We start from the raw sequence: 70627 nt of genomic DNA, 5'->3' as shown, positions 1-70627 counted from the left end.
TCATTAAACATGTTGTGATGGACCTTTCAGAAGATCACAAGTAACAACAATTACATGAATTTCGACATATATCTATAGCACATTTGTTACCAAGCAAATAAGCATTTTTAAAAAATTAAAGTAACCATATTACCATATTCAAATTTGAAGTTCAAACAAGAATTGCTATATATAAAACAGAACAGAATTAAAATAACCTTTGGAAGAACTAAATGCAGCTCTTCTCCGCAGATCTGAGCTCAACTCTTAGACCGTGGGCGGTTTTTGGTGGAATTCTTAGGTTTAGAGGAGGACCCATCCTGTGTCAGTCTGAACTCTGAACTGTAAGGATTAAGGAACTTTGATGGGATGTTTGATCTTTTGGGTAACGTGCTTTCCCGCTTCTATCCGTATTGACTTTGAAAACTAATTACTCCCTCCTTTATTATTTATAAAAACCAAACTAACATTTCACACCCCTTAAGAAAGTGGTTGTACCGTTGTAGTATTAAATTTGTTCAAATTTATCTCAATTTTACAAAATTACCCCAACTTATTTTTTTTTTATCATTAATGAGTTGCATAGTGAAAAAAGAGAGAAGCCTATATTAAATGAGAGTATTGTTGAAAAAAATAATTAATCACATCTTGAAATTTGAATTGCTATTATAAAAATGACCAAGATATACCTTTCATTTGGTTTTTATAAATAGGAATAGGAACGGAGGGAGTATCAAATTTTTTTATTTTTCACATTAATGGTATGTTTTGATGTACAGGTGAAAATGAGAGAAAGGAATTTAAGAGCAATCAATATGAATGGAAAATGAGGTGATTTTAAAAGTCTTTGTATTGATAGAAAAAGATGAGAATGAAATGAAAGGAATACTGAGAGTGATATTTACATATTTACCATTTTACCCCTTTCATATAAATCTTTCAAAATTAATTTATATCTTATTTTTTAAATACATGTTAAATTAAAATATCTTTAAAATTAATTTATAAAAATTGAATAAATTATTATGATTGTAATTTTATATGTAATTTCAAATAAGACCGTGATTTGTCCCCGTAGGATAGCTCAAGTGGTAGGAGTTGGGGAACATATGAGTTGGGTAGGGGAGGTCTAGGGATCAATTCCTGGCGGATGCAATTTATCTTTCCGATGTAAAAAAAAATAAGATCGTGATTTGCAAAGCAGTGGATTTCATACTAAAAGCTTGATCTAATGAAGCGCCTACACGTGACAGGCAGTGTTGAATCAAGTTATTGATCAGTAAGAAAGAGAAAGGGGCACAAAGGCTAAGCAATACTATATTAGGTTTTTTTTACTTATTGAAGGGAGATAACGTGATTGGAGGAAAAAAAAGAAACAAAATGAGAAATTGGAAGAACAGCGGCAACGTGAAAATAAGGAAAAAGAGAAATAACTTTGACAAAAGGGAGAGGAAGAAAAACTAAGAAACGATGGCCAGGTTTCCGAAGGTGCGTCGAGGTCGGACAAGCGAAGGTTTTCCCCCCAATTGACGCTCAAGAAGCCAGAGGATTCTATCCAACCAAGGAGGTGGATTTTGGTTCTTAATGAGGGTTCACTTTCCAGTTTAGTTTTTGCCTCAACTTCTAGAGGTAGGTGCAGGCAGTGACGGATCCAGGATTAATAGGTCGTGGGGGCAAAATACACATAAAAATTTACAACATTAAAAACATAACATATTACTATTAAACTTCTCAATACACATCATAATTATTCTCTACGAGTTTTCATATTTTAAAAACATTGCACAATACTTTCATTCTCAACACTATCAAATATTTCTCTCTCTATATAAGTTACTAAGCAATCATTCAACCACTCATCCCCCATGCGATTTCGCATCCGATTCTTCATAATATTCATTGCAGAGAAAGCTCTAAGCTCTTTTAACTGTTGCAGTTGCCACTGGAAGTATCAAAGCCAACTTAAAAAACGAATACACTAATGGATATACAATATGTTTTTTGGTCTCCACAAGCTTTGTAGCAAGATCACTAATTCCACCCAATTCTGAAAATTCACTATCAGAGCAAATGTCTATAAATGTGTTCTAATCTATTATCTTTTGGATATTTGACTTGTTGAAAAGGTAAAGAAGTACAAAGAAGTGAGAGAAAACTTTGTTCAAGGACGTGGGGTCAAATGCAAGAAGTACAAAGAAGTCAAAGAAAAAAGTTGAAGTGATTTAACTTTTAGTGGCATTGGAAGTAAAATAGTGTAGCTATGGGGGCATTTAGTTTTTTGTGGGGGCAATTGAATATTTTATATTAAAATATAGGGGTATTAGGAAGAATTTTGCTCAAGGACGTGGGGTCAAATGCCCCACCCACTCAACACCTGGGTCCGTCACTGGGTGCAGGGGCGCCTCTCGGATGGGTTTTTTTAGTGAGGTTGGTTGTGTGCGGCCTGCGGTGGCTTCTTTTGGCGCTTTTGTTGGTGCAACCTTGGTTTCTATTTTGGAGCCTCTAGTAGACTAGTACTGTATAGTTGTGAGGCTACTTGAGCTTATCCAACATGCTCTTTACTAACTCCTCAAGTTTGTAAGACCTTTTGGGGCAGCTGAGATGCTATTGGACATTTTGGCCCGACCGAAATATTTATATAATAAAAATAATTCCTTTCGAAATTTTGTTATGACATTAAAATTTATTCTTTTTAAATCTCCACTCCTTGTATTTACTTAAATAAATGAGTAAAATACACTCACTCCCCTTAAGGTTTGCAAGAATGACATTCCACCTCATTCTTATCTAAAATCTACACTCCACCTCATTTAATATAGAGAAAAAGTGACGGAAACAAATTTGTCACTAATAATTACTAATTAATTAGTTAAAATTTAAATAAATTTAATGCATATACACTATAATATATCATAATTTATGAAAATAATTTTACTGAATTAGATTTTAAGAAATCATCCATTATGCCTGTCGAGCCCACGCCTCATCCATCTCCAAACCATGTTTCTCACCACAAATGACCACCACAAAACTTTTGTTCCCTTTAGCGCGGCAGCCACCGTTCCAAAACGTGAAATCCAAGGCACCACCATGCCTCAAAGTTTTGTTGCAACCTGAACCCTAGAGGACCTTGAGGTTGAAATCAAAGTAGCACAAGAAGGGGGTTTGAATTGTGCTATCCAAAACTTGGATTTCCAAACGATAGAATGATATATTGTCTTGGTCGATATCGCTTGGTGCAGCTGAATGAAAGAACAGGCAAGTAGACGATGCACACCAACAAATTTATACTGGTTCTGAGATGCAAGTAAATAACACAAGAAATGGGGGTTTGAATTGTGTACTTTTAAATCACTTTTAAAAAATTGGTTTTCGAAAAGAATATTAGTTCTTAAAAGCTTTTCGTAAACGGTTTAGTGCAGCGGAGTAATAAACAAAGTTTAGCAGACGATCAGCACACACATATTTATACTGGTTCATCCTAAACGATTGGGCTACGTCCAGTACTTGGCCACCACCAAGATTTCCACTAGCAAGTTTCAAGGAATTCTCCGATACAAGTATTCTCAAGAACTTCTCCCACAAGTATTCTCATGGACTTCTCCAAGTATTCTACATGACTCCTCCTACAAGTATTATACAAGACTTCTCCTACAATCTTTTCAAGATCATTTAACTCTACAAGGTTTCTCTTCTTAAAAGAGTAATGGTAGAGAATTTATGGCACTAGAACTCTAAGTGCTTTGGTACAGATTTGACTTTGGATCACTCAAGATTTCTAAATCTAAGAGAGAAATAAATGAAGAGATTCAACTCTTTAAGGTTGTTGGCTCTCTCTTTCACTTTGCAGAAATGGTGGGTAAGTTTGACACTTAAGAATTTTTCTGCCTTGTGCTTTTGAAGCTTTGAATGCTTCGAAGAATGTTGTATTTAATGATTTTAGCTCTTGTTCTTTCAGTGTTGATTCTATCTATTCTTCAATCTTCAGCTTTGCCTTATATACTCGCTTGCTAGGGTTGTAGTCGTTGAGAAACACATCCAACCATTGTTCTAGCCGTTGAGAGATGAAATCTGTCTGTTGATTCAAATGGCTTCGGTTGGTAGATGCATTAAATGCATGCTACTGTTCAAGTCTATCCTTTAGCTGAAAAAGTGATGTTTGTTAGCTAGTAGGTGGCAATAGACTTGAGCTACTCTTCAGAAATTAGACAAAATGGAAGTCTGATGTTGACGCGTTGTCTTTTTCCTTCGTTGGTCAGTGCACTTTAAGGAAAGGTTGCGTTCTGACTAAGTCTTTGGCGCCTAGAATTTTGTCTTCAACCTTTCTGAATGATGAGCTGGCATTGGACGGTCTGGAGCGAATGTGCCTTGACTTGTGTTGTAATCCTTAACGAATGGTTGCGTTCTGACTAAGTCTTTGGCGCCTAGAATTTTGTCTCCAACCTTTCTGAATGATGAGCTGGCATTGGACGGTCTGGAGCGAATGTGCCTTGACTTGTGTTGTAATCGTGCCAGACGGTCTTGTGAATTCTGAATCTTTTTCCTTTTGAAATGATTTGACGTTGAAGTATTTTGTTCAAATGAATATACCCTGGAATTCAAATTAAATGAGAAGCTTGGTTTTTCATTAAAGTGCTTCTAGATAAAAAATTGTTATTCATCAAAATTATATTTTAAAACGATATGATGAGTTTGAACTTAACAGGTTCACCCCCAGAACGATAGGGCTACATCCAGTCTACGGCTGCATCGGGATTTCACTATGCAAGTATCAAGGACTTCCCCTTACAAGTATTAGCCAGAACTTCTCTCAATGAGTATTAGACAGAACTCTTCCAAGTATTGTTTCATTGTCTCTTGAGGCATTGAGTATTGTCCAGGACTCCTCCAAGTATTATTTCACTGCCTCTTCAGGCATTGAGTATTATCCAGGACTCCTCCAAGTATTCGATAGGGGTTCTCCCAATGAGTATTATCCAAGACTCCTCCAAGTATTATTTCACTTCCTCTTCAAGCATTGAGTATTAGACAGTACTCCTCCCAACAAGAATTATTCGGGACTACTCCCACTAAGTATTTGAAGGACTCTTCCTTTACAAGTATTGGACAGGACTTCTCCCAAAACAATCTTTCTCAAGATCGTTTTCTTCTACTCTAAAATCTCTTCTTCTGCGAGGGATAGTAGATCAATTAAGTTCATGAATCATAAAGCATTCAGGAGATTTTCAACTCTGAGCTTATTCTTTATGATCTTCTGCACAAAGCTTTCTTGGCTTTATCTTCAAGGGAAAGTTTTACTTGATTTGACTTTGTAGCTTGCTGGAGTGAGACTTTGAGTTCTCAGACGATTATCTTCTTCTTTTGTCTTCATTCTGCTTCAGATGATCATTCTTCAATTCTTCAGACGATGAGTCTGATTCTGATTTGGCTCAGACATTATAGCACACTAACTCATGTCTTCCTTTCTGATGCAGCAGTCTTCATATGATGATGGACGTTGATTGTGTCTGAAGTTCTGCTTACCTTATTTTCCTTAGACGATGCTCTTTCTTCAACCAATCTTCCTTTAGAAGATTTATCAGTTTGGCGCATGCTTCATTCCTTTCATCTGTTGGTCATTCGGTATATGATGCTTTCATCTCTAACCAAATTCTTCAGTCTTCTTCACAAATGGATTATCTAGATTTCTTGAATTGAATAGATGAGAGTAGGCGTATACAATACGCTTTTCTCCATTTCTTCATTCCTTTGATGAGAGAGAAAGAGGAAACTTTGATGTAGACATGTTGCTCTAGTTTCCTTGGTTAACGTGCTTTATAGAGTATCACGTGATTTTCTATCACTTGACTTTCTCCTCAAGAGTGTCAGAGATATTTCCATTTGAATATGGCGCTCTTTTCTCTGGACACTACTTTCTTTAATCAGTCTTGAGATAGATGTTGAGCTGTAGACGATGCATGCAGTCTTCTCATACGATCCAAAGCCTTGACTCGTTCTTGCATAGTTTTTCCTTGAAGGTCTTTGATCTTCTTCTGTAGATGAGTTTTGAAGCTTTGATTTAACTTGCATAGTTTCTTCTTAAGCTTTGATTGCTCTTGCAGATTTGTTCTTGAAGCTTTAGCTTTTCCATTTCAAGATGATCTAGATGATTTGACACTTCGTGTATCTTGACCTCTTCCTCTTCTTTATCTTGCTTGCCTTCTTCAGTTAGACGATCTAGGAGATATAGCTTTCCTTTTCTAGTCGTGTTCCTACATTGCAGCTCTAAACATCCTTCTTTTTCTTCTTTTTAGACGATCTGGAGGATGACATTTTCCTTTGCTTGACCTTTGATTCTTCTTCTGCTTTTTCTGTTTGCCAGCTTGAAGCTTTGACCGATTTCTTCTTTGTTGATGCTCAGACGATTTGCGGATATGACTTCCTTTGTCTACATTGTCTGCCTTTGTTCTTTGTCCTTGCTTGTTCTTTGACTAGGTTGAACGTTGACTTGTCTTTTCCTCTTCATGTTGACTTTTCTCCTTGTGGGTGAGTTGTCCTCTTGTCATCTTTCTGCGATGTTTCTTCAAATGATGTCTCCTGAAGGGTATGAGAGTAATTTCCTGAAATGTAATTCATATAATATATTTAGTCAGTTCATTTGCAGTCTTGAACGTTTCGCTCTTGAAATTTTTTATCATTCAAAATTAGATAGACGATGCAGTCAGCGTTTTGAACTTAACATACCTGACCAAACCCTCGCACCACCGGCGACGAACCCCCTTCGCCGTGAATTGCACACCCTAAGCCAATTGCTCGATCTTCTACTTCTTGTGAACTTTGCCATATAAATATTGTCCGGAAACACTCTGTTAGTTTGAGATGTTGCTAGATTTTATTAAAAACGACACTCTACCACATCTTTGGGTTGTAGTAGCCTCAGATGCACTTCGTACTTCTTAATTTTATTTCTCTCTCTTCTTCATCTATTTGTGCTCTCTCTCATTAAAAATTAAATTTGTGACAACCATTGCTTGTGGGTCTACAGTCCAATTGGAAAATTGGAGGTAGATTGAGATTATTTTGATTAAAATTGAATTATTACTAGATTTAAAGATGAAAATGAAAACACAAGCATGTTTGACTATGTTCGAGAAATGGTTTGTCTATCGATTTGGTGTGCTATTGTAGAATTTGCAAAAATCGCACTGTGAACTTACAAAGGGGGAACACGATTGAGAGAATGGGGAGGACTAAGATGTTTTCGCTTTTAAATTTATTGGATTGAAATTATTTATTAAAATTATTGATTAACAATTTAAATTACAATAATTATTGACTATGTAATTGAGAGAATGGGGAGGACTAAGATGTTTTCGTTTTTAAATTTATTGGATTGAAATTATTTTTTAAAATTATTGATTAACAATTTAAATTACAATAATTATTGATGAAGAATATATTTCCGTCACTAAATTTGTATCTATACAACATGGGGTAGGGTGTAGATTATAAATAAGAATGGGGTGGAGTGTAATTCTTACAAACATTGAGGAGGGTTAATGTACTTTACTCTAAATAAATTTATCATATTTCCCAAATGACTTTGAGTAATTTTTTTCTAATTTAATAATATATTTATAATGTATGACATGATATCTAGACAATTAAAAAAATATATCACTCAACATTTTGAATTCAAAATATAAATTTTTTATTTTAAAAAATAAATGTGACTAACTCCTTTTCGTTCTTCAACCAATTGTTCATCACAAGATGACAATGAAATAATTAGCACCCACAGTGACAATATTGTTTGTTATTAATAACTTTGCAAGAGCCTCCTTTACCGCATTTCCATCTGCAAAGGTAATTACACCAGGGGTCATCCTTAGTACTTGGAATGCAACTTGTTATGTGGCTGTTAGCGCAACATTTCACCTGCATGCCAGGATAGTGAGGAAACGGAACACGATCATCAGTCACAATTTCTTCACTCGTTGCTTTCTCATAACCTGATTCAGTTTAAATTGAGTTCAATTAAGATTTATTCAGTGTAAGTTACTTTAATATAAAAAAAATGAATCATAATTACTAACAGTAAGGAAGAAAGGGATTTCTTTTTCTCTTAACCAAGGTATCCCCACATCTGATAGTTGTGACACTAATCATTCGTCACAAGGTTAGCACACTTAGTGTTTGGGGGTTGATCAAAGAGTTTTTTCATTCACAAGAATTAAGAATAAAACATCCAACCACTTACTTAAGAAAAGAAGTGTTGAATCACTATGTCCACATTTTCAAGTAATTTCCATGTGGGATGATCAATATTTTCTCTGATCACAATTTAAGACTATTGATATATGAAAATCCATACTTAAAGATATAATTATATTTTTTAATTTAATAAACATTTTTTGGCAAACACAAATCAAATGTGAGATTTATGTCTGATTGTTTAAACTTTTCAATAAAGAAATCATTTTTCGAAAGAGAATTTTTTAGAGTCCAAAATAAGATTTGAATCATACTAAATCATGAGTATTGGCTCATACTAAAAGGTACTTGTTATAATTGTATCTAAAAACAAATTAGCTCATGCTTTCTTGCAAATATCTAAAAAATTCATTTTTATTTAGGTTAAAAATAAATTTTAGGTTAAGCTACAACAAACATGCCTTTAATTTTTGAAATATTATCAAAATTTTAAAATTATTTTTTTCTTTTCAAAACAAGAAGTACATTTTTATGCATGCAACAAAGATTGAAATATGAATTTTTTCCCAACAAAAAAGAGGAGAATAATCATCATGAAATTGTCCTTACTTGATAATAAAATGATGATGAAAATGCACACAAGAGGTTGAAGTCTTCTAGCTCCAGCCATCTTCGGATTAAGTGGTCCTTTGGAACTATGATTTGATAATTTATTGTCTTTGATTGATGAGTACTCAAAGGCGGATGGTAAAATTTATATAGATGACAGAGCCCCTTTATCTTAGCCCCCCATTGAATGTGTATAAAGATTTTAATTAAGAATTTTGTTAACTTTAATTTTCTAAATGGAAATAATAAATTGGATGGAAGAAGTTTTTATTTTTAATCTCATCATACGATTTTGAGCTGTTTTTATTTTATTTCAATTGCAATTTACTTGACATTTACATTTATAGAAATATTCATTAATCATTGATAATCTTTTATATTATTTATCTTGTGAAAAATAATTTTAGAATTTTTTCAATTTATCATAATTATAGTTAAATATTAATTTTATTCAAATGCTAATTATTATTCACAATTTGAGGAAAAAATTTAAAATACTAATAAATGATAAAATTAACTTCACATTTTCGTTAAAAAGAATAACATTAATTTTTAATAACCTTTTATATTATTCATTTCATATATTAATATTTTTTAAAAAATTACCATTTATATAGTTAAATATTGATTTTATTCAAATGTGAATTATTAATCATACCTTAAAGATTTTTTAAAAAAATAAATAATAAGTTAAATTGACTTGGCTTCTACAATAATTTTTTGATGCTTCGGAAAATAAACAACAACTAACAAAGCTTAAGTAACAATAAATCTGTCACTCATAAGGAGGACCTCTAACTCTAAGGGAGGCGCATCCACCATCTGCAGCGGGACTAAGGCTGAGGAAGCCCCTTTCCTAGCTAGTCAGTCCGCCAGTTTATTACTCTCCTTACTGAATCCAGTAAGCGCAACCTTCCATTGACGGCGGAGAATAGCTCTAATCTCCTTCAAGATGGGAAAGAACCGACGAATTTCCTCATCTTCCAAGGACACCAGCAGCTCACGACAATCCGTATTGCACACAATATTCCGGTAGCCTTTATTCCACACCAACTGCAAGCCTGTCTTGAGAGCCAAGACTTCCGAGAGCAACGCACTTCTCCCATCCTGGAATGCATGGAACCCACTCACCCACTGGCTCTGAGAGTCTCGCATCACCCCCCATATCCCATGCACCGTTGATCATGAAGGAAGCTCCCATCAACACAGAGATTAAGGGTCCCTAGCGGAGGAGGCTTCCAGCGGCAGCTCAACCACACATCATCTTCCAGACCCTGTACATCACAACAAAACCGCACCACTTCATCATGCTAATGGCATATTCGGCGCCAAGCTTCCTGTAATGACCACGGAGATTCCTCAAAGCACATGTTATTTCTCCACTTCCACACCCCCCCAAAGGCAAATCAAGAACTTCATCCCATTATTACCTTGGGCCTGTCGTTTCACCCAACAATTGAAATCGTCATCCATGAATCCGGGCCAGGCAAGGCCCCCTGCGTTTAACCAAATTTCCCGCAAATGCGGGCAATTCCTGAGGCAATGTAAAACGTCTTCCACCTCCAAGGAGCACCGGGTGTAGTTGGGAGAGACCGTCAAGTTACACCGCTGGCGATATAGGTTTACCTGGAGTGAATTATGGAGCACTAGCCAGACAAACAAGCGGATCTTCTCCGGAACTTTGAGGCGCCACACCCACTTCCAATTTCCCACCTATGTCGGGTTCTGGTCTCGCTGCAACAGCCAGAGGTAAGTATCACCCACAATGTAGCATCCTTTGTCATTGGAGTGCCACATCCATGTATCTGCACGATCTATCTGCAAACGAGGAGCAATACTCTGCAGTTTTTGGGCATAATCTGGAGGAAAAGTGGTATACATGTTGCTTAGATTCCAGTTTCCTGCTACGATTACATCTCACAGGGAGAACTTGATATCATGAATATCAACGTAAGGGATTGCGTCTGCCACTTTCCCACTCCTACTCCAATCTGCATGCCATAACGGGGTCGATCCATCCCCCAAACGGAATGTTAACCCTTGTTTTAGTTGGTCCCGGGCCTTGAGTAACCCCTTCCACACCGGGGAGTCAGAATTCCCCAAACTGAAGAAGAGTCAAGGTATTTGTGTGTTAGTACTTGCACTCACAGTTTGTGAGGGCGATGCAATAGACACCAAACTGCTTTCCCCAGCAGAGCAGTGTTGGTAAGGTTCATGTCACGTAGTGCCAGGCCCCCATCTTCTTTCGGTTTGATCACTTTGTTCCAACCCACAAGATTCCACCCTTTCACACTATCCTTCCTTGCCCATATGAACGCTCTCATCATGCGGTTGATGTGGTTTGTAACACTTCTAGGGAAATAGACAACTTGCATCGCGTAGGTCGGGATAGAAGCTATCACTGATTTTGCCAGGCATACTCGGCCCGCAAAGTTAGGCATGCTCCTCTTCCATGAACTCAGCTTTCGTTGAATGTTTTCCAATAAAAAATCAAAATTGTGCCTTCGGATTCTACCACCTTTAAGGGGAAATCCTAGGTACTTACCTAGGTCTCGCACAAAAGGGATGGGTGCTATATTAGATATCTTTTCCTTCACTATAGAACTCACCCCTTTGGAGGTGATGGCTTTGGATTTCTGCATGTTGATCTTAAGCCCAGAACTATCACAAAACCTCTTCATGGTCGAGGCAAGAAGATTCACTTGATTAACAGACGCTTGGCAAAATAACAACACCTCATCTGCAAAGAAGAGATGGGATATTGGGGGGCCACCTCTTGATATCCTTATCGGTTTCCATGTCCCAGAGTCCACCAGGTTTTGAATTGAGACTGAGAGCCTCTCCATGCAAAGTACAAAGAGGTAGGGTGAGAGGGGATCCCCTTGTCGAAGCCCCCTTCCAGGTCTGAATTTAGGCAAGCGTGAACCATTCCAAAGGATTGAAATTTGAGATGAGGTCACACACGTCATAATCAACTTGCTTATTCTCTCTGGGAATCCATAGTATACCAAGGTTTCCTGCAGAAAGTCCCAAGACACACTATCATAAGCCTTCTCTAAATCAATTTTAAAAGCAGCATTACCCTTATTCACCAGTGAATGAGCCATATAATGAATAATTTCTTGAGCTAGGAAGGAATTGTCCATTTTTCCCCTGCCTGGGAGGAAACTGCTTTGCATTGGCCCAACTAAATCATGTAGAAACGGCCTCAGCCGATTCACTAATACCTTGGTAATTAACTTGTAAGTAACATTACAGAGGCTGATTGGGTGGAATTCCTTGACAGTCGTAGGGTGATCCACTTTAGGAATGAGGACCACTAGAATTTCCAGCAACTCATCCTCTACTATTCCTTCCTCAAAGCTTTTGCTTACTAGCCTCCAAAGGGATTCACCAACATGGTTCCAGTACTTCTTATAGAAAAACGGTTGGAAGCCATCTGGGCCGGGAGCTGTAAACGATTTCATCCCCATCAACGCCTCCTTAACCTCTTCTTGTAAAACCGGCTGGTCGAGGAGATATTTCGCTGCTTCAGGCAAGGTAGGGAATTGATGATGATGTATTGTTTCCCTCACAAGAGTCGTGTCAGCCGCAAACAGCTTTGTAAAGAAGCCTTGCACTTCTTCTTTTAAAAAAATATTAATGTAAACCCTTGTTTTAGTTGGTCTCGGGCCTTGAGTAACCCCTTCCACATCGGAATGTAAACCCTTGTTTTAGTTTAAACTATTCATTATATTTATTACTAATTGTAATTTTTTTTGATTTCACATATATAAGTATGAGTATTATTTTAAGGTTATAATTATCATTCTCTAGTTTAGGAATTTTTGTGTCGGTGAAGTTTCTTTTCAGAAAGACTATGTGTGTTTATAGAAAGAGAAATGTTTGAGACTCTCAAACAGAGAACACAGAACTAGCAAGGCCAACAGTAGAGCTGTCAATATGGGTTACAACTCACGGGCCAACTCGACGAGTTGACTAAATGAGCTGAGTTGGGTTGGTTAATTTCAGCACAAAAAAAAACATGGGTCAGTGCAACTCGGCTCGTTTAACCCACAAGTCAAGCGAGCAACCCGCGGGTTAGAGTTATTTTTCAACAAAAAATTATTTTATTTGGTCTTAATTCAAGGTTAGTTTTATGGATTATTTTTAAATACAAAAAATGGAAATTCTCATTTCTTTGAATTGAGACTCATTTTTGTGTTTTATTTATTGTTATTCTATCATTTATCGCATTTCAAATGTGGCAGTAAACTAATCGTATTGATAAATCCTGTAAATTAATATCTTTTACAATATATCAAGGCTTATAAAAAATGTGACAGAAAAATAAGCAACCCGCGGGTTAGAGTTATTTTTTATTAAAAATTGTTTTATTTGATCTTAATTCAAGGTTAGTTTTATGGATTATGTTTAAATACAAATATGGAATTCTCATTTCTTTAAATTGAGACGAATTTTTGTGTTTTTTTATTGTTATTCTATTCTTTATCGAATTTTAGATGTGGCAGTAAAATAATTGTATTGATAAATCCTGTAAATTAAATTTTGTTACAATATTTTAATTGTGGCGGGCTTATAAAAAATGTGATAGAAAAATAATTGCGTTGATAAACCTCTTGCTTATGAGTTGATACCAATTGCTGTAAGTAATTTTTTTTTGACATTTTTTTTTATAATATTTTCTAATTCAATTTCTCCATTTTCCAAATTTTTATATTTATTTAACTCAATCCGCGAGCTCGTAGAGAGCCGGGTTAGGTTCATATTTCCCTAGCTTGTAAAGACCCAAGTTGACATAACCCAACTCGTTTTCAATCTAATCCATGACGGGCTGGCCCATACGGGCTAGGCTGGTCTGTATTGACAACTCTAGACAACAGTACCAAAAAGACCATTAAACATCGCTAAGCAAGGAAAAAACCCCCTAACGCCGACAAAGACAACCCATACTAGAACCTGAACCCAAGCAAACACACCAAAGGCAAAAATATAAAATAATGAGAAGTTAATTAGAAATATAATTAATTGAAATGAAGATAAATAATAAAATATAAAAGTGTGATGTTGATTGTGGGATCTACTACATAAACTTCTAAGACTTGTTGAGTTTGAGGTAAAAGTTAGTAAAGTGATGTAAATGATGTGACATTACGGGTAGTTGTAAAGAATGATATAAAATGAAGAGTAAAAACTTTAATGAATGTTATGGTTGGAGATGCTCTAATGAGGCATATCCACACACTTTTAGTTCATCCACTCAATTAATTTTCGCCAAATAAAAAAATATACTTTTGTATAATTAAAATTTAAATATTTACACTAAATTTTCTGCAGGTTTGATTGATACTTCAGACCCTGGGTTTTGGAAGGAACTTGGTTATTTTTTTCTCTGCTATCTTGGTGTTGACTTGAGCTCAGGATGGACTTCTACTTTCTATTGACTATATCCATTGTGTTGCTCCTCGTGTTTCCCCTATTCTTGGGATACAGATCATTCATTCTTGCATGATGCTGTTATTGCTCTATGCTATTTACTGTTTTTTGTCCTCTCTTAGGATTTTGTATCTCTGGTTTTATTTGCTTTTGGCTGTAGACCTTTCTTGTATTTAACTTTCTGATTTTTGTTGGATCTAGACTAATTTCTAATCCCCTACCTTGAGAGGGTTGTTATCTTGTATGCTTTTTAATCTATGAAATTATTCTCTTTTAAAAAAAAATGTTTACACTAAAAAGTGCATATCCATTAAATTCTTTAATTTTTTTTTACAGTATTAAAATCTTTAAATTAAATCAGTTTCAAAAAAAAATCTTTAAATTAAATCTTATAATATGTGTCCATTTAATTCCTCCTCTCTAACAAGAACTGTTAAAGAAACCACCCATAAAATATAAGGTGATAGGAAAAGAAACTCTTGATTTTGTGCTTTTCTTTCGTCGAATTTCAGGAAATTGGAGAAGATAGACTACACTACGGCAATGGAGTCGAATTTCAGGAAAGTTGTGAGGTGCAATTTGAGGGTTCGTCTTGGAGATGTTGTGTCCGTGTACCAATGCCCTGATGTCAAGTATGGGAACTGTGTTCCCATTCTGCCTCTTGCTGACTCCATTGAAGGTCTCACTGGCAATCTCTTTGAGGCTTTCTTGAAACGTGAGTTTTCTACCTAAACCACATGATTCTAACTTTTTAGAGTATAGTTTTGTTTCAATGATTATATTGTTATTAGTGCTGCTTCATTGCTTAATTTCAGTTTGCGTGTTGCCACTTACATGTAATTAAGTGAGAGTTCTGTTTGGTTGTTTGATTAACCATGGATTTCATAAAAGCTATATAACTTATAGCTTTTGTCCAAACCATGGTTTTGAGAATCACAATTCAAAACCAAAAACTTGCATGTGTTGTTGCAATACCTTATATATATATATATATATATATATATATATATATATATATATATATATATATATATATATATATATATTTTGGTCAATAGAAAGAGCAACACCGGCTCAACCTATTGTCACCCCTGACTTCCGTGATGTTATCCAACACCAAACCAGGCAGGTTGACTTAGTCTTTGATAGGAGAAACTCATTTTCCCTACCTAAATCGATCAAAAATAAAGAAGACTTTAGATCTACTATGTCTAGAAGATCTTTCTCTATGTCTAGAACCAATTCCATCAGTAGGGCTCAATCTGAACCCTCCCATGATGTATATATATATATATATATATATATATATATATATATTTAGCATGTGTAGTTATTTCATCATGGAAGGATCCACTATTGGATCCAACCCTTATCTATGGATCTATCCTGACATAGCTAGTTGCTATTTGTTTAGGGTCATGTTTGAAAGAGTTTATTGGAACCAGGGCCGATCCCGACATTTTGGAGGCCCTGGACAAATAATAAAAATGGACCCCTAATAAAGAGAAATATCTCTTGGAGATACGACTATCAGATACCGTTATATATCTAACGTTCGAAATTTCGTCAAAACCATTATGTTGGTTCGTTTGGCAACTGTTCTCTTGCAACCTGCCCAGGGGTCGCGTGCTCGAATCTAAGCAACGTGACCTTTTGCTTTAATTTTGGGATTCGAACCCGGTAAATAAAAGTAACATAAACAGTTACTAACCACTAGATCAGCTAAAGTCATTAATAACCTTTTGAACATTAATTATATAACTAAATTGTTTTTTGGAGAAAGTTTAATGTGAATTTTTTTGGGGCCCCTTCTTTTTGGAGGCCCTGGGCTGTGGGTCTGCTTGCACAGGCCCAGGGCCGGCCCTCATTGGAGCTTATATTATTACAGTATAAGCGTTTATGCAAGTGTTTTGAACTTATTTTCATAAGCAGTTCAGAATAGTTTATGAAAAAGAGCTTGTATTTAACTTATAAATAAGTTATAAAAAAACTTATTTTTATCTTATTTCAATAAATTTCTCAAATTAGCTTTTATAAAAAAAATTCATAAAAGAATGCTTATGCGAAAGTGTTTATGACTATATGTTTTAAGAAGCCTTCCAATGTTACAGGGAGTAAAATATCAGGATGAACATTTTTTCTTATTGTGTGCTTGGAGCTCTTACTGTCTATTTTATGAATGAATAAATGTTTCCTCTTAAGTAACTTTCAATTACCATGATAGGCTGTCTATTATATGCCAATTACTTGATGCTTTCTGATGATGTAAGTTCAATATTGTTGAATGATAGGCTGAGTTAATTTTTTGTATTTTGTGTTTTGGTTTGTTTAAACTTGTGCATATAGCTCCTCTTATGGATTGAAAGCATTCATTGTTTGGTCCATTGCTATAAGTGCAACTATTTTCTTAAGAAATTGATATTATTTATACTTTTTGTGTAAGACAGGTGTCCTCCTGTTTACACCAAATTTTGGTAAAAACACAAATAAAGAATCCAAAGATCAATCTGGGACTGGATTCGAGTCCCCTAGGGTTCTTTGGTGAAAATATATTCAATTTAATCACTAAAACGAAAGAAATTGAATAACAAATTAGAAACAAAACGAATCGATTCGACTGAAATAAGTAAAAAGACAAGTAAACTTTTTGAATAATGATAATGAAATCTAAAATACAAAGTGTTGCACGAATCCCTTCTTTTTCGCTCTAACTTGGCTTGTAATCATTGTGGTAGATTGTAAGCACTTGAGAGTTTTCGAGTAAAGATTGTCACCCTGATTTTCTCTACAAACCCACTATTTATAGACTTAAAAATATAACTAACTTCTAACGGTCAATTGATAAAACCATTACAAGTGTCTTCTGAATATGTCTTCGTCCTACACGTGTCCTTTTTTGCTCCTTACGTGTCTTTCGCGAACTGTCTTCAAAACAACCGGCCTCCCGTAATGGATTCTTCACATCTCGAAAAATACTTTCCAGCCGAAGTCACTTAGCACTTGGTAAATTTTCTTGAGTCTCCTTACTTTCGACTTCATAGGTCGAAATTATGCAACATAGGTCGAAATTATATAAAATTGTGTAGTCAACAGATGCCCCCCAAAATATCATTTATTCGATCAGAAAAATGATATTTTCGTCTCACATGATTTCGACCCAACACTAAATGTCAGTTTTTTCCTTTTCCATTCCTGACAAAGCAAAAGTCTCTTTTAACCTTTAGCAACTTCCACACTCCACTATCATAAATATCTAATCATGTCAGACACGTCCTTCAAGAGAAACCAAAAAGTAGAAACTGCCATACCCCACTCAGAATTCAAACGGATTAAACTAAATTTCATTGAACAAAGTTTTGGCATCCGGTCTAATCTCAACCGCTCATCTTACTCAGACTTAAGTCTTATAAATAGGTGGAAAAACCTTCCCACTTCTACTTCGTCTTCAACCTCTAGCTTTTCCTCTCTAAAAACCCATTTTAAGCTCTCTGCAACTCCCTTGAGATTTCAGAGCTCCGCTGGAACCATCTTGGTTTACGCGAGCTTTCACCGGCCCCATCATTGCATCCTCGTCTTCTTCCAGTTCGTCATCAACCACTATGACTTCCACGTCTTCTTCTCAGGTTCCGTCTGCTGTTTCTCTTTCAAAACCCATTGAAGTTGAAGGGAGGACCTTTGTTCCAGAACCTCCCAATGAAGAGGAAAAGATTAAGATATGGAATTCCCAGGTACTTATTCCCTTCTCCATTGGTGATAAGTTACATGCATATTTAGGACCTTACCAAACCATTTCCCAAGAAATGCATCTGCATTCTTTCCTTCACCCTTACCGAATGAAAAAATCTTAGCCTTTAGGGATTCCTACAACCTGTCCTTCTTAGGTGACCCACCTAGAGCTTTCCGTTCTTCACCTCCTGTGAAGACGAATCCCTACATTGAATGGTTAAACAAAGTCGAGAAAGTGAAAGGAGATTTCTGGAAAACTTTAGGGATTTTTGACATAATTCAATTATCCAGGTCGAAAATTGTCTACCATCCAGCAATGTTAGCCAGTTCTTTTTTCTTTTGGGAGCGTTCGACCAACACCTTCCATACTCCTCAGGGAATGATTACCCCTACTCTCTTAGATGTAGCTGCTATTGCCGGTCTTCGACCTACAGGGTCTTCTTTTACATTCGACCGGCCTGTCAAGAAAGAAATCAAACTAGACTACAACCATCTAACTTACAAAAGCTTCATTCTGAGAAACCACGACAAGACCTCTGCAAATGTTTCCGACTCGGAACATGTAGCTTTCTTGTTGTTCTGGCTATCTGCTTTCTTCCTTTGTTCCAAGTCTCTTCAAGTTCCTCAAAAATTTGTGCTTCTTGCTCAGCTTCTACATGAAGGTGCCGACGTCTGTCTAGGTAAAGTTTTGTTAGGCGAACTTTACCTTTCTTTGAGTCAAGCCATCACTTCTCTTCAGAAGCCCTCTGGAGCCGAGAAAAACATCATGTTTGCTGGACCTTTATGGTTTCTTCAACTTTGGCTAAATGCCATATTTGAGACCAAACTCTCAACTCCAAGTCCACAAAATGTCTCGACTTCTATTGCTGCTTTTCGACTTAACTGCTTGACTCCTACAAAGGATAAAGTCGATCCTGAAACCACCTTCCGTGAATTTTTTACTACTTTCATGGAAATGACCTCCTTTACTCCCAACCTTGCTCCATTTGCCCCTCAAACTACCGGTCCTAAATGGCTCACTCGACCTTTCCCATGCGAATTTCCGGGATAACAGAGTGAAAGCATTAGCATTTGGAGGGAATTTTTTCGACCTCAAGTCCTCCCTCTTGGTTTCAAAAAATCAGAAGTGAACGTGTTAGGCTACCAACCTCAACTCGTGGCCAGACAATTCGGCCTATGTCAAATCGTTCCTATTCCACTCTTTTCAAAAAAGGATGCAATTTGCAATGAAGGGTTCTGCGACAAAGATGTCGACTCTTTTTATGAAGCCCTCACCTTTTATGAAAACAAGACGGCCGCTCTTTATCTTGAGCCATTGTCTTTCGAACCATCATTTTATTGCACTAGAGAGTTTGAAGTCTGGTGGTCGACCTACTACAAGTCTATTCAGACCACCTTAGGAGTTTGTATTGGAAAGATGACTGAAGCTCTTCAATCTGTGCAGAAAAAAGCTACAAAGAAAACTCGAGGTACGCACATCAAAGAAATCCAGTCATTTCAGAGATTCTTCAAAACTGTTTATCTTCCAAGTCGATTGAACTTAACCCTTTCGGAAGCGACGGAAGTTTTAAAAGAAAAAATCAAAGCCAAAGTTTTTCAAATTAAACTTTTTCCTCCTTTTGTGGACAAATATGTTTATACTCTTCGACACTATTGTCCAAAATTTCCAGCTTTTCCTACCAGTGATCTGGCTTTGGCTTTACCTGTTATTTATCCAAAGTGGCTCGACCATTTTACATACAAATGTTTTGTACAAAGTCTTTTACCACTTCCGAAAAGGGTTACTTCGACTAAATATTTTTTGCACAACTACCCCGGACACATTCATGTTAACCCATGTCACGTCCAAGTTCTCACACAAATTCATCAAGGTTAGATAGATTCTTCTTACTTTTGTTTTCCTCTTTTTATTCTTGTACTCATACATCTGCTTTTCAGCCGAACCAATACCCAAAGTTCCATGCAAGGACGACGAAGGTTCTGACAATTCAACAGGCATTCCAGTTCAACAAAAGAACATTCCTAAGGTATATTCGTTAATTTGTTGCTTACCCTTTATTCGACTTTGAGTCTATATCTTATATATTTTCCAGGCTCGGAAGAGAGGTTCGCAAAGCTCGACTTCAGATGCTCGAAAGAAAATGAGAGTTTCGTCTGAAAAAGATGATTCAGAAAAAACTTTGGTAATCTTTTCCCCTATTTTTTCCTTCGTTTCATTTTCCTATTTTTATACTCATCTTCTTTCCTTATATCTTGCAGGTAGACCCAATTCCTGAAGACGAGAACATTGCTTCAAAATCCATTGATCCAAATGAAGCTGTAAAGGACAAGACTAGCTCTAAGGCCTCGGACCTTAATGAAGACGAAGAGAATCCACCTCTTTCTTCTGCAAAGAAACGTGCCGGGGTCGAGCCAAGTCAAGAGGAACCACAAGCAGAAACTGACCAAGAAGATTCTGGCTCCTCTCACAGTGAAAGCTCGGGAGCTTCTTCCCCGACCAAATTTCAACAAGAACAAGTATGTATTCTTCGTTCGTCATTTCTTTCTCCGTTATTTCTTAACCTCATACTTACCTTTTGCATTCTTATACTTTTCTTCAGGACACCTCCTCGAAACCAAAACCTTCTCCTCAAGTAATTCATTTGTCTCCAAACTCTTCTGATTCCAATTCTTCTGACTGCCAAAGTCTTGATGACTTTTTAAACTTTCAACCGTTACGAATTCAATATCCTTCTGGTCGAATAGTTAGCTATGTTTCAACTCACACTGAGTCCCTTACGCAGGACCTTGGTGTTTCGACCGGAAAGTCTGACACTGACGAAGACTGTCAACCTGCCCCTTCGCCCATTGCTAAAGTCTCGAAGAACCAAGAAAAATCTCTCAAAGCTTCAAGTCTTGTTGCTGGCAAGAAGTCTCCTCAGTCCATCCCTATTGAAGACTTTGATGCTCTCGCCATGAATGACCCCGTGTTAGCCCTCGAACAACTCGTAAGCGGTCAAGTCTCTCTCAGCACTAGTCGAAGCCAAGAATCTTCTCTGCAAAATGAAGGCACAAGCACTCTAAACACCACCACCATCATCATCAACAAGCTTCGATCCGTCGCGTTCGAGCAAGATTTATTTGCTGCCCTTGGCTCAAATCCTAATTTAGGCCGAGAAATTAAGCAACTTATCTCTGACCCTGGCAATGAGGACCTCACTGAACAGCAAGAGAAAGGCATTCAAGAGTTTCAAGAGTTTCTTGATGAATCACTTTCGACCTTTGATCAGGCCAAGCTTGTCAGTCAGGACTTGGCCTCCAAATCTACTGAGTGCACACATGCAGCTGAGTCATTCGACCGAGCCAAAACTGAAGTGGATTCCATCAAACTCCTTGAAGAAGCTGACTCAGTGAAATTGAATGAAGTTTTGAAACAAATTGCCGAACTTCAACAACAAGAAAAGTCCCTCAAAGCCAACCTGACTAAATTCAAGAAACAAAAGACTGAAGTTGCTGCTAAGGCCATTTCTCACGTGAAAGATAAGAATCGGCTTGAAGGCGAAATTTCTGAGCTTCAAAACAAGAAAGCGAAGGTTGACAAGCGACTCAAGAAACTCAAGGGTCGATATGCTCCCATGAAAGCCACTCCACCATTCTAGTCTTCTTATTTCTTTGTTTATGCCTTTGTTTTCACATGGCGCCTGTGCCACTTTATTTCCCTATGTACTTTCAAATGGCGTTTTCGCCATATTCGTCTTTAGCTTATGAACTACGTTTCGACGTCAATTTTTATTTCATGAATTGCTGGCTTAAACCTTTTTAAGTACTTTCCATTTATCGTCAATATTCGAGCAATTGTTCCAATTTCCTCAACCGAATAAGCGTTATTCGAATAACACTTAATCACTTTAAATGGCCCTTCCCATTTAGGGGCCCATTTTCCGTATGCTCGATCTTTTTTGTCCATTGGAAGAATCACTTTCCAAACTAAGTCTCCAACGCTAAATGCTTTAGACTTAACTTTTTTATTATAACTTTTTAGTAATTCGTTCTTTTTGTCGAATCATTACTTCCAAAGCATTTAATCTTTCTTCCTCCAATTCGACTAACTCGTCGTACATTATATTCCAATAATCGTCGCACGGGATCTCGAATTGCCTCTGAATCCTCACGGACTGCAAGTATATTTCGATCGGCAAGACCGCCTCATGCCCGTACGTAAGTCGAAAAGGAGTTACTCCAGTGGCCTCTTTGGGCGAATTTCTATAAGCCCATAAAACTTGACTCAAAGTTTCGTGCCACCTTTTCGGCTTTTGACTAACGTGTTTTTTAATCAAGTTAATCAGAACTTTATTAGCCGCTTCGACTTGTCCGTTCGCTTGAGCATAATATGGCGTCGAAGTTAACAGTTTTATTCCAAAGTCCTCAGCAAACTGAGCCATTTTCCTTCCGGTAAATACTGACCCTTGGTCAGTAGTTAACGTCTCAGGAATCTCATATCTAAATATTATGTGTTCCTGGATAAAATTAATAACCGTATCTTGATCTACACTTCTCAACGGAATGGCTTCGACCCATTTGGTGAAATAATCGATAGCCACTATTATGTATTCATGGTGTTTGGACGAAGAAGGGTGTATCTGACCTATCAAGTCTAACGCCCAACCCCTAAATGGCCAAGGTTTCACAATCGAATGTAACTCGCTCGCCGGCACATGTTGGATGCCGGCATGCTTCTGACATTCGGCGCAAGACCTAGCATATTCAATGCAATCTTTTAACATGCTTGGCCAATATACTCCTTGCCGACACAAAGTCCACTTCATCTTGTGGCCTGCCTGATGTGCTCCACATATGCCATCGTGAACGGCTTTGACTGCTCGAAATGCCTCTTCCTCACTTAGGCACTTTAGAAGAACTTCATTCATTCCCTTTTTGAACAATTCATCATTCAAAATCAAGTAACTTAGAGCTCGATACTTTGTTTTTCGATCTACTGGAGCATTTGGGTCTTGCAAGTATTTTACGACAGGTTTCCTCCAATCATTATCATCTAAATTATTAATGACCAATACCTCTCGCTCGAACTCCGTTCGCCCTTCCTTAAAGCTTGGGATAAACTTTCTTTTGACCTTTACTAACTCTTTAAACTTTTTCCGAGGTAACCGGTAACCTGACGCGATTTGTGCCAAAACATTAGCTTCAGCATTCTCAATCCTAGGAATATGAGATAATTCGACTTCATCAAAATTTCTCAACATTTTGACTGCTTTTGAATGATATTTCATTAAGCTCTCACTAATACATTGGTATTCGCCGGTCAATTGTTTAATAACCAACTCTGAATCTCCACGAATTAAAAGCTCTTTAGCCCCCAGATTTAGGGCCGTTTCGAGCCCTATCAATAAAGCCTCGTATTCCGCCTCATTATTCAAACACTCACCTTCGATTCCCAACTTAATTTTCGTCGGGATCCCTTGGGGCGAAATTATTAAGATACCTATCCCGGTACCTTTCTTATGCCTCGAACCGTCGAAATACATTTCCCATGGTTTCAACGTCACCACCATCTCCTGTTCTTTTGACCCACTATGATCAACCAAAAAATCAGCTATTACCTGGCCTTTCATAGCCCTCAATGTTGGTAACTTAAAGAGAACTCAGTAAGGGCCAACGCCCACTTTCCAATTCGACTATGAAGAATGGGCTTGAACAGCATGTGCTTTATTATATCATAATGGGAAATAACAGTTACATCAATAGGTTTAATATAATACTTAAGTTTAGTGCATGAAAAATACAAACATAAACACAATTTTTCTACTAAACTATATCTAGTTTCAGCATCATTTAGGATTCGGCTCAAATAGTAAATAGCCCTTTCGACTCCATCTTCATCATCTTGAGCCAACACACTACCAATAGTCTCTTCTGATGCCGAAATGTAGAGTTTCATTGGTTTTCCACGAATGAGGGGAGCCATGACTGGTGCCGTTGTTAAGCTGGCTTTTATTTCCTCGAACGCCTTCTGATGTTCTTCCCCCCACTGAAACTCTTGTTCTTTCTTGAGTCGAAGCAATGTGGAGAATACCATGGTTTTCCCACTTAGATCCATAATGAACCTCCTAAAGAAATTGACTTTGCCCAACAAAGACTGCAACTGTTTTTTATTCGATGGCGGTTGAGTATCGAAGATTGCTTTCGCCTTGTTCTGGTCGATTTCAATGCCTTTCTTGTGAACAATGAATCCTAGAAATTGCCTTGCAATTACACCGAAGGCACAGTTGAGTGGGTTCATTTTTAAACCGTACTTCCTCATTTTTTCAAATGACAACTTAAGATGTTCGATATGAATGTCTTGAGATTTCTATTTCACTACAATGTCATCAATATATACTTGCATAAATTTCTCAATGTATTCATGAAAAATAGTGTTCATTACCCTCTGATAAGTTGCACCGGCATTTTTAAGGCCGAACGACATCACTACCCATTCATATGTTCCTAGTGCCCCTGGACACCGAAACGCAGTCTTCGACACATCATCCTCTGCAATATAAATTTGGTTATACCCCGAATATCCATCCAGTAAACTTAAATATTCATTTCCTGCAGCAGAATCTACCATCATTTCGGCCACAGGCATGGGGTATTCATCTTTCGGCGTAGCCGAATTTAAATCTCTATAGTCTATACAAACCCTCATTTTACCATTTTTCTTAAGTACAGGAACTACATTAGCTAACCAATCAACATACCTGGCCGTTCGTATGAACTTTGCTCCAAGTAGGCGCTCTACTTCCTCTTTAATCTTTGAGAACACTTCTGGGGCGAATCTCCTTGGAGTTTGCTTCACTAGCTTCTTGCCGGGTCGAATAGGTAACTTTAGCTCCACTAGCTCTCGGCTTAATCCTGACATTTCGTCATAATCCCACGCGAAGCAATCTTTGTATTCCTGCAATAAACTAACAATTCGACTTTTAAAATCTGAGTCGATCAACGAACTCACATATGTCGGCCTTTTCTTGGTTTCATCTCCCAAATCGACCTCCTCTAATGGATCCTGAGCCTGCATTTTTAACATAGGGTCTAAAGATTGCTCGAATCCAAGAGGTTCATCATCATATATACAATCAAGAACCGGTTCCGATCTGTCCTCACGTAACTGATCCAAGTCTAAACATTCCTCCGGTTTACAAATTTCTTCACATTCGGCTTTCTGTGCCGTTCTTGCATACTGTTCGGCCTCTAAGGCCGTTTTGATTCTTATCTCGGCTGCGTAAGCCGATATTCGAGCTATGCTCGACTCAATTAGACGATTTGCCACTCTCCAGTGGCATTCTGAGTGCGAAAGTTCTTGTTCCAAAGAAATCCGTACTCTGGGTGAAGATTCATCGCATAATTAGTGGAGCTTTCCATGTATTCTTTCCCTTCCGATTCATATGGAGCAATGCTTGCCATTCGCTTCTCGAAATTCTTCCGGTCGACAAATTCCACTTCAGCCTTGTAATAACTTTGGTCAGCATCAACATTTTCGACCACCTCATCTGGCCTCCAAATGGACAGCTTCTGGTGCAATGAAGATGGCACAACTCCCACCCCATGAATCCACTCTCGTCCTAGCAGCAAATTGTAGTTTGCTTTCGACGGTACCACTACGAAAAGAGTAGGTCGAGAAACAGTACCAATTGTGGCTTCCACCAATAGCATCCCCAAGGACTTAGAGGTCTTTCCTTCATAGTCAGTCAACATCATATTATGAGGCTGCAAATCCTCGACCGACTTCCCAATCTTCTTAAGCAAAAACTTGGGCATCAGATTGATAGCGGCCCCGCCGTCAACCAAAACTTTATTGACACCAACTCCTTCGATGCGGGCCCATACAAAAAGGGGTTTCAAATGCTTCTTCATCTCCATATCTGGCTTCTTGAAAACAGCACAATCATCTTCGACCCCTCCTTTGGTCATTACATAATAACACAGTGGATTGTCATCATCCTTTTCGACGTAGTAATCCTCTTCATCATCAGTGATTTCAGTTTTCACGTCGAACTCTTCAGGAAGGATCGAGACCAAGCTACACATAGATTCAAATTCATATTCCAGCATCTCAAAGTTGTCCTTCATTTCGACATCCTCAGCCTGCTTTTCTTTCCCTTTCGCCTGGTTTGTAGTCACCCAATTTCCAGCATTCTTCATACTCTGCTTAATCACCTGAATAGGAACCATATGAGCCCCTCCACTCTGTCCCAAAAGTTGGTACTTGACTGGCTTCTCAGAACTGGATTGGCCTGCCTCGAAGGCTTTCTCCCTCTGGTGACGCCTCCACTGAGTTTTTGTCATTGGGTTTCGACCGAAATACGGCTTTGGGATATAGGTATAATTCTTGTTGTTTCGAGAATTATCCATATAGGCAGACCCATTTCCCAATTCGACCACCTTAACCTTGGGGTGAGGTTCCTGGCTCCTCGCCATCCACCTGTTGAACGGAACTCGACTTGGTGGCATATAAGTTCGACCACACCCTCTTCCGAACCCAAAGGATCCCCTTCCCCTTACAAAGGGAGAATCAGCTCGTCCTCTGGACCCAAATCTAGGAGGCCTTTCAGGTATTATTGCGCGGCGACGTTTCTTGATTTCAGCATCTTCTATAGCCTGAGCAGCCACTTTGTCAAATACGACACTGCACCTTGGGCACAACATCACTTCAGAATAAGACTTTTGGCAACGCTGCAGGAATTCCAGCAGGCTTTCCTCTGACCGAGGATAAACCATCTTCTTAGCAGTTTCGACCTCTTCTTCCAAGGAAGGAGCATCCATTCCTTCTTCAGACAGTTCGACCTTCTCCATCCCTGGAGTAGGCCCCACAGCTTCGATATCATCTCCTCCAGTAGCAACCTGATTCAAATCAGACAACTCAACCATCATAATCCCGGCTGGTTCGACGTAATTGGCGCTGCCAATTTGCATTGGGTCAGAATCAATCTTCATAGCAACCTTATCCTTTTCTTCGAACTTGAGTCGTCCCTCTTTGATTGCAGTTTGCACCAGATCCCTGAAACGCACACAATTATTAGTCCAATGACTGAATACGTTATGAAACTTACAAAACTTTTTCCCTTTCCTTTGGTCGAAAGGTACTTCTTTTTGATCAGGAGGGATTTTGATTTGCCCATCTTTTAATAAAATATCATAAATCGCATCACATTTAGTAACATCAAAGTTATACGCTTTCACAGGAAACTTAATAACACCTTTGTTTGTTTCCGCATTTTTAGATTCATAAGGCTTTAACATCCTACAAACATAAGGAGGTCCTGATACCAATTCGGCTACATCAACCTCCTGTTGTTCGACGTCGTCGCAGTTGCCTTGATAAGAGTCATAATCGACTTCATATTCGCAACTTTCGACAAACGCAATCTTACCCTTCTTGGGAACTCTATTAAATTTCTCTTTTTCGAGTTTCAAATTTTCAATTTGTCTGACTCTGTCAGCCAGTTGAGCCATGTCCCTAAGATGTTGGGTATCTATCTTTTTACGAATCGAATAGTCTAAGCCTCCAGCCGCCATTTCGACTAACTCGTGTTCTGGGACCTGAGTAAAGCACTTCGACTTCATCTGCCTAAACCTATTCAAGTAATCGTCAATGGTTTCTTTGAATTTCCTTTTCACGCTAGCCAATTCCTTCAGACTGACTTTCGACTCAGCCCTGAAGAACTGTTCGTGAAAAACTCTCTCTAACTGAGCCCAATTATGGATTGAATTAGGCAATAAAGTAGTAAACCAAGTAAAAGCATTTTTAGTCAAAGAACTTGGAAAATATTTCATTTTCAAGTTCTCGTTATTTGCTATATCCCCCGCTTCTATTTGATGCCTAGCGATGTGTTCGACCGTCGATTCTCCGGTGTCTCCCGAAAATTTGGTAAATTTTGGGACTTTCCACCCTCTAGGTAATTCCGTTTGGAGGACAAACTCGGAGAAAGCCGAAGCAAAATGGGGTCGATTTGCATAACCCACATTGAAGCCATGTTGGTTCAATAACTGTTCGACTATGCCTGCTATATTTTGATGCCCCCCGACGTTATTCTGTCTGACTCTCTCGATTGTCCTATCTGCATCCATATTTCGATTTATTAAAATAGGATTTTCAATATGTGGAGGCATTTGGCCACCAGGGTTATCCAACTGATTTCGACCCCCTTGCAATGCCGCCACTTCGACATTTGCTTGGAGCGGAACATTCTGAGGAACCGCATTGATTTCAGCAGCGTTATTTGCCGCTGCACCCACAGGATTCGCCACCTCATTTCGAGGGACTCCAAAGGCGTCGGCAATTCGACCCATTTGTCTTGTCAACTGCTGATACGACTCATTCGTGTTTTGGATCAAAGGGTTAAACACAGTTCCTATTTGTTGGGCCAACATGTTCACCATTTCATGGTTACTATCATCCATTTGCTGCCTCAACACATTAACAGAGGTACTCGTCAACGAATTCCCTAAGGGGTTGACACTCGCCCCTGCCATTCCCTGAGGGTAAATATTACTTCGACCCCCGACATTAGAGGCCGAAGCCTGGTGTAGATTCCTCGGGGATCCGACTGACATCACGTTATCTGAGTATACGGCAGGGAACGTCCCTACTCCAGCCATTAATCCTGGAGGCATTCCAAATGGCGGATTCACCGGCATATTCACCGGTTGAGGGCGAGATGCCCCAACAGCCATTTGTGATACGACTGGAGTTGTCGGGGAAGGCACTGTAGCCGCCTGTGATACCGCAGGTATAACATTTTCGGCTACATTAGTCGTTGTTGCCTGTGCCGTCCCAGAATTCAAGACATTTCCCTCGACATTCGCTCCAGCACTGGAATTTCCGGCTTGATTTGCCGAAGGTCCAGCATTCGCGGGAGGGGAATTACCACTTCTTAATCTACCATTCGCCATACTTACTAATCTTCCACTTCTTAAACGCATAAACGTGGGTCGAGTAAGTTTGAATGATAACCAAATTTAATTTTCACAAAGAGGTCCCACTGGGCGTGCCAATTTGTTTACACCAAATTTTGGTAAAAACAAAAATAAAGAATCCAAAGATCAATCTGGGATTGGATTCGAGTCCTCTAGGGTTCTTTGGTGAAAATATATTCGATTTAATCACTAAAACGAAAGAAATTGAATAACAAATTAGAAACAAAACGAATCGATTCGACTGAAATAAGTAAAAAGACAAGTAAACTTTCTGAATAATGATAATGAAATCTAAAATACAAAGTGTTGCACGAATCCCTACTTTTTCTCTCTAACTTGGCTTGTAATCATTGTGGTAGATTGTAAGCACTTGAGAGTTTTTGAGTAAAGATTGTCACCCTGATTTTCTCTACAAACCCACTATTTATAGACTTAAAAATATAACTAACTTCTAACGGTCAATTAATAAAACCATTACAAGTGTCTTCTGAATATGTCTTCGTCCTACACGTGTCCTTTTTTACTCCTTACGTGTCTTTCGCGAACTGTCTTCAAAACAACCGACCTCCCGTAATGGATTCTTCACATCTCGAAAAATACTTTCCAGCCGAAGTCACTTAGCACTTGGTAAATTTTCTTGAGTCTCCTTACTTTCGACTTCATAGGTCGAAATTATGCAACATAGGTCGAAATTATATAAAATTGTGTAGTCAACACCTCCTTCGGAAGCAATCCTGTTTGAGTTGGGAACAATCACATCACAGTTGGGCTAACTCTTCCGACGGGGTTTTTTCCATCTACAAGACTCGAGCGGAGTTTTTTTCCATCTACAAGACTCGAACCCGAGACCTTGTTTAAGGGCAATCGCATGTACCACTTGAAACAACCGCTCGTTGGTAATTGATATTACTTAGCCATATTACTTATATATGTACTCCCTCTGTTTCAATATAAGTGTCCACTTAGAGAATATGCACACACATTAAGAAATGCAATCAATTTTGTTAACTTTTTAAAACATATCATTTGTTTTCCTATTTTACCCTTTACAATATATTTTTATCTCTCCTCATTTATTATTCATAGTGGCATTATATGGATAAACATCAATTATGCTACATTGGAATTATAAGTGGACAGTTATTGTGAAACAAATTTTATTATCTCTAAGTTGACAGTTATTATGAAACGAGAGGAGTATATGTTTGTAAAAAATTATGATATTCCAATGCGGTGCCAAATTAAAGTCTTTAGAATTGTATTGGGTGGCACATTTATATTTACCAGTATGTCATTGTTTTTTTTAAAGAACCACTCTGCCATTGTTGCAGATAGGAAGTAGTGTTGGAGATGTTGGTGGTGCTGCTGATAGAGTTCTAATTTCTAATGACAATTCATAACTGGCGCAACCAATAGACCTAATTAACATCATTTAACTCAGTCTTCTTCACCCTAGCCGACTATAGGATAAATTTCAAGCTTAAATATGCTTTAGGTCCCTAAAATTGTAAAGGGAACCAAATTGGGTCAATGGAAAAAAATTCTTCAAAATGTCATCATTGGAACTTTTTTTTAATCAAATTGGGTCCAAAGTGTGTTTCAGGATGATGTGACACAAATTTTGCCCAATCAGCATTTTTCACGTGAATTTCTTTTTTTATTTTTAATGCAAAATTAACTGTTAAGATTTACATCAAAGTTCGCCACAAAATTTTACTTCAATGACTTACCACGACACAATAATATTTCTCTTATTTTCCAACAAAACCTGCTAGTGGCGAAGAGTGCAAAGCATATGCAATGTGAGCTCATATGTAAAACTGTCATTTATGTTATCAACATTTAACTGGTCTCAAACCAAGAAATTAGACATTGACCGTATAGACACAGACATCCTATCCTATGCACTAAAAGTCTAAAACAATTTAGCATCATCATCTTTTTTTTGAAAGAAAATAGATTTTATTGAATGGAAGAGCTTGAGAATCAACCCAAATTAAACAGATTTCAACAATTTAGCATTAACTAATACCAAAAACTTGTATGTGTTTATGATAGAGCATTTACAAAAAAATCTCACTTGAGAAGAGGAACTTGTACTACGTGGTTCTGATTTGGAAAAATGTGACAAAATTGAATCTGTATCATCTAGTTGAAGGAGCTTTAAAAGGGCTACTTCTATACATGTGCAATATAAAGAGTTGTAAGTATACATTTGTTTTCTTATTTTACCCTTTACAAAGTATTTTTATCTCTTCTCATTTATTATTCATAGGAGCATTATATGTATAAACATCAATTATGCTACATTGAAATTCTAAGTGGACAGCTATTGTAAAAATGTGACAAAATTGAATCTGTATCATCTAGTTGAAGGAGCTTTAAAAGGGTTACTTCTATACATGTGCAATATAAAGAGTTGTAAGTATATATGCACTATCCAACTATTTCAGACAGTGTATACCCACATTGATAACCATTTCACCTCCACCATTATTGCCACCACCACCATCGTGGTCATCGCCACCACCTTCACCCTGTCATCGCCGTCGCCGCCACCACCACTGCCACTACCACCACTGCCATCGTCATCTCCACCACCACCACGAGCATCGCCACGACCACCAACTAGTGAGATGAAAAGCGATGATAGTGGAGATTGGTTGTGGTGGTGATGCTAGTGGTTGTGGTGGTGGAAACTACGGTGAAGACGGAGGAAGTGATGGGTGAGGAGGAGGTGAAGGTGGTTTGGTGATGACGGCGACAAAGGTGGTGGTGGTAGCAGCGATGGTGGTGGCAGTGATATGGTGGCGGCGTCAACCGTTAATGTGGTAGCAACAACGATGGTGACAATAAAAATGAAAACAGAAAGTCAAAATAAACATGTTTTCTAGATTTTAAAAATAAAAACTATTTTCAAAAATAAAAAATGAAATCAGAAAATGTTATAGCAAATAGAGGGAGTATCTAGTGAGAGGGGGGGTTTTATGTGAGAGTAAGAGGAGCAATTTTCAGCCTTTGATTCAAAATCAACGATTGAGATTAGAAGTTGCTTATAAGAACTCACGTGCTTCCTCTATATTCTCACTAGAGATGGCAGGAAAACCCAAACCCGCGGGGCCCAACCCAAACCCGACCCGAAATTTCGGGTGAAACCTGATTTCTTTGGGTTTGAGTTCGGGTTTGGGTTTCACCCAAATTTTAAAACATGTTTGGGTTTGGGTGTGGGATTGATTAAACCCGCACCCAAACCCAAACCCAAACCCGAAGTCTTATGCATGTAATTACCAGCTCTTATATATATTATTAAAGTTATTAAGTAGAGTCTTCTTTAAAGTTATTATGTAGGTTTATTACCACTTAACACCCAAACCCAAACCCAAACCCAATTTATTCTCTTATGTACATGTTGCTTCCGGGTCGATATTTTTTGTTTTTTGCCAAATCAGTGCTCACATTGGGTTTTGGGTTTGGGTTTGGGTAGCCCGAAACCCAAGGGTTTGAGTTTATCTTTTGCACTCATATTGAATTTGGGTTTGGGTTCGAGTTTGAGTGTTAAGTTTGGGTTTGAGTGTGAGAATGATCAAACCCGCACCCACGGGGCCCATTGCCAACCCTAATTCTCACTGATATTACTATGTTTCCATTTGTTCGACGTTCTCCAGCATCTGGATCTTGTTCGAGCAAACATGACCTATCAAAGAAAGTGAATCAAAATGGTACAAATTAAATTAAATGAAAATAAAAGGCAAGTGAATCAACCGAAAGACAATTCTCACAAATCAACACACAGTCTAAGATCAGAGAGCTTCGAGCGGACAATTCTTATATTTTATTTCCTAAAATTTAAAATAGAATATAAATCTAATTAATATTTCCTATTTTCTAATTTTTTTTGATAAATCCTATTTTCTAAATTTAGTTTGACTTGATTTGATTATTTAACTACGGGCAATTACAGACAACCTGTTAAACAGGTGAATAGGGTATCTTAAGAACCAATAATTAAAACCAATCTTAGATGTATTATATTCAAAAAAAAATCCGGAAATCACCAATCTTGACATATTTTATTTCAAAATCAAATCAATCTTGTCCTATTTTGATTTAAAATAAAATCATCCAAAATTATTATTACCGGATTTTATATGCTAATTATTAAGGAAAACTTTGACTTTCAAATATTTAACCTATTAAATTTTTTTTTAGGAAAGGTCAATAATAATATTTAACCTATTAACCTAATATACATAAAGGGACTCATGGGTGGTGAATGGTGATGGTGGCACCGTGATTGCAAACTATGATATTCATGTGCCTCCTTCTCTAACCCATCCTTTACTCCTTTTTCTTTAATTACTTCATTTTTCTAATAGACTCAAATTCAATAGTTCCTCATATTCTTCACTTCTCATTTCCAATGGAGTCTACACATCTTATAGGGACTCCTCTTCTCCTGTCAGATGCTGCTGAGGGAGTTAAGTTTGATTCATTTGCTGTCATATTGTATTTTTGTTGCTCTATTTCTACATTTATTTGTTAAGTGTTATATCCATGACATAACTATTGTGTATAATTTCAAGTGAAATTAATTTTAATAGTTTCTCATTGTTTTGGAAATTAAATTTTGACAGCAGAAGAAGAAAGTGGATTACATTAGTGAGTTACCGGATTGCATCCTGTCTGTCATTCTTTCAATGGTATCTATGAAAGATTTGATTAACACCAGCGTGCTCTCAAAAAGGTGGTGCAACCTCTGGCATTCCATTAGAGATCTCAAATTTGATGTGCACAATGTGCTCGTCAGTCATCATGAGGAATTACTGAAAATGGGATATGTTGTTGATGAGGATGTGCAGAAATATATTGGTTTAGTAAAAGGAATAGCACTGGAATTGGGATGTAGGGGCGAATTCGTAAAACGAGTAGACCAATTTGTCAAGAACTTTAAAGGAACGGTGATTGATTCTTTCATGGTGGAGTTCATCTTAAACCAGGAACATAGTAACAACATTGATAACTGGATCAGGTTTGCGATTGCAAGAGGAGTTGAAAGAATCGATCTGCTCTTTCGATATTCTCTGCAACATAAGGACGCATGTTACAAGTTTCCATTTGGATTATCTATTGACTGTAACAATAACTCCTCAACACTCAAGCATATGCATCTGGAATTTTGTCTTGTTTATCAGCCAACAACAAGCTTTGACATTTTCCCATTTACAAATTTGAGATCTCTTGTGCTTGAGTTTTCACAGGTGGATGTAATATTGCTTGAAACTCTACTATCTAATTGTCTTCTACTTGAAGAGCTCAGCTTACGTCGGTGTGATTTAAGTTTGCCAACCTTGAAAATAGTAAGTTCATCATTATGCTATTTCAAGCTTGATTGCTGCCATGACAATAAGTATGGGGGTTTAAAATTCATTTCCTTGGATTGCCCAAAACTCACAGCCTTCAATTACATGCATTCACTTTGTTCAGATAGGATGTCAATGAATACTCCTATTTTGAAGACCATTCACTATTGTTGTTGCCTTGAGTCTAAGGTAATACATAACGTATTTGCCATCTTCGCCACTGTTCCTCAGCTTGAGACTCTGAAGTTAGATATCATTAACAACTCTTTTAATATCAATGATGAGGTTAGTTTGGGTAACTTTTTCAACTGTCCAGATTTTACTTGCTTTTGACATTTGATTTTGATCCAATATTTTAAATGTCCATGCTCAGGTACTACAAAGTATTCAAACAATGGAAACACTCAGAGAATTAAACTTAAGTGTTAATGCGGAACATGACTTTGATATTTGGTGGATTTTAGCCATCCTTCAAGCTTCTCCATTTTTGCAAAAACTTACTGTCATGGTGAGTCAAGACATGCTTTATTTTATTTTTTATGTTTATCTTTTATTATCTTATATCCATACACTCCAAAATGTAATGTTTAGAACATAGGGTACATTCAGATTTCCAAAATTACACACAAATTTTTTCCATACATTCTTATTAGATTGGTATATTTTTCACCATCATTAAAATTATTTGTCACTGCTTTTTTTTTCCAGATAACAGATGCAGAGTTTTATGCAAACCAAAGAGAAATTCGAGATCTTGTAATGTTCTCTCACAACGAGATCAAAGTTATTGAAATAGGAGGTTGTGTGGGAAACTGGTATGAAATTGAGTTCGCGATGACTGCTTTAAAATATATGCACAAACTTGAGCGAATAGTTTTGAGTCCCCATTGGATAGATGAACGTTTTGGAATTAATATTTGCGGCTGGTACTGCGATCCAACATGGTCTCTGAATGGACGTAAAATAATTCTGGAAAAGCTTGGAGCCGAAGAGATTGAAGTAGATAAACTTGTCCTCAAATGAGAGTATAATTTTTGCATGTTTTAGTTTTTGATAGAATCATATGATTAACATTGCTCATGATTTTATTCCCTACTGTTTTCCCAATTATGTTCTCGAAAACTAGTATTGAAATTGGAACCTAATTAAACCGGGGATTCTTGCAACTCGCCATTTTCCGTTATTAAATTCCTTTATGACAAATACACTCCACGCCCTCAAAGTTTGGTAGAATGATACTTTACTTCACTCTTATCCAAAATATACCCTTCAACCCTTTTTTGTGACAGAATTTAGTGATGCAAAAAACATTTGTCACTAATAATTGGTTATAATTTAAAATATTTAATTTAATTCATTCACATTATATTTTACATGTCAAGTAGTGGGTTACTTGCTAGGTAATAGCCGCCAGTCACGCCTCACATTCGCTCCTCGTAGGGTCTTTATGGATCAATTCACTTCCTGGACGGTCCCCTATTATGACGAGGGGCACGCCTAGTTCACGGGTTACACGTGTCTGCCAATAAGCCACAATCCTCTCCAATTATGATGTATAACCAAATTGTATTTTTATTTTATTAACTTTGATTCATTCACACACCATATTTTCCACTAAATTTGGCTTTACTTTGTTTTTATTTTTCTTCTCTTTAATCATATCACTTATCTCATAGGTTTTCCTTTTTTCTATCTTTCTCTTTCCTACCATCTTTTTCCATCCAAAAGTGGATCAATAAAACATATTTCATTATTTTATGTTTTTAACAGCAACTAAATTCTTGCATTGTCATGTATAAATAGTTTTTTTTACCCTTGTTAAGAGAGTAAACTACACTATGGTGTGGATGCGCGACTCGATCAGAATTCTCTCATGTAAATGATACCAATAAATTAATTTTTTTGTCTTAAGAATACTTGCAACTTATAGTTGATAGTTAAGGACAGATCTCTTTTAAAATATAGACATAGTCAAAGTGAACTTGATTTCTTGTAATGAATTCCTTTCTAGTACATATCTTATAGGCACTTGCCAACTTTACTTGGCTTTGTTGGTGTCATGCATAAATGATTGACCACAAATAAAAATAGAAAACTCAATTGGACAAAATATTAAAAGAAAAACCTTAATAATATATAGCATATGTCTTATCACCTTCACATAAAAAGCATTGCTAATAAATACTTGGCTTAATTCCAGTTTGGGCCCCTGATGTTTCAAGAATGGGCGATCCGCACCCCCCGTGTATAAAAGTTGCGGTCAAGCTCCCCTTTGTTACAAAACTGTGCTAACGAAGCCCTTCCGTTAGCTTCCGTCTGTTGACCAAACGGAAGTGGCTTCATTAATTGACGTGGCGGCCACGTGTTATTATATTTTCTTTAAACAATTATTTTTTCATGAAAATCACCCCCCCCCCAATTCATAAGACCTGATCCCCCAAATTGAACCCAACTTGAACCCTAATTTCACCATTGTTGAAGAGAAAAGAAAGGGAGAAGATAGCAGTAGTTTGAAGAACCGGTGCGAGGGAGAAGACGATAGCAGTAGCTTGAAGAACCGATTCCCCCCAGGAAGTCGCTGCTGCGATAGATGGAAAGAGGAAGCCAAATGTCAAGTGGAAGCTCCATGACCCATGGGTCTGTTCGAGGAACGACAAGGGTTTGCGATTGTGGGGCTGAGTCGAAACTAGTTACATGTTGGGTGGGTGAAAATGCTGGCCGGCGATTCTATGGATGTGGAAAATATCAAGTAAGTTTTGACAATCGAAACTGGGTTTCCTTTTCATCTTAGTTTGGAAAATATCATTGACAATGTTTGTAATATTTCTGGGTTTCCTTTTCAGGTTTATGGGAGGAGGTTGTGCTCATATTTTCATTGGTATGATGGGGAAGGCAATGTACGTGATAGGAAGGTTATTTCTGGGCTAATCCGCAAGCTTGAAGTGCATAAGAAGAAGGAGATCTATTTGACTAGGTGTTGTGTCATTGGGTGGGGACTTAGTGCAGTTTTTCTGCTTGTGATTGTAATGTTGTTGCTGAAAATTTACCTTAGGAAATAGGGCTCATGTCATGTACTGGTTAGGAATTAAGCCTACTTGGTTATGATGGAATGTAATTGGTAGCCTAATTGCTACTTGATATTCTAATGCAATGAGAATTCTCACAGTTTAGTCTAAAGTCTATGTTTCTATGTTGCTATATTACCTTAATTTTGCTATGGCTTGCTATCTATCCTGATGCATGTTACAAAACAAGGAAACCACATCATCCTTAATTAACACAGAAACCAAATCATGTTCACAGAAACCAAATCATGTCCACAGAAACCAAATCATACTTAATTAACACAACATTTGAAGCTCCAAAGGTATCATGCTTAATTAAAACACCACAAAATACATAATTTAGGTTCATAACCTTCAAAGGTAAGTTAGGAACATAACAAATTACATAATTAAGGTTCCCACAACATCATAACTAAGGTTCACAAAACATCATAATTAAAGGGACCAAAACATCAAAATATGCCTAACTAGTTCCCACTTAATCAAAACACATAATGTTGCAGCCTTCTTCAAGTGAGACTGTCTTAAGTTTCCACAACACTCAATGATGCTCTTGACCTCTTTTTGGTCCTTGATGTAGTTCCCACTTCATTTCTTGAGCTTCCTCCCTGTGATGGAACTTCTTGAGTCAAGACACCAACATTGAATTGTGCTCCTTGAGGTGGTTGCTGAGATGCTCCCTGGGGTTGTTGCTGAGATGCTCCATTAGTTGGGTTTAGGGGTGGTTGCTGAGTTGTTGCTCCCTCAGTTGTTCCACTGCCACTTGCCTCTTTAGTCTTCTTCTTCTGTTTCTGTTAGTTCCAAACATGAAATAACCAGAGCTGAAATAAAAAAAGTTGGAAAGAAAAATAAATTTAAAACAAATTAATAAGTTAGTTGTTGCAAATCAATACCTTATTCCCTCCTGGTGGAATAACAATATCAGCAGCTGTTTTTGCCTTGCATGATCTGATGTTGTGGCCTGCCCTTCTACAGTTGCCACAAAAGACAGTTGATTGAAACCTTTGCAGCTTATGTGGATCTCTGGGCTCATCAGCAGCCCTCACCCTTTTTTTCTTTGGTCTTCCAGGAGCCCTCCTCATTGCTGGTGGGATGATTGGCAATACATTATTCCCAGGATTAGGCCACAAGTCAGGACCATTTGATGGTAGTATGATATTTTCATATGTCCTCAAAAACGTACTTTTCCTAAACACATAAATGAGATGATATCAGTAATACAAGATATGCAACATACAATTTCAGTAATACAAGATACAACATTAACACAATTACCAGTAATAAGGGTCTACAAAATCCTCAGGCCTGGTGTTGTTGTACCATATGCAAGCTACAACATGGCAGCAAGGGATACCAGTTAGGTCCCACCTTCTGCATGCACAAGATTTAGCATCCAAGTTCACTGCATACTTCCAAGTCCCATTAGTTACTTCAAAAAGTGAATTCCTAGGGTCTCCAGCAGATAAAGGAAGCCATGCAGCAGCGTCTCTCTTAGACACCTCTAATTTCTTCTGAATGGTTGGACATAGATCACCCTGGTACCTAATAACCATATCCCTTTGCTTCACAATCCTGTTGGTAAGATAGAACTTCAATCCTTCAAGCATGTTGATTATAGGTTTATCCCTATACTCTAGGATTGCTCTGTTGAAGGCCTCACACATGTTATTAACTTGCAAGTCACATTTTGGGTATGTGCTATAGCCAGCTCTGCTCCATTGTTTGATAGGTATCTGCTTCATGTCATTCCAAGCCTCCTCATTCAATTCTTTCAACTTATCCATTGTCTTCTCCCAATGTGACATAGTATTTGCTCTTGCAGCAGACCAAAGTGCTCCTTTCATTTCCTGTCCAGGGTATTTCTTCCTCCAATTTCCATAGAGATGTTTAACACAGAATCTGTGATCAACATTCTCATCCATTGCTGTCAGTGTAGGAACAAGCCCCTGTAATTCAAGACATTCAAGTACCAACAAGTAAGAATGTAATTAAAATTAGTCTTAAAATTAAAACAACAGCTCAACCAACATGTAAGAATGTAATTAAAATGCAGTAATATATACCTTCTGCTGGTCAGATATAAAGCACCATCTCTTGCTCTCTATACTGTCTAAATCTGCCAGTAACAAGTCCACAAACCACTCCCAAGAATCTTTTGTTTCAGCCTCTACAACTGCATATGCTATAGGATACATCTGATTATTACCATCCTTTCCAACAGCAGTCAAGAGTTGCCCCCCATAAACTCCTTTGAGGAAGCACCCATCTAAACCAATGAGAGGTCTACATGTGGTGGCAAAGGCTCTTTTGCATGCAGCTAGGCATACATATATCCTCTCAAATACTGCTACACCAGCACCTGCCATGGTTTTGATTTTGACAGTGGTTCCTGGATTGCTTCTTCTAAGCTCTTCACCATAACTCCTGAGATGCTTATATTGCTCCAAGGTTGCCCCTTCAATCATAGCTAAAGCCTTCACTCTAGCTCTAGATACTTGATATCTGCTCAACCTCACACTCCACCTATGTCTAGCTTCCTCAGCTAAAGCTTTCAGTTTCATATGAGGGGTGTGCCTTAGAAGGTGCACAAACTTCTTAGCAAGAAAACTGGGCCTTGCTTGTCGGTTTCTATTACTCAAATAGCATGTGTGCTCATCCTTAAATGTGACAATCTGAAAATAATTATTTTGTTTATACTTGGAAGCCCTCAAGTAAAATGGACACTTTTCAGTGCATTTTATCACAATCCTCTTTGTATCATTCTTATCAAACACAAGATCCTTCTTATTCTGCAAAGCATAGTTCCTCACAGCATTTCTAAACAGATCAGCATTTGTGAATATCTGGCCAACCTCAAATTTGATCACAGAATCATCATCTCCAGCCTTGAACTTTGGAAACTTCCTCTTTACATTGTCAATTTCTTCATCACTATCCTCTACTGGACTTTCTAGGTCTTCAGAACTCCCATTCTCATCCACAAAATCTTCAAAATAGGCAACAATTGGGCTTTTGCAAACAGCATTAGGGACTTTGTAATCTACTGGAAGAACTTGACTCCAGTCAAAGGCTTCATCATAGTCACTGTCATCAAGGCTCACGTCACTGTCATCTTCAACTTCTTCAGAACCGCCATCATAATCTTCATCTTCACTTGAAACCTCAGGTTCAGACCTTCTCACAAAACTAGCATCAATAACAACTTCAGCAGTTTCAGGTTGACTAACCTTCTTAGTTTCAGGTTGAGTAACCTCAGCAGTGTCAGGTTGAGAAACCTCAACACTTTCAGGTTGAGTAACCTTAGCAGCAACACTTTCAGGTGGAGTGACAAACTCCTCTTGAGTAACCTCAGGTGGAGTGACAACCTCAAGTTCAGGTCCAGTGAGAAGCTCAACTTCAGTGACCTCTGGTGGAGTGACAACCTCAGTTTCAGTTCCAGTGAGAAGCTCAGGTTGAGTAACCTCAGGTCCAGGGACTATCTGAACCTCATCATCATCATCAATTACCAAGCCTGATAGAGATCCAGGAACATCTGTCAATGTCTCAATGTAGAATGTAATTTCATCAGCCCCAATGTGCTCATCCAAGAACCTCACCACATCACTATCATTTGAAAAGTGTCTGCACCCATGTTGAAGGGAAAACCCAGGTTGAAGGTACCACACTTTGAAGGACCTGTAACCTAGACCTCTGGCTAATTTTACCAACTCAATTGAGTTTATGGTATCAACATCACACTTCTCAACACTTTCACATACCCCATCAATATAGTCATACGTAGGGTGAGTCACAAACTTTCCCCCATGCCAAATATGTACAGTTGCCAATCTAGATTCCAACAACCACAGTAAATTGCAATAAATTAAACACCCTGAACCATAAAATATACAGGAAACGACAGAGAGGAAGGGAAAAGGTACCTCGAATGGCCAGCAGTGTGGACCACATGCGGAGCTTCACTGTTCGACAGCGAAGGGGTTTGCCTCGGATTCCTTGCTCCAGCCGATCCACGCCGTCCACGACCTCTCCCTCTCCTTGCCATGCACGAATCTTGGTCTACAACCGTTCGATTCAGAGATAGAAACCCAGGAACTTGAGGGATTGAAGGCGCACACTTTCTCTTTGTTCTAATGGTGAATTTAGGGTTCAATTGGAAATATAGGGTTCAATTTGGGAAAAATTTGGGGGGAATCGGGTTTGGTCAATTTAGAGGGAATGTTTTTGAAAAAAAATAAAGGTTTAAAGAAATTAAAAATACACGTAAGCCACTTCCGTTTGGTCAACAGACGGAAGCTAACGGAAGGGCTTCGTTAGCACAGTTTTGTAACAAAGGGGAGTTTGACCACAACTTTTATACACGGGGGTGCGGATCGCCCATTCTTGAAACATCAGGGGCCCAAATTGGAATTAAGCCTAAATACTTCTATAACAATCCACATTTCTCTTTTTCTCTGTCCACGTTTCTTGCAACTTGCAACTACTGCATTGTACCAACAGACACAGAGGTAAATCATCTTCAACTGTTCTCACTTTCTTCTTCTTTCTTCTTCATCTTTCTTCTTTATCTCAATTGTTGTTGATCTTCTGTTACTTGCAGAGTCATGGGTAGGTTGTTTGTGGTCAATCTGGAAGGGAGGATCTACAGCTGCAAACACTGCCGCACCCATCTTGCGCTATATGAAGATATCATCTCCAAGGTTCCACTTTTCTTTAGCTAATAATTTATCTGGGTCTGTGTTACTTTTGCTAGATTTGCAACCCCCATTGTTGTTTGTTCATCTGTAATGGATTATTTCTGCTATGTAATGTTAGTAGCTACTGTAATCACCGGGGTCTCAATTCTTTTGATGCAATCATGGTGCTGTCTGCAATTACTTGAATCTAATTTAATGCTTCACTTTGCTAGAGTCGGTGTGTTAAGTGGAGTTGTGGATTTTGTGCTGCTTTTTTTCAATTGCTTGGTGGTTGCTTAATTTGCTCAGCTTAGAATGTCTATTTTCCTTTAGATGCTTTGATATGCTAATTGCTTCTTATGTCATGTTTTTTTGTGGTTTCAAACGTTTGATTTGGCTACTTGTACCCCAGAAGTCATGGGGATTTGGTTTCGCATAAGAGTGCTTGTCTTTTTTTAATTTTCGGTACGAATTACTTAGAGAGGTGAGGTTTTCCTTTCTTATCTACTTACTGAACTATTATACTGTACTTAGTAGTTTTCTTAAATTTGTTTTCTGAAAGTAGTAGAGAAGAAAGTAGCTAGATAACTTTTGGAATCTCTTCACACAAAGAGAAGTTGATGTCATCTATATAATTTTCCTTCTGCTGAGACATGGTTGGTTTCAACATTTTTCCCAGAGAATTATGGATTACAATGCTATTCTGGATCTCATTTCTTCATGATTTTGTGAATATTACATAAGATCTGCATTCTGCAAATAAAGTTGTAGAGATTTAGGCCTCCTTTGCCCCTTTAAAATTAAACTAGTGTTCTACAAGTAACATTGTTGTGATTTTGAGTTAGGTGTGTATTATCTTTCTTGGAGAAAGATCGTATTGAGTTTGAGTTACAACTTACATGGCACCATCAGCTTCAATTTAAATTGCTAATCGTTAGTTGTTACCTCTAGTGCACTTTGTTATCATTAGACACACTTTGGTTGGATAGATGCATCTTTGAATTCCATTATTAACTATGAATTATGTCAGATAGTCTTTTTCAATCAATTGATACCTGCAGCTTGTCAAGGCTACCTAATAGAGAAACACTTTGAAGACATTATCTTCCAAAGGAAATATTGCCAGTGTTATCCTTTTACAAAATTAGTATCTTCATTTTTTTTTCTTGATTTTTTTGTTCTTTTTTGTTGTTGGCACCCCAATTCCTTATGGGAGCTTGTCATAAACACAAACAATCTGACTATCATTCTTTTGGTATGTTGATTTGTTTAGACTTTCCACTCCAGAAATGGGAAAGCTTATCTCTTCAATAAGGTGTAAGTAATCTTTACTTTGGGAACCTTATCATTGTTTGGTTACTAAGACACTAAAGTAAACATTCCACTTGTTGTATCAAGTCCATCAGCAATAAAGCTTGGTCATGTCTTACTTTTCTACCTATGGTCTTAAAAAGAGGGAATCATAGAAGAAGATTATTGAGATTTTATTTGTCCTAGAAGTTTTTTGAGGATGGATACATCATATTCCTTTTTTTGTGAATGTCTACTGGTAAATCCTCTTATGCTTGCATTTAGGACATGGAAATCAAATATAAAATTCTATAATCTTAGGTGAATCACAACTGCATAACATTATCAATCTATAATCGCTAGAACTCTTAACCAGTCCTGAGGCAACGTGTAACGAAGTGTTCACAAATTAGTAAAGTTTGCAATTCATGGTCTCTTGCCTTGTGGACCTCTAATAGCTGCAAAATTATATTTTTGCAGTTGTCTCTGTTTACAGATATAGTTGAAACCTTTTATTCTTTGACAGCGTGAATATTTCTCTTGGTGAAAAAGAGGATAGAATGATGATGACTGGGTTACATACTGTGGCTGACATTTTCTGTGTGGGTTGCGGATCGATGGTCGGTTGGAAATATGTAAGATCATGAGGCAGTGCTTCAAATGTCATGGTTTTACCTTTAAATGTAACTTTTACTTACTCAAATGGTTCTTTTTCAGGAGACTGCCCATGATAAAGGCCAGAAGTACAAGGAAGGAAAATCTGTGCTTGAACGGTCAGTAGAAATGTCGTTTGAAAAAAATGTTAATATAATTTAAAGTGAAATCATCTTGAGCCATAAGTATGTGGTGGTTTAGATGAGTTCTATTTTGAACAGGTACAAAATGTCAGGTCCTGACGGAAGCAATTATTGGATCAGCCATGAAGCAAATATTGGTGGAAGTGATGCAGATGATGCTTAATCATTCTGCCATTCTCAATTGTACATTCCTTTACCCTGGGTTTTTCAATCAATGTTAATTTATCCCAACAATTTCACAGAATCAGCATGTTGCCATCTAATTGGTTATTTTCTTATATATAAAAGCTGATATTCAAACATCTAATTGGTCCTGTTTTTCAATTTGTAGAAACAAAGTTGGATGGAGAAAGCCTTTCAAGTGCTTTGTCTTTGTCTCTCAAGTAAATGGAATGTAATGAAATAAAAAACTGCTGAAAACTATGTATTAACCAATACTTGGTTGGTTGATTCTAAGTTAATTTCTTCTTGAAATGATTAATCAGTTATGATACCGAAAAAGATCCTACTTGAATGTGAAACACTGACAACTGTTGATTGAAATGCAAAGATTGGTATTCTCATCCTGATGTAGGACTAAGTGTGTGTTTGAATACCAGCTAAGTGCAATGTGAATGAACTTTCATCTCAATTCAAAAGAAGAGTTTTATTCACTTTTTGCCTCTAAAGTGATTGCTAACATTCGTTTGCACTTCTGTCAACTAATATCCAAACATAACCTAATTGGGTTGGATACAATGTAACTAGGATACAATGTAACTAGCTGGCCACTAGCAAGTATCTTTCCCATTCAACAATTTGATAGCTATTGTTTTCTGTATTATACTAGCTATTACTGGCAGCATTAGTATTTTCCATTTCCCCCCTACATGTATGCTTGATATAAGGATTAATGATAAATAAAAATAATGGTAGTTAGCTATGCCAAGCCAATATCTAATTAGGTTTGACTGAACTGTTTGTACTAAAGTTTAGGTAAAGAACCCAGATGATTTTGGCATCCTAACTCAGAAGAGTCTGTTCACGTTATGCTTAACTCATCGAAAAATCGAAATATATACTATGTTTGCATTTGCTAGAAGCTAATAGACTTCACACCTTTACCACTATATATGGTTAATCTCAACTCTGATTCCACTCTGTGAAGGCAAGTATGCGTATTTGGATAACATGAATAAATGACCGATATGACTTACCATATATAGAAAATTCAAGAGGGGGTTGATTGCATTATTAAATAAGCAATTCACATAATTACAATTCAATTAGTTTTTTTTTTTGACAACACAATTCAATTAGTTTGTAGCGTGCAATTGTGCAAGATGTAAAAAAACTAAAAAAGTGATGTCAGTGTTAGTTTAATATCTTTTATATTTTTTTTTAGAAGGGTTTTCCTTAAAATTAAATTGCTCTCATAATTCTAATCTCAGTGTGGTGAATGTCAAAAGGTTTTTAAGAGTGTGACTCTTAAGAATCAAACTCTTAATCCAAGGGTTCAAACAGTCACATTTTATCGCTGTGACCGGCACCTGATGGATAAAAGGTCTAATTTCTTATTGTTTAAATTTAATGTGAGTTTCAACATAAAGAAATATGACATCAAGATTATCAATAACACTCAATTTAAAATAAAGATACGCAAAAAAAAAGGGAAAAAAAAGTTTATAAAAGGGGAACTTCTCCTGAGGTTGAGGTTTAATATTATTGCACTAATCTCTCTAGTTTGCAAAATGTATTGACATCCCCTTATTATTGCACTGAGATCGGAATAGATGCTATCACGCTTTGAATGCACGTCAGTCCAGTAATTTTATTATAGAATTAGTTGCTTTTGAAGTGTTTTGAAAATTAGTTTTTGAAGTTTTTTTTTTTGAAAATTTTCTACTGGTAACTAATTTCTTAATACGTGAACTAGGTTCCAAAAATTAGTTTCCGGTAAGTTGCAGTTTCTGAAGCAATGTTCAGGAAACTAATTTTTGGAATACATGAAATTAATTTTCTCAAAATCAATTAGTAACTTGTGCTCTTTGAGGTAATGTTCTGATTTGGTTTCCACATAACATTATTTTAAAATTTATGTTTTGATATTTTTATTATCTTTTGAATTTAAATGATTATTTTATTTTTATTTTTATTATATACTAGTAATATTTTCCCCATCACTAAAATTGCTTGCATACCAATTTGCAGGCCCCGTCACATCCAAATTTGAATTGGTACGCAATGCAAGTATTTGAATTGGTACGCAATGCAAGTTCAAGCCGAAAACATTCACATAAAATTCCATACCAGACAATAATGATTTTGTACTGCAAGTTCAGTGTCTAAATAATTAATAAAGGATCTAATGTGATATATAGTAGCATCAAGAAATGAGGGTGCAATGACCATACCAGACAATAATGCTGGCAAAGGAATACGCCATACAATTCCATACATGCAAATGTTGAGAAATTTGACTACCAAACCAGACATGTTCAATAACACAATCCACAATAAACTTCTAGGATTCACATAATTCTTACAGCCAATATCATTGCTAGAGATAATCAGAGACCAGATGCAGATCCATCGGCAGAATACATGATTTTACTTGCAGAGGATCTTTTCTTTTTTCTTTTTCCCTGGGAACATTGGTAGTAGCATGTTATTTAATTCAAGTGCCAAGATCAAAATTAACCAAGAGAATACACCATTCGCTCAGATAACACTGTTCCCACAACCCTCCTATATTTCTGCAACTGGGATTCCAAGTATCTCTGCTGCTCAGCACCGAAGACACTGCGCAGATCCTTCAGAAATGAAAGGTGCAGTATATGCAAAGTCAAAGTAGACAAGGAATAAGTCAGACTGGAAAGTAACAAACAGTGCAGTAGTTTTCTTGGTTAAACACAGGCCAACCTAAACATGCAATATGACTAGTATCCACTCAGAATGTTAGTTTTCCTACATTATCAGATTCAAATCCTCTTTCCTCCTCCCATTCCCTCCAAATAAAATATAGTTAAAGAATAAACAAAAAATTACATTTCTATCTTAATGGTTATATTTTATTGGGAAGACAGGATTAAGAACAAGGAGAGGAAATGGAGGATTTGAGTGTAATGCGATAGGTGCTCCAATAGTTTAGTCTGTTAGTAGTTTAGTTTGTTAATAGTTTAGTTAGTTAATTTGTGAAAGGGAGTATTATAAGTAAGAAAGTTTAGTGAGAGTATGGGTATCTTTGGGATCATTTGTAATTGGGAATAGGGAGAGTCAGGTTCTCTCGAATAACCTGGGTGTTACTTCAGTAAAATCTTTGTTATCTTCCTTCTTATTTGGCCTATCATAATGTTATTGGAACAAGTTTGGTTAAATAAAGTCAGTCTAACATTCATCAGTTTGCATCGTCGACTAATTAGTAATAACTGCATTTTATTAAAAAAAATCATAGCTAACATTTTTAAGGACAACTAGGTGCTTAATTCCCAGGAAGTATGTATCTGCTAACAAATCATACCTTGTATCTCGCACGAGATCCCTTTATCCCTAGCAAGACTTTGCTGACATCAACATTTTCCGGTTCAACAGATGATGTATTTTCTAGGTCAGGTTCATCATCAGAGCTTTCCACTTCAGATTCATCCATCTCTTCATCTTCATACATTGGAACATCATTTGCATCTTCTTGACCAACATCATCAAGCTGCCTTCCCATGACATCTTCAGTAACTTGAGGTAGGGACAAGTCTCCATTTTGTAAAACGGAATAATCTGACAAGACAGCATAAGGCATTCGGTCAAGCAAAGGCCTTGCAATGTCAAATGGAATCCACCTGGAGATCATGAATTGGTGTCAGCCTCATCTTACATAATATAGGGAGCAGGCAAAAAGTGATCAAAATTCAGGAAAAAAATATACAATGACCAATATAACATAATTATATAGGGGAAGACTGATGGAGCAATACTCATTTTAGTTTACATTGTCTATTGCATAGGCATTCAGATTGCATTAGTAACTGTAATCAAAGAGGTGAAGAAAAATATAAGAGATCAAACCACAAGGGTTTAAGACTAAGTAAATGTTCTACAAGTTCATGAATAGGCAGCAAGCATGGTGAAGACATGAAATCATTTGCATAATGAAATTGACAACTTACTGATATCGAAGAGGACATAAAAGTTCTGATGGGCGATATGCAGCTTTGTATCTCATCTTGTTGCAAGAGTGAATATAGTAGCCCAGATAATAGTACTGGAGACTAGGACAATACTCCTGGTTATCTTTCACCCAACCTATTTCTTGAAGTGCTGAGTACTTGCCTAGTGATAGAAAGGCAAAGTCTGGATCCCAAAACAAATATTTACTGGACAAACAGTTGGGAAGGATATCTATAACACCAACGGCCACTAACTGACCGTCTATTAGATACTGTTGATGGAAAGAGCCAAAGCCACAAGGAGGCGTTGTGCTATCGCCAGTAGGAGGAGTATACAATAATGGAGTATCAACCAGAAACCTCCGATACGAGGTCTCTGTGAGATTTTGTGGTTTATCATTATGTACTTGTCGCTGATATCTTACATACAAAGCAAATTCTTTTGGATCAAAACTAGACCTGTTCAAACGTATCTCAAACTTTCGCCGTTTTACCTGACAATTTTCAGGACTAACCAAACAATTTCCTCCAATATCACGCTTCATTCCAGACTTCATAGGAACTGCAGCATTTTGGACACTTCCATTCAGGGAAACGTTTTTACTTGAAGCATAAAAATTGACATGTCCATTGCAAGCCCTGATAGACAGACCAGAATCTTCTAAGAATGGAATTAAAGATGCTACCAGCTTTTCTGCAATAACTTTATGAGACGATGCATTGTCCTTTTCACGATCTCTGGATGGCTTGGAATCATTTCCATCCTTGTCACTTGCTCGTGCTCTGTTTATGGATGCTGCTAATTGAAAGGCTATATTGCTACTATATAAGAGATCTTCTGATCCATTGACCAGTAACTTTTTTTTACCCTGTGAAACCTTTCTGACTGAAGCTTTTGGCAAATTAGTACCAGAGGGAAATTCCCCTTTTTCATTGAACATGTGTACTACATTATCAATTTGATCTGATAAATGCTCCAATGATTTTTCAACCTCATTGACCTTTTGGTTGCCAGGAGATTCTTCTGACATGGGTCTTGAGAAGTTATGATGGACAGAGCTTTCTGACTTCTTTGAAGTACTAGAGTCCTCCATGAGATCAGCTCTTTTAACATCCAATGTTCCATCTAAAAACCTAGGAAAGTAGAACTGTCAGGGAAAAAAATTGTATAGAGCACACTATGTGTGCACGTTTATGGGCTACAAATATCAAAAACAGCTTGTGCTAAAAAACACAATATCCAATGTACTCAACCGATTTGAAAGCTCCTGCATAAATAAAGGAAGCGAAGGAAAGAGAAAGAGCCTCTTAAGGTAGTTTATTGATGCAATTCAAATTTTCACCCACCTCTCACCCCATCCCTGAAGATACTAAAATGAAGTTATAAAAAGTTTTCCTTTTGTACTATAATAACTAGCAAATATTATGTACATTGCACAAGTATTTTTAAACTATAATAAAAAGAAAAAGACTAAGCGATAAATGTTTATAAACTATAAGTATGCATAAATAATTCATTCAGAATCTTAAAAATATATATTTAAATTTCAAAAAATAAGATTATAAGAATTATATGCAAAACTATTCAAAAGATTCTTTAGGGGAGAGCACACTATGCAATTCGGCCACTCTCACGGAGAGTATATTCTGAATTAGTATGTAAAGACGAATTTGAAAATAATTAATTTGAGAGTACAAGCACTTGAAGTTGGCTGAGTAAAAAAAAATTAAGATAAAAGAATTTTGAAACTCATCAAGGGATTTTGAAAACAAAGAGGTGTTTTTCAATAGTGAAGCCACGTCTCTTAAAGAAAAAGAGAATATACTGAGAAAATATTTCACTCAGAAGAGTGACGACTCTATTTTATTATATAGGGTGGACAGATTAGAGTTCCAAGTTAACTGTTCAATAAACTAACTTGAAATTGAAAAATGAAAATGAAAAATAATAACAGTTTGTAATTCCAATATCATCAATTTAAAATTATGTACCTCAAGAAATATCACATGAAACAAGCATACCTTTGCATTCGTCTAGACACACGAAGTTGCTCCTTAGAAGGAATAAAATCACTTGCTTTCAAGCGAATTGTATAAGATGGGCAACATGTCCTTTCCATCTCCGGTTTATAAATATAACATCCAGATCTTCTCCATCCCCTATCAAGAAGTGCTAGCAAAAGAAAATAAAATGAAGCTTAGTTAATCTGAAATCAAACCAGTAAACCAATTTAGAGTATCAAATCAAAGTTTTTGTTCATTAGCTAAATGAGAAGAGTTATTGTTAAGGACCAAACTCTTGGCCCATATTTACTCAGCCTACTCAACCTCTCTCGCTCACTTGGGCTGGACACTTGATCTATGATTTATCCGTTTCAACAAATCTTATCAATTAGGTTTGTAACTCCAAATCATTCTCTCCTAAAAACTACTCCCCTAAATCTCGAATTCAGGGGTAAGGTAATAAGTAATAACCATAACAGCGGCATGGTTTCCACCACCTACAAATAAGGGTCATCCTACACATACAAAGTACACACAGATAATCCTAGATTACTATGCACTATGCTCAATCTCAAACTGTCTTGACCGGAGCCCCCCCTGCCATTCCACCAACTGCAGCTTGAAGTACATTTCACCAACGCAATCTGGGAAGAAGGTCAGATTTACCGAACAGATCATTAACACCGTCTGTGGGAACGTTAAATCTATTCCCATCAATGAGAATAAGATCACCTTCCTCCTTTATGCTCTAGTTATTTTCTACAACAATTCTTATTAATTTAATTAAACACCTTTTCTATTAGAATAATTATTTATTCAATCGCCAATCTATTTACAATGGTTGCGAGTCGGATGCCAGCATGACCTGTCCTCTAGACTACTGATTTATTCCATGGCCTACTCTATTTATAAGTGGACAAATTGCTTTCTTTAATTAAGGGTTTATTTATGATCTGGAGGGAAATTTCATGTTGTAATGGTTGGGATAAAAAATTATGCATTTTAATGCATGATAGTCACACGTATCAGGTCCAGTCCACACATTGTTTTCGTATAGCTTTCAATTTCAGCTTTAGAACATGGAGTCAGAAGCTCAAGTCCCAAAAGTTATAGAATCCAATAACTTCACAGTTTTTTTGTGCTCAACAAGTAGGATCAAGATAATCAGCAATCTAGATCTCAAATTCCATAGAGCATATCTGATTATTTCCAGTTCAGGACTGTAAACTAGAGTAGTAAACAACATGGTAGTCTTAATTTGCATGCAATACAAACCATGTTCTCGTGATTTAGTGCTACATTTAGACTTAATTACCATCACTGGACACTCGTGTTAGGAACCCAATTGCAAGGTATGGGACTTGAGTCCCACATTGGAAGTATGAGATTCTAATGTGGAGTTTATAAGGCCTTGGGCTCTCCAACTATAACAGCTAGCTTTCGTGGTGTGGTTCTCCCAAGGTTCTTATCAATTGGTATTACAGCCTTCCACCATGTCTCACAGCCGCAAACGAGCGGCGCGGGTGGTGACATCGGCCTTGCAATCTTCACACCGGACTTGTCAAAGGGCTAGTGGAGTGTGGTGGGATGCTAGGAACCCAATTGCAAGGTGTGAGACTTGAGTCCCACATCGGAAGTATGGGATTCTAATGTGGGGTTTATAAGGCCTTGGGCTCTCTAACTACAACAGCTAGATTTTGTGGTGTGATGTTTTTCTGCTCAACAAGTAGGATCAAGATTACCATCAATCTATATCTCAAATTCCATAGTGCGTATCTGATTATGTCCATTTCAGGACTTATACTAGAGTCGGGGTTTTAAATTGCTAGCTTTTGTGGTGTGGTTCTCCCAAGGTTCTTATCAATTGGTATTACAGCCTTCTACCATGACTCTCAGCCGCAAATGAGCAGCGCAGGTGGTGACGCCAGCATGCAATGTTCGCACGGGACTAGTCAAAGGGCTAGTGCACAGCCAGCCAGCATGGGCGCCGGAGCTGTGGAGCATGGTGGGATGCTAGGAACCCAATTGCAAGGTATGGGACTTGAGTCCCACATTGGAAGTATGGGATTCTAATGTGGGGTTTATAAAGCCTTGGGCTCTCCAACTACAACAGCTAGCTTGTTTGGTGTGGGTTTTTTCTGCTCAACAAGTAGGATCAAGATTATCATCAATCTATATCTTAAATTCCATAGTGCGTATCTGATTATATCCATTTCAGGACTGTATACTAGAATCAGGGTTTTAAATTGCGGTCGTGGTTGCGGCCATTACGGTTGCAGCCAATGCGGTCATTGCGATACGTATTGCGGCGTGAATTTACTTTTTATTCGCACAATATGTTAAGAAAATATTAAAATTATTACCATACCTTTTAGGGATGTATGAAATGTGTTTCCTAATTCTCCTCAACCTACATTTCCCCACCATTATATAATTTCCCAATTCTTAAATTACAATAATTCTTTCCCTCCAAATCAAACTAATTTCCACATGAGCTCCCAGCCATATAATACATCCAACTATCAACCTCAACAGCAGCATTGTCGTAAACGCGATCGGAGGGGCGTCAGAGATGGCTTTGAGCGATTCCACCCGCCAGATATTGACGAGGATCTGCAAAGCTTGGCTGTGGGGCCACTAATACTGACCAAACTCTTGCCCCATATTGCTCGGCCCACTTAACCTCTCTCCCCCACTTGGGCCGGACACGACTAGGTGAATAACTGACTAACCGTAAATTCTCTCCTAAAAACTACTGCACTAATATCTCGAATACCTTGGTAACAACCATAACGGCATGGTTGCCACCATCTATTAATAAGGTCACCCTGCAAATCCAAGGTACACACTGATAATCCTTATTGCAGGTGACCGCGTCGTTCCACCGCCAACCGGAGCTTGGAGTCCAATTCACCAATGCAGCCTGGGAAGGTAGGATTTGCCGAGCAGAATAGTAATAAATCTCTCCAGAAAGCAGAAGTTAAATTTGGAACATAAAGCAATGTGAAGCCCGAGAAAGAAGGGAGAAAACTGAACCATGATTAAAAAGATCATCACTTCAAGATAAGAAAGAAGAGCAAAATTCACTTATCAAAACTTTGAAGAGGAAAATATTGCATCACTTTTGATTTGTAATGCAGAATGTACAAATCTCCAAACCATGTCAAGTAGGTAAATTACTTCATGGCTCGTTAATTTAAACCTAGACATCTTCCCACTCATAATCAGAAATTATATAATGCAAAAAAAAGAAAAATAAGCATGAATGTCAAGAACCAAGAGAGAGCAAACTACACCAACCTTGATAGTCATCCACTGTAACACTATGTGCCCACATGCCTGTGACAAGAGAACAAGAAAGACAGAACTAATCAGAAAATCGATTCATTACATAATCGACCATATAATCATAGGCATAGCATAATCGACCAACTACAACAACAAGCGAATTGATTAAAAATCCAAACTTTTTTTGTTCCCGCAGATCAAAAGCTGAAAAAACAAATGCCCATTGAGCAAAATCAGATTAACAAAACAAAAATCAACTACTTTTGTGGGTACAACTTTTACAAAATTCAAAAAATTGACGAATCCAACAATAAGCCGAAACCCAATCGATTCAATGAAGGAAGAAATTTAGGGGAATTGAGAGTGAGAGTAAGAGAGTGACCATGAGAGATGCTGTTGTGACGGGAGGATCTGCAATAGCCGCAAGAGCTTCGACGCCTTCCCCAATCGACAACGACACTCTCCTTCGGCGTGTTGCTGCTGCTGCTAGCTTCGTTCTTGTTCTTCCCCGCCATAGCTTCAGAGGAGGAGGTGAAGGTTTGGGGCTAAAACGACGACGTACATGAAGATTCCAATCGACACCGATCACTGTTTTTCTTCAGCGGCGATTATAGTTCTAGCAGAATCAGAGGTTTCTTCTTTCTTTCATTTTCTGGTTTAAATAATAATGACGCCATATGGCAAATAACCCGTCATGGAAGGGAGATGGCAAAAGTTACTGACAGCAAAATTAATTAACTGCGAAGGTTGATACTCTGGTAAAATAAATGGGTTTTGTTTTTTACCTTATCATTCATTGCAAGTTGTGTTGTATAGGACTCGACTCTCATCATTGACTTGTCCTGATCGAATCTCTTAAACTTGCGTCTTGTTGGCTTATTTTAGGTTAGGAATGGGTTTGAAAAGAGTCCAATCTTAAGCATAGTTCATACGTGAAGTTTCATTCTTGAATGAGGGTTTAAAATGAGACCTGATTAATAGGGTTTGATGTAAGTTAAGTCTAACTCGTCCCACACTAACTTTTTTTTTTGACAGTCTCATCCCACACTAACTTGCTAACTTCAAAACGCGGTTTTGTATATTTTTATTAATAGTTAAGTTTCAAGTGAATAAAATTAGTATTTTTTTTTCTCTAGTTTAGTATTTTGTTATGATCAACTTCAATTCTATTGATATATATCATGAATGACTTTAGAAATTGTGCCCAAAGAATTTCCTATATTTTCTTCATATGGAGATTTCAACTTTCATGTCAAAATAGTTGAAACCCGGTATATATCTATGATGAAATGAAATAGTATAATAGAAATGCATTTCATTATATAGTTAGATTCAAATTTTGTGTCATGCAAAATTCAATACAAATTATCATAATAAACTATGTTTTCTTTCATATAATTCATTAATAGGATTGGAAATTAGTTTTTGTTTACCGAATTTTTGAAGTATTTGTTTTTCTTTGGCGGGATTCGAAATTGACATTTAGTTTGTTTTTCGGGTCAATTCGTGTCCCACCCCCTTTGTGCTCCGGTCTTTGTTAACTCGCACTTCATTGAGGTTTTTTTGGAAACTAGGAACAAGTTCGAATTTGAAAACTGAACCGATCAATATTTAGAATAGAGTAAAAGACAGGTCCAACCCGTCCCACAAACACCCCGAATTGCGGGTGATTGTCCCTGAGGGTTAGCTCAAGTGGTAAGAGCTAGGGGACATAAGGGCTGAGGAGGGGAAGGTCCAGGGTTCGAATCCTAGAAGGAAAATTTGAAGGAATTTTCTAATTTACTAACAACTAACCACTAACATTTGCCTATAAAAAAAAAAAAACTTGACTCATGAAGTTATTAATGTACATTACTACTATGAACTATCACTCAACCCATTGAGGCAGCGAATCAAAGTTCAATAACATTAATAATAATATATATAAGGCTAAAAAGCATTTTTGGCCCCTGATGTTTCAAGTTTGTGCAAATTCTGCCCCTATCTATTTTTGTCGATGTTTCTACCCCTCCGGGTAGACGGTGCACTGTTTGAAAACATGAGGGGTAGAAACATCGACAAAAATAGATAGGGGCAGAATTTGCACAAACTTGAAACATCAGGGGCCAAAAATGCTTTTTAGCCTATATATAATTAAAACTAAAAAAATGAAATTAATTTTTTATCCTCCGAGGGAATCTATTCCAAACATATATACCTTGGTTTCTTACTTTGACAGGGTACATATATCTAAATTTCATATTTTTAAATACTTTTTCATACCTATTGCCGATACTAAGTAGCAGCCAAAATTTTGTATCCATTTTTCATGATATTATGCATAGATCAGATATATCATGGCGAATTCTTTAGTAAAAATGGTGTCTTTCACAATGGAATCTGATAAGTGAGATTTCGAGTAAGTGTTTCCACAATCTTCTTCTGTCCAAAGAAATTATTCATCGAAATAATGAGTCACCATTGATATCGACATATTTGAGATCGTTAAATGTTCGGGAGTTCCTCTATTCAATCATTTTCCTTCTTCTCATTTATTTTAGGAAAATTGTGCATCATGGTAAGATAAATTCTTCTTAGAATCATGATCTAGAAAAAAGAACATAAAAGTGATTGCACTTGTTCAGTCCAATTTAACCGAGTTTGGACCAGTTTTACCGATTCTCATACAAGCGGGTGGTCATAAGAGAGGACAAACCAACCGAGGTCTTGGTTTCTTCTTGGACTAGTCGGACCGGCTAATTCGAACCGATTCCCAACACTAGGATTGTAGAAAATTTTATATTGTACTATCAACAAAATATATTTAAAGACAAGAAGTTTTTTTTTAATTAAAAATATTATTTTATAAATCTAAATGATTATACCAACAAGGTCTAGCACATTTGGTAGATAGTTGATCTGCTCAAGCATCTAGCTCAAGGTTTGATCCATGAGCAGTGCGTATGGAAAATGATTTGTTGCAAGAGTCTAACACTCAATGCGATCTCCGAGTCTCAAGAGGATTAATCTCATGGCTGTCAGCTAGAGAGTATTTTGGGAAAGAAAATCTAAATGATAATATGGCTTGATCATGGTTGATTTAAAGTATGACAATATGGGGTAGATATATTTTAGTCCTTGTAAATGTATGTAGTTTTGATTTTAGTCTCGCGTTGTAGCAAACTTATATTTTGGTATGTTTGATTAAAGAAATGTTTGATCTTAATCCTTGATTGAAACCGAGTTTAGGCTAAATGTTCACATGTCTGGTGAGCACTTAGGTCCTTTCGTCAATTTCTAATGTTGTTGTCTGATGTGACACATTTTAAATGACGTGGATGCTTATCAAGGGAGAGACGTAGTCTGCTTAAAAGCATTTTTAGTCACCCACAAGTTCCTATTGTGCAAACAGAGTCCTTAAACTTTAAAAATATCAGGAACTTCATCTCTTTCTTCAAACATTCCTCATCATCTTTTTCATTACTACCCAGAAAAACCTAGAATATAGTTTTAATAAGAAATATTAGAAAGAAAACTCTCTAGTTGATGGGTGGTTTATCTTCTCATCATTCACTTATCACTAATTGAAATTGCAGAAATTGCATGTGGGTGGTATGCTTTCATCAGATTACAAATCTGGATTAAAAAGCACAAATTTAGGTTTGAAAAAGCTTTAACTTTTATATGTTATAATGATTTTGGGTATATGAAAGAGGGAGGAGATAATGATTTTTGATTGGTTTGATCTTCTGCGTTTGAGTATGAACATTTGTTGAATTTTTAGACTTCTTTTGAAGATGAATGAATGAAGATGAAGAAAAATTTTCAATTCTTTAATTTTTTAATTAACTTTTGACTTAATTGTCTTTTTGGTCCCTTATCTGTTAGTTTTTTGACGAAAAACAAAAGAGGGGCCAATAATGTTGATGGAGGATACATCGGAGAATACGAGTGTTACTTTTAAAGTTTAAGGACTCCGTTTTCACAATAGAAATTCGTGGGGACTAAAAGTGCTTTTAGATCTACGAACTATAACCTTGACGAAGCTCATGATGGTGAATTTTGTTTACAAATTTTTCACTCTTTAAAGGAAAAAGTGTAAGTTACCTAATTTTATGGAACCAACAACCAACCAGATTCATTTGAATATGATTCTTATGTTTCGTTGTGGTAATAATGAGCAATTTTCAAATAATTTACATGATCTAAAATTAATGCTCAAAATTCCACGTGGTCACCCTCCGCTAACTAGATGCACACGTGGACTGTTGACTTATCAAAATATAATGACACGTAGGAAATTGTGATTAATTTGATTAAAAAAATTCTCAAGAACATCAAAGGATTTGAAAGGCAGAGACCTAATTTGATTCCTCTTACAAAGTGAGAACCTAAAACATAATAAAGATATTATACTATTATTCAACTACAACTTTTTTGTAAGAATAAAATTGCAAACCTACTCAATACAATTGAAGGACGAAATTGCAAACACACATTACAATTTAAGGACAAGATTGTAGACCCTCACAAAGCAAATTTAGGAATTCTTTATATTTATAATAACTCTCCACTTGGATTACAATTGTTGTGGTCTCAAAATAAGTCTTCATACTTATAATAGGTCACCCTTACACTAGGGGACAACGCGAAATTTCTCCATTTGTATTGTAACCGTATTTCACTAGTTGGTGTGTCATTTGTCTTAATTTTGTTGCTACCCCTCACATGTGGGCTGACGCAATTTACATATTTTTTTTTGGATCTGAGAGTCCGGGGGGAATTTCTCTTGGTTGCGATAAAGAATCACGATGGTGAGAGGTGGTTGTTGTCTTTGAGATCATGACGAAGCTTCCATGTTTCACATCATATGGGGTTACCGACAAAAGACACTTTCACATCATATGGGGTTACCGGCAAAAGACACTTTGATGCTCAAGTTAGAAATAAATAATTTATGCATTTTTTGTTGAAAATTTAAAAATGTCTTTATAAGGTATTTACTAATAATTATAATGTATTTATTTATCATTAGCAAACTATATTATCTAAATATATTTTTTTATCTATTATATATGAGTAAAAAGAACTTGAGAAGAGCAGAGAAAAATAAGTATGATGCTGCAGAAGAAGCTCTTCCGCTTCAGGTGGTTTTGCCGTTGCCTCCTCTTTCCCCGGGTTTGATTGCTGGGGCGGTGGAGGTCGCTGGTCCTGCGCCTGAGGAGGGGCTTTCTCTGGAGGGTCCAATTCAGCCTCCCCGTCGACGCGGGCATCCTAGAAAGGATCCCTCTTGCAAGAGGACTCGTGCTCTTCACTCGGCTAGTGAAGAGGTTCGGGGTGAGCATGAGGTAGGTCTCTCGTCTTCGCCCGTGTCGTTGTCGATCTCTGATCATGCTAGTGGAGGACGTTACTTCACGCGTTCGAAAAAGACGTGGCTTGTTGGCAAAATCTTGGGGTTAGAGTTTGAGGGAAATGATATTGATGCTATTCGGGGTTTGGAAAAGTTGTATGAGGATCATTTCGAGACTTGATTTTCGTTTGTTTCTCTCGGGCTTTGTTTTTGCTTTTGCTCGGGTTGTGGGATTTTTTTGGCTTAGAGGGGTTTCTTTTGTTCGTCGGGTGTCTCTTTTATTGGGGTCTCTCGCCCCCTAAGAGCTTGTTCTTAGGGGTTTTTTTGTGGATAATAATATATAATCCTTTATTTTTCAAAAAAAAAAATAAGTATGATTAAAGTTGAACTAATTTAAATTTACTAAAAAATATTTGATGATATGAAATATTTTCATATTATTGCATAAATAAATTTTTAAATTTTTAAAATTACATCATTGCTAATTAACAAATATCAATTACTATTCTAATTCAAGTGATATTAATTATACAAACAAATATAAATCTTATACACACATAAATATTTTTTATTTTATTGTATCTTTTAATTTATTTTTATGTTTATTTTTTTATTTAGAGTATAATATTTTTTTATATTATGTTTAAAAAATATTGTTAATGCACTCATGCAACATACATGTATTATATCTACTTCTTATAAAAGGGATAATCAAAACCTAACTTTATTGCTTAGATAGTAAAAAAACTTATTAAAGTTGACAATAAAATTGAAAATTTACATCAAAGTCAACCACTAATCCACATTTGTTAGTCCCACATCACCTAGACTTCTTCACGCTTCTTCTCCTTGACCCCTTCCCCTATATAATGGGAGTTCCTTCCCATGTTTCATCATCCAAGAAAAACTAAGGCTTAGGTCCAAGATCAACATTCATTTGAGTGTTTTGGTTCACACAGACATAGTGTAAAAACACAGAGTCTGCACCCTAGTTTGATTTTTTTATATCATTTTTCGATCACGCTGGTTTAGTACTAAATTTTGCGTGATTGTGGTTATGCCGCAACATCAAGTTCCTAGGAGGCCTACGTGGTTGCGAGTGTCCGCCTTCAAGGTAAGTTTTTACCTCATTTCTTATTTGGTTTTATTTTAATTTCTTATTTTTTGTATTGTATGTGAATTTTATGTTCTTTGATTTTGAAACACTTGTTTAGTTGTAATTTCTAAATATTTTTTCATGTTCTCTAAATATTTTTTTAACCAGTTTCCATGTAAGTACCCAACAAGTTCCGGTCTCAGTGGTAAAAGTGGTTGTTTGAACCCCTGGGTCAAGAGTTCAAACAATAGGAGTCGAATTCGTGGAAAGACTTTTGGTCTTCACTACACCCGTGTCGGAATCGCGAGAGAAATTTAACATACAAAAAATGGTTTCCATGTAAATATGTTTTTACTTTTAATAATAAATTTATTTTTTACTTTTTGATCATGAAAGTAAAAAAGCAAAATAAAAAATGGAAAATCTTGTAAAATACAAAAATATATTTTCTAAAAAATCCCAAAAATATCATGATCAAAATCATGTTCTCTAAAAAATATCTTTTAAATATCTAACCATGTAGCCTCGATGTCTCTCTAAAGAGAATACGTAGGCCGAGAATCAATTGTTTTTTTTTTAGGCAGCAACAGCAGCTACAGCACACAATATCAGAAACAACACCAGCAAGTACACAACAACAACAGCAGCTCAGCTACATTCTTATTAAGCACAAGTGATGGAAAATATAAACCAGTAATCTAAACACAAGTTCTATGTCCTCAAATTATGCAGCAATATCATCCCATCTTCAAAATATATGCCACATGAATTATATCCAGTAGCCCCCACCTTCAATGCTCCAAATCACAATCTGAAAATGAAAGACACTACACCAACATATCCAATTCATAACAGAACAATAATGCACACACCCCATAAACCCCACCTCAGACGCTTCCCTCACACATAGCTCCACTTTGCACATCTGATTATGCTGCACTAGTAGAATTTGTGAAAAAAGCAACATAGCATCCCACACTCTTTCTTCATGATAGGAAAAATACCAAGCTCTTTGAACCCACACCGCCACTAAAATCCAGCTACAAAACAAAAGCCCTCCAAATCCACAATGCTCCTGTCCACACACCACTCAAAATCAAATTAAAACACGCAAGCATTTCAGGATACATGGCTTGCATTATTGAGCCTTGCACTGCAACCTACACCGCTGTAAGATCAAGGTTTGATCAGTGGTTGCATCTCTATGTTTTGATGATTACAATTAAGGTTTGTGATGATGAACAATTGTGGTACCCTAACGTTTGTCTTTTTAAGTTGTGACAAACAGGTTCTGAATCTGACCCAAGCCTATTCGTTCAGAAGAAGAAGAACCAAGGGTTACTAAAAAGAGAGCTCATTATCCTACCATGTTCGTTCTGAACAGTGGCAAATACTTCAGAAGTTCTGAAGATGGAAGCTCTCAAGAAGATCTGAAGAACTCAAGTCAGAAGTTCTGAAGACCAGATGTTCCAGTGGAACGGTTCAGAAGCAGAAGACTCAAGTTCTGAAGACTTGCAAGAAGTTGGTTCTGAAGACCCAAGCTATTCTAGCTCTGACGATCAGAAGTTCTGAGGAACTTGTTCAGAAGCAGAAGTTGCATGGTCAGAAGACTCCAAGCTTCAATCTGACGATGATCAGAAGCTTCATCAAACGTTCATCTGAAGCTCCTTCATCACAAGTCAACTAGTGAAAGGACAGGTCGCTATCACAGTACAACGTCGTACAAGTCTCAGTCTGTCCGCCACCTACCTTGTACAACCTAGCAGTTTGATATTACAGAATTGCCACTCCAACGGATAAAACCCTAGCAACGGCTACATCACAAGTCTTGGAGTATATAAAGGCTGAAGAAAGAAGAAAGAGGTTAAGAAACTTTGCTGAAAATATTCAACACATACGAACCATTCTCTTAGCATTATTTCTTCACTGTTCTTAAACTTCTGAGTTTACTATTCGCTTGTTAGAAGCACTTATTGTAAACCCGAAACCTTTTACACATTTTGTAAAGTTCATCAAGAGACCAAGGTTGGTCGGATCTTGAGAGGACTGAATCAAGGCTGATTCAGTATTTAGCTAGTCTTAAGAGGATCGGTAGATCAGCTTCTTAAGAGGATACTAGTGAGAAAATCAGTGTATTGTTAGTCACTTAGCAGGTTGCAAAGTGCAGTTGTAACACTCATTGATTTTAGTGGATTGCCTTCATCAGAAGAAGGAAGAAATCACCTTCACAGGTGGACTGGATTAGCTTGAGCTTTTATCTCAAGTGAACCAGGATAAAATACTCGTGTGCTTTACTTCCTATTATTCAGCACTTAGTTTTTATCTTTGAGTTTTGAAAAAGCTTAAAAGTATACCCGAGATTCAAAAACTCTATTCAAACCCCCCCTTCTAGTGTTTTTTGCACCTTCAATTGGTATCAGAGCTCCGGTTTTCTGATTTTAACACCTAACAGTGTTCAGTGATCCAGAACCTTGTGTGAAAAACAAATCATGGCCCAAGCCAATACTTCCGCTGACAACAACAACAACAACAATCAACTCAGAGCACCAATCTTTGATGGTGAAAAGTTTGAGTACTGGAAAGATAGAATAGAGTGCTATTTCCTTGGCACTGACCCAGATCTCTGGGATATGGTCATTGAAGGCTATACTGATCCAGTAGATGCTTCAGGAGTGAAGATCCCCCGTTCTGAAATGACTGACGCTCAGAAGAAGCGTTTCAAGGATCATCACAAGGCGAAGTCCATGCTATTCAGCTCAATATCATACATTGAGTATGAGAAGATCTCTGACAAAGAAACTGCTAAATCCATTTTTGAATCCTTGGTCATGACACATGAAGGAAATGAAGAGGTCAAGGAAACCAAGGCTCTTGCTCTCATACAACAATATGAGCAGTTTAAGATGGAATCTGGTGAAACCATTGAGGAGATGTACTCAAGGTTTCAAACTCTGATTGCTGGAATCAAAGTGCTAAACAAGGGCTACTCTACTGGTGATCATGTCAAGAAGATTATCAGAAGTTTGCCTAAGGAGTGGAGAGCTTTTGTCACTGCCCTGAAACTCTCCAGGAATTTGAACTCGTTGAAGTTAGAAGAGCTCGTGAGTCATCTCAGAAGCCATGAGATTGAACTTAAAGGAGACAAGCCTCAAAAGAAAGACAAGTTAATTGCTCTTAAGTCAAAGTCTGACAAAGCAAAAGCCTATCAGGCAGAAGAAGAAAATTCATCTGAAGAGATATCAGATGCGTCTGATGATGAAGAGCTGTCTCTCTTCACAAAGAGGCTAAGCAAACTCTGGAAGAACAGACATAGCAAGGGAAAAGGACCAAAGAGAAGTTCAGGAAGATATGAATCTTCATCTGGTCAGAAGAAATCATCTGGAAAGGAAGTCACTTGCTTCGAGTGCAAGGAATCTGGGCACTACAAGAGTGACTGTCCCAAGCTTAAGAAGGACAAGAGACCTAGAAAAGTCTTCAAGAAGAAAGCCCTCATAACCTTTGATGCAACTGATTCAGAAGAAGCTGAGTCAGAAGAAGATGAAGCTGTGGAGGCTCTAATGGCTACCACTAGCAGAGATGCTGAAGCTTCAGAAGATGATTCAGACTCTGAGAATGATGATGAGACATCTTATGCAGCTCAGTTAAGACACCTGTCATGGTACCTGAACAGTGGATGCTCGCGACACATGACGGGCACAAGGTCTATATTCCAAGAACTGACACCGCTTAAGTCAGGAGGAGACGTTGGCTTTGGAGGAAACCAGAAGGGAAAAATTATTGGAAAAGGTTCCATAGGAGATGGAAAAATTCCAGTTATCAATGATGTACTTCTGGTGGAAGGATTATTTCACAACTTGCTTTCCATAAGCCAAATTGCTGACAAAGGATACGATGTGATCTTCAATCAAACCGGATGCAAAGCTGTTAGTCAGACAGATGGATCTGTTTTATTTTCTAGGAAAAGGAAAAATGATATTTACAAAATCAGATCCTCTGAACTGCTATCTCAGAAGGTCAAGTGTCTCATGTCAGTTAATGATGAGCAATGGATCTGGCACAGACGTCTAGGACATGCAAGTCTCAGAAAAATCTCTCAACTTAGCAAGCTAAATCTCGTCAGAGGATTGCCTCGTCTGAAGTACTCATCAGAGGCTCTGTGTGAAGCTTGTCAGAAGGGAAAATTCACCAAGAAGCCTTTTAAAGCAAAGAATGTGGTATCTACAACAAGGCCCCTTGAGCTACTTCACATTGATCTCTTTGGACCAGTGAAAACTGAATTCATTGGAGGAAAGAAGTATGGGTTAGTTATTGTGGATGGCTATAGCAGGTGGACATGGGTAAAGTTCCTAAGGCACAAAGATGAAACACATACCGTGTTCACTAACTTCATTACCCAAGTTCAGAAGGAGTTTCAATCTTCTGTGATTACTGTCAGAAGTGATCGTGGTGGAGAATTTGAGAACAAAGCTTTTGAAGATTTATTCAACTCTCAAGGAATCTCCCATAACTTCTCTTGTCCTCGCACTCCTCAACAAAATGGAGTAGTTGTGAGAAAGAATAGAACTCTTCAGGAGATGGCTCGCACCATGATGCAAGAATCAAGTATGGCCAAGCACTTCTGGGCAGAAGCAATCAACACTGCTTGCTACATCCAGAACAGAATCTCCATTAGACCAATTCTGGAGAAAACTCCGTATGAGCTATGCAAAGGAAGACAACCTGATATCTCTTACTTCCATCCCTTCGGAAGTACTTGCTTCATGCTCAACACTAAGGAGCAATTGGGTAAATTCGATTCTAAAGCTTTAAAATGTTATTTTCTTGGTTATTCTGAAAGATCTAAAGGTTTTAGAATTTATAATATTATTCATCAAACTGTTGAGGAATCCATCCAGATTAGATTTGATGATAAGCTTGGCTCAGAAAAGTCAAAGCTGTTTGAAAGATTTGCAGATTTAAGCATTGACTGTTCAGAAGCAAATCAACCAATGAAAAGCCCAGAGGATGTTGCTCCAGAGACAGAAGCATCTGAAGATTTTCCAACAACTTCTGATCCACTTCAGAAGAAGAAAAGAATAGTTGCTTCTCATCCAGAAGAACTGATCATTGGCAACAAAGATGCTCCCGTCAGAACCAGGTCTATGCTCAAACCTTCAGAAGAGACTCTTCTGAGTCTGAAGGGATTTGTGTCTCTCATTGAGCCAAAATCAGTTGATGAAGCTCTTGAAGACAAAAGTTGGATTCAAGCAATGCAAGAAGAGCTAGATCAGTTCACCAAGAATGATGTATGGACCTTAATGCCCAAACCCAAAGGTTTCCATGTCATTGGAACCAAGTGGGTATTCAGAAACAAGCTGAATGAAAAAGGAGAAGTAACAAGAAATAAGGCAAGACTGGTAGCTCAAGGCTACAGTCAACAAGAGGGAATTGATTACACTGAGACCTTTGCTCCTGTAGCAAGGCTTGAAGCTATAAGGCTACTGATTTCCTTCTCAGTAAATCACAACATCATTCTTCACCAGATGGACGTCAAAAGTGCCTTCCTCAATGGCTACATTTCAGAGGAAGTGTATGTCAAGCAACCTCCTGGCTTTGAAGATGACAAACACCCAGAGCATGTCTACAAGCTCAAGAAGTCACTCTATGGATTGAAGCAAGCTCCTAGAGCGTGGTATGAAAGGCTCAGCTCCTTTCTTCTACAGAATGAGTTTGTAAGGGGTAAAGGTGACAATACTCTTTTCTGCATAACCTATAAGAATGACATTCTTATAGTTCAGATTTATGTTGATGATATCATTTTTGGTTCTGCTAATCCCTCCTTGTGCAAGGAATTCTCTAAGTTAATGCAGGCTGAATTTGAAATGAGCATGATGGGAGAACTTAAATACTTCCTGGGAATTCAAATAGATCAACGACCAGGAGTCACCTACATCCATCAGAAGAGGTACACCCTGGAACTTCTGAAGAAGTTCAACATGAGTGACTGCAACATCTCAAAGACTCCAATGCATCCAACATGCATTCTTGAGAAAGAGGAAGTTTCCTCTAAGGTTTGTCAGAAGCTCTATCGTGGAATGATAGGCTCTCTTCTTTACTTAACTGCATCTAGACCTGATATATTGTTTAGTGTGCATCTCTGTGCTAGATTCCAATCAGATCCTAGAGAGACTCATTTAACTGCTGTTAAGAGGATCCTCAAATATCTGAAAGGAACTACTAACCTTGGCTTGATGTATAGAAAAACATCAGAGTATACACTTTTAGGTTTTTGTGATGCAGACTTTGCTGGAGATAAAGTGGAAAGGAAAAGCACCTCTGGAAGCTGCCATTTCCTTGGATCAAATCTTGTATCTTGGTCAAGCAAAAGACAGAACACAATTGCTCTATCAACTGCTGAAGCAGAGTATGTCTCAGCTGCCACTTGTTGTACACAAACCATATGGATGAAGAACCATCTAGAGGACTATGGATTGTCTATGAAGAAGGTTCCTATCTACTGTGACAACACAGCTGCTATTTCACTCAGCAAGAACCCCATTCTACACTCAAGAGCAAAGCATATAGAGGTAAAGTATCATTATATTCGTGACCATGTTCAGAAGGGCACTCTATCATTAGAGTATGTTGATACTGACCATCAGTGGGCAGATATCTTTACTAAGCCCTTGGCAGAAGATAGGTTTTTATTTATTCTTGAAAACCTGAACATGGATTTTTGTCCAGAGTAAGGTTTTCTTCAGAACTTCTGACCCTGGTACTTCTGAAGTCATCAGATGTTACCTCCTTCAGAAGTTACTCGATCAGAAGCACTTAACCCACTGGTTAAACTTCTGTGGTAGACAACAATACACGTGTCACTTCATTTGTGACATAGTTCCTTGAGTCGCGTGGTATATCTGCTATAATGATGACGTCTACTCTCCTCTACTATGCTATTTTCAGACTATATATTTTATAACCGTTGATTTTGCCTTTAATTTCTTAGAAAAACTGTCAACGGTTACCATTAAACCCACTATATGCACTGTCACACACGATCTCCCACTCACTTACACTTACGGTTTTGAAACTATCCGTGTGCATTGCATTCATTCATATTCCTTCCTCCAACATTTCCTCCTCTCTCTGAACCCTAAACCTCCATCTCTGAAAATCATGGGCAAATCAAGGAAACCTAAGGCGAATGTTTCTGCTTCTACCACACAAACTGCCAAAGACCAAGAGAAGCAAAGATTCGAGGAAGCACAGAAGATTCTGAATGCACCAAATGTAGTCACCTGTGCAAAGAAAGTGGAAGAACTGAGTGTGTGCTGCGAAGCAAGAGTTGATTTTGATAATCTTGCTCAACATGGGTTTGATATTAGGAACCAAGTCGAGTTGCAAGGATGGTCTGGGTACTTCAACAGGCTCGTTGGTCCAATCTATCACAAATTGGTTGTCGAGTTCTGGAAGAATGCAGTTTGCAATGACTACTACGTCGTCTCCCATGTACTGGACAAGAAAATTGTGATCTCTGAAGAATCTATAGCAAAACTGCTGGGTATGGAGTTTCAGCAGGGAAAAAGGATCAAGAATGTTGAAGCAAATGTTGCGGGAATGAGGACCGTGGTCAACAAGGCGCTTTATGACAACTGGTCTTACGAGAAAACCAAGTACAGCTTTAAGGACTTGAAGTCTGAGATGAAGATTTGGCAAAAGATCTTCAGGCACTGCATTCACCCTAGAACTGGAGGAACTGATTACCTGAATGCAACTCAGAAGGTAATCATGTACTACATTTCAACTGGCGAGCTTATATGTCTGCCATTCCTACTTTTCAATTATCTGAAGGAGTGTATTGAGAAATCAAGGATTACAACTGGTTCTGAGAACAAGAGATTCATCTCTTACATTCCGTATGGAAGGCTGCTGTCAGACATCTTCGTCCAAAATAAGTTTGTCAAGACTCTATCAGATCTTGGACTTCACGAAGATCTGGCCATGACAGTTGGTGATGCTCTCAATAGCACAAAGTTGAAGAAGATGCAGATCATTGAGAAGATTAAAGTTGCTCCCAAAGAAGACACTTCTGATGAAGTTCGTCGGAGGCATTACCCCATTGATGACTTTCCCATTTGTTCCAAAAAGGACAATCCAGCATGCATTCTGGAATATGTCAGGATGCTCAGAAGTCAAGGTGATCCAATCACCCTTACAGAATTTGTTAGCACTCTTCCTGAGAGTCCTCCTAACCTGGCAACCAGGAAATCCAGGAGAACAACAAGCAGCAAGCCCTCAGATCCTAAGGGCAAAGGGATTCTGATAGAGGAACCTGCAAAGAAGAAGACTGCTTCCAAGACTGTGATCATCAGGGAACCATCTCCTGAAAGGCATCTGAAGAGAACCTCAGCTCTACAACAACAAATGTCTGATTCTGAAAGCTCAGAAGACACATGGGAAGACTTCCCAAGTGAAGAAACTGAAGATGAAGACATGCCTCTGGCTAAGAGACGCAAAATTATTCTTGAGGAAGAGGAAGATGAGCAGGATGACCATGAGATCATTCAGAATGTGATTCAGGGTATAAGGGAAGATTCAGATGCTGAAGAATCCACTGATTCTGACGCTATTCCCCTAGTGAAGAGAAGGAAACTTCCTCTGAGGGGACCACTTCAGCAGAAGGAACCAGCTGCAGAACAAGCATCTGAACCAACTTCAGAAGTACAGAGGGAAAGAAGATCTAAACACACTTCTGATCCAGCAAGGACTGCAACTCTCACCAGAACCTCACCAATCAGAAGCTCCAGTAAGGTAATTACTGAAAGCATTAATTCTGATTCTGCTTTAGTAGTTATACCTGAACAACCCCTGCCTATATCTACTTCCATGCCCACCTTAACTCAAACAGCACCCACTCAAACTGAGACACAAACTCAAACACAAGCTGAACCTCAAGCTCCTACTTCAAGGATCCAAACAGCCACCACAACCATCCCTTCCATTCCAATTTACACCTCTTCCACATTCATCCCAACTGAACCAATACCTCCTTTCAATTCCTTCATTCAAGGTATTGTTCAACATGAGGCCACTCTGAGAACCTTAGTTCAACAGTTCTCTCCCAAGCCTGCATCCACTCCACACACCTTCCTCATAACCCAAACTGGTGAGATTCCTGCTGAGAAAGAAAAGGAAGATGATGATGTCCAGATCCTTGAGCCGCCTTTCAATGTGAAGCCTCTTCAACAATTTGCTTCCAATTTTGAAGATCGGATTCCAGATGCTGCTGCGACCTCCTATGTGTCCTTGTCCAATTATTCAGCAGTCAACTCACAGGATCTGAGTTTCCCTTCACCTGAAAAGACTGTCACCTCAAGGCAAAGGCCGGATACTATCACTGAAGCTGAGCATATGGATGAACCATATCACTCAGGCGTAGAGAAGGATCATGAGATTGAGTCCATTCCTTCTGAGCACATGGAAGAATCAAATGCTTCGAGCTCCAATGCTGCCAGAACTCCTCAGCCTGTTCTGACCCTGGCCACCTCCTTCCTTCCTCAGAATCTTCCTCAACTCATTCAGGAGTTTTCTGCAGAGGCCATCAGAAGGCTGAACTGGCTGTATCAGGTAACTGATAATCAGTTTGATGCCTCTCTTGTTGATAGTCTATGGTCTGCATTTGAGAGTTGGTCAGAAGGCAAAAGTCATGAACTTCAGAAGCAGCTTAGCAGGGAGAAAAGACTAAGAGTTCATGATGCATCTGAGAGGGCCTATGAGCAGAGGCAGAGAGTGTTGCACAAGGTGTGTGAGCCTATGAGGCGAGCTATGGCTGAAAGACCATGTGTTGTCTCTGAATGTACTTCAGAGGATGTTGTGATGCTCTCAGCAGAGGAAGAAGAAGAAAGCACAGATGGTATAGTTATTCTGGAAGATGCAGTTGGTGATGAAGTTCAGAAACAAGGGCAGATTCACGTTGATACTGTTATGACTTCAGCAGCTGAAGCTGCCACTCATCCACAAGCATCAGAAGTTCCCACTTCTGTTCCAGCTCCAGAAGTTGCCATTTTAGCTGCCCGGATTGACAGGATTCAAGATGATCAGCAGCGATTGTTTCAGATGGTTGAGCAACAAGGACAAGTTCAGTCTGAGCAGAGCAAGCAGATTGTTGAGTCCTCAAGCAAAATGGAAGCCATCATGAAATATCTTATGGACAATCTTCCTTCCACCTCCAAGCCCTGAATTTCTCATCTCTATCATGCATGCATTTATTCATTATGACTGAATTTATTTCATGTTGACCGTGTTAAGTTTTTCATTCTCTGATTCAATGCACCGTCCATTAGTAACTCACATGCTTTTATGATTGATAAGTTTTATGCATGGTTTTCTGTTACTTTTCTTCTTTATATTCACTGCGTTCATCTTCCCCTTCACATTCAATTCCATTCTTCTCTATTCTTATCTCCTCCAAATCACCATGACTACTGTCAATTTGATATCTGAACTCAAGACTCTGGTATTCGACCAAGTCTTTCCATGGCGTGTCAATCTATCTTCTTCTCAGATCTCTCACGCTCTTGAGAAGATTGAGACTCTTCTGAACTGCTAGCTCACTTCTCATCAAACTCTCTGTCTTCAGAACCTTCAAGAAGTTCTGACTGACCTCCTGCGTCTGACCACTCGCCGGAAGGACGTTGAAGATCAGCTC

The 70627-nt window shown here is 37.7% G+C and overlaps 7 protein-coding genes across 7 annotated transcripts; 3 read left to right on the top strand and 4 right to left on the bottom strand.

The window, feature by feature from the left end:
- Positions 1–6449: 6449 nt before the first annotated feature.
- LOC130724942 (uncharacterized) lies at positions 6450–9936 on the bottom strand. The gene is made up of 3 exons (XM_057576209.1): positions 9666–9936; positions 7897–7970; positions 6450–6578 (listed from the first exon to the last, which is right to left on the bottom strand). The coding sequence occupies exons 1-3, from the start codon at positions 9934–9936 to the stop codon at positions 6450–6452; spliced, it is 474 nt and encodes a 157-aa protein (XP_057432192.1).
- Positions 9937–21950: 12014 nt separating this feature from the next.
- LOC130724941 (uncharacterized) lies at positions 21951–23552 on the bottom strand. The gene has a single exon (XM_057576208.1). It carries the CDS (start codon positions 23550–23552, stop codon positions 21951–21953), a length of 1602 nt encoding a protein of 533 aa, XP_057432191.1.
- A 7990-nt stretch (positions 23553–31542) lies between these two features.
- On the top strand, positions 31543–35279 carry LOC130724940 (F-box/LRR-repeat protein At3g58900-like). The gene is made up of 5 exons (XM_057576207.1): positions 31543–31622; positions 32858–32873; positions 33531–34541; positions 34630–34764; positions 34965–35279. The coding sequence occupies exons 1-5, from the start codon at positions 31543–31545 to the stop codon at positions 35277–35279; spliced, it is 1557 nt and encodes a 518-aa protein (XP_057432190.1).
- Positions 35280–36740: 1461 nt separating this feature from the next.
- On the top strand, positions 36741–37433 carry LOC130723919 (uncharacterized). Its single transcript, XM_057575068.1, has 2 exons — positions 36741–37005; positions 37100–37433. The coding sequence occupies exons 1-2, from the start codon at positions 36847–36849 to the stop codon at positions 37313–37315; spliced, it is 375 nt and encodes a 124-aa protein (XP_057431051.1). The 5' UTR covers positions 36741–36846; the 3' UTR covers positions 37316–37433.
- Positions 37434–37612: 179 nt separating this feature from the next.
- LOC130724526 (uncharacterized) lies at positions 37613–39242 on the bottom strand. The gene is made up of 2 exons (XM_057575765.1): positions 38215–39242; positions 37613–38112 (listed from the first exon to the last, which is right to left on the bottom strand). The coding sequence occupies exons 1-2, from the start codon at positions 38401–38403 to the stop codon at positions 37846–37848; spliced, it is 456 nt and encodes a 151-aa protein (XP_057431748.1). The 5' UTR covers positions 38404–39242; the 3' UTR covers positions 37613–37845.
- A 2485-nt stretch (positions 39243–41727) lies between these two features.
- Positions 41728–44734, top strand: LOC130724527 (protein yippee-like). Its single transcript, XM_057575766.1, has 7 exons — positions 41728–41826; positions 41919–42018; positions 43268–43311; positions 43811–43919; positions 44002–44057; positions 44160–44264; positions 44413–44734. Exons 2-6 carry the CDS (start codon positions 41923–41925, stop codon positions 44242–44244), a joined length of 390 nt encoding a protein of 129 aa, XP_057431749.1. The 5' UTR covers positions 41728–41826; positions 41919–41922; the 3' UTR covers positions 44245–44264; positions 44413–44734.
- A 1649-nt stretch (positions 44735–46383) lies between these two features.
- LOC130724524 (arginyl-tRNA--protein transferase 2-like) lies at positions 46384–54167 on the bottom strand. Its single transcript, XM_057575764.1, has 6 exons — positions 53898–54167; positions 53528–53566; positions 50246–50396; positions 48224–49357; positions 47581–47896; positions 46384–46873 (listed from the first exon to the last, which is right to left on the bottom strand). Exons 1-6 carry the CDS (start codon positions 54028–54030, stop codon positions 46757–46759), a joined length of 1890 nt encoding a protein of 629 aa, XP_057431747.1. The 5' UTR covers positions 54031–54167; the 3' UTR covers positions 46384–46756.
- Positions 54168–70627: the final 16460 nt, after the last annotated feature.

The sequence above is a fragment of the Lotus japonicus genome, chromosome 6 (genome assembly GCF_012489685.1).
Source record: "Lotus japonicus ecotype B-129 chromosome 6, LjGifu_v1.2".
NCBI lineage: Eukaryota > Viridiplantae > Streptophyta > Magnoliopsida > Fabales > Fabaceae > Lotus > Lotus japonicus.
Note: the sequence above shows the minus strand (reverse complement) of the source record. Positions and strands in the feature narration are given on the sequence as shown.

What these genes read in the sequence shown, in the direction of transcription:
- LOC130724942 (XM_057576209.1), bottom strand. Translation starts at nt 9,936, where the DNA reads ATGCGAGACTCTCAGAGCCAGTGGGTGAGTGGGTTCCATGCATTCCAG. An exon ending in TACTGGATTCAGTAAGGAGA is followed by an intron (nt 7,971 to 9,665) that starts GTAATAAACTGG and finishes AAACTGAATCAG; the next exon opens with GTTATGAGAAAGCAACGAGT. An exon ending in CTCACTATCCTGGCATGCAG is followed by an intron (nt 6,579 to 7,896) that starts GTGAAATGTTGC and finishes ATTACATTTCAG; the next exon opens with GAAATTACTCTCATACCCTT.
- LOC130724941 (XM_057576208.1), bottom strand. Translation starts at nt 23,552, where the DNA reads ATGAAAGGCCAGGTAATAGCTGATTTTTTGGTTGATCATAGTGGGTCA.
- LOC130724940 (XM_057576207.1), top strand. Translation starts at nt 31,543, where the DNA reads ATGATAGTGGAGATTGGTTGTGGTGGTGATGCTAGTGGTTGTGGTGGT. An exon ending in CTTTTAATATCAATGATGAG is followed by an intron (nt 34,542 to 34,629) that starts GTTAGTTTGGGT and finishes GTCCATGCTCAG; the next exon opens with GTACTACAAAGTATTCAAAC. An exon ending in TGCAAAAACTTACTGTCATG is followed by an intron (nt 34,765 to 34,964) that starts GTGAGTCAAGAC and finishes TTTTTTTTCCAG; the next exon opens with ATAACAGATGCAGAGTTTTA.
- LOC130723919 (XM_057575068.1), top strand. Translation starts at nt 36,847, where the DNA reads ATGGAAAGAGGAAGCCAAATGTCAAGTGGAAGCTCCATGACCCATGGG. An exon ending in ATGGATGTGGAAAATATCAA is followed by an intron (nt 37,006 to 37,099) that starts GTAAGTTTTGAC and finishes TTTCCTTTTCAG; the next exon opens with GTTTATGGGAGGAGGTTGTG.
- LOC130724526 (XM_057575765.1), bottom strand. Translation starts at nt 38,403, where the DNA reads ATGAGGAGGGCTCCTGGAAGACCAAAGAAAAAAAGGGTGAGGGCTGCT. An exon ending in TTCCACCAGGAGGGAATAAG is followed by an intron (nt 38,113 to 38,214) that starts GTATTGATTTGC and finishes TGGAACTAACAG; the next exon opens with AAACAGAAGAAGAAGACTAA.
- LOC130724527 (XM_057575766.1), top strand. Translation starts at nt 41,923, where the DNA reads ATGGGTAGGTTGTTTGTGGTCAATCTGGAAGGGAGGATCTACAGCTGC. An exon ending in ATGAAGATATCATCTCCAAG is followed by an intron (nt 42,019 to 43,267) that starts GTTCCACTTTTC and finishes TGATTTGTTTAG; the next exon opens with ACTTTCCACTCCAGAAATGG. An exon ending in GCTTATCTCTTCAATAAGGT is followed by an intron (nt 43,312 to 43,810) that starts GTAAGTAATCTT and finishes ATTCTTTGACAG; the next exon opens with CGTGAATATTTCTCTTGGTG.
- LOC130724524 (XM_057575764.1), bottom strand. Translation starts at nt 54,030, where the DNA reads ATGGCGGGGAAGAACAAGAACGAAGCTAGCAGCAGCAGCAACACGCCG. An exon ending in TCACAACAGCATCTCTCATG is followed by an intron (nt 53,567 to 53,897) that starts GTCACTCTCTTA and finishes CTCTTGTCACAG; the next exon opens with GCATGTGGGCACATAGTGTT. An exon ending in GTGTCTAGACGAATGCAAAG is followed by an intron (nt 49,358 to 50,245) that starts GTATGCTTGTTT and finishes CTACTTTCCTAG; the next exon opens with GTTTTTAGATGGAACATTGG.